Source organism: Strix aluco, chromosome 1, assembly GCF_031877795.1.
Source record: "Strix aluco isolate bStrAlu1 chromosome 1, bStrAlu1.hap1, whole genome shotgun sequence".
In the NCBI taxonomy this organism is placed as follows: Eukaryota; Metazoa; Chordata; class Aves; order Strigiformes; family Strigidae; genus Strix; species Strix aluco.
Window position 1 is genome coordinate 14,708,999 of NC_133931.1, and position 72,089 is coordinate 14,781,087.

At 42.4% G+C, this 72,089-nt stretch overlaps 2 protein-coding genes across 3 annotated transcripts in view; both read right to left on the reverse strand.

Annotated features, from left to right (window-relative positions):
• The window catches only part of MAL2 (mal, T cell differentiation protein 2), a 13,223-nt gene extending 9,814 nt beyond the window's left edge, over positions 1-3,409 (reverse strand). For both annotated transcript variants that reach the window (XM_074850551.1, XM_074850633.1), the window contains exons 1-2: positions 3,248-3,409; positions 721-891 (exon numbers count right to left, since the gene is read on the reverse strand). In XM_074850551.1, the coding sequence (XP_074706652.1) occupies positions 721-891; positions 3,248-3,382 (306 nt within the window). In that variant the 5' untranslated portion in view covers positions 3,383-3,409. The remainder of the gene's footprint in view (positions 1-720; positions 892-3,247) is intronic.
• A 1,770-nt stretch (positions 3,410-5,179) lies between these two features.
• Positions 5,180-41,244, reverse strand: COLEC10 (collectin subfamily member 10). The gene is made up of 6 exons (XM_074850433.1): positions 40,980-41,244; positions 29,104-29,175; positions 27,556-27,627; positions 25,514-25,567; positions 24,200-24,295; positions 5,180-22,713 (listed from the first exon to the last, which is right to left on the reverse strand). Exons 1-6 carry the CDS (start codon positions 41,125-41,127, stop codon positions 22,322-22,324), a joined length of 834 nt encoding a protein of 277 aa, XP_074706534.1. The 5' UTR covers positions 41,128-41,244; the 3' UTR covers positions 5,180-22,321.
• Between the last annotated feature and the right edge of the window lie 30,845 nt (positions 41,245-72,089).

A 72,089-nucleotide genomic window follows, 5' to 3' on the forward strand; every position in this document is an offset into this window, starting at 1 on the left:
AATGAAGAAAAGCTGAGCAGAGTATAATGATATCTGTAGTCTCAACAAGCTTCCTCTAAGAAAGATAAATATTAAGTCTCCTAAAAAGATGTTAAGCTATATCATATTGCAGGTTATGTTGTCTTTGACTACCTAAGGTCTAACAGCCACTCACCAATGCTGTCCTAGCTTTAAGGAATTGACCCAAAAGTCAGCAGAAGACTTTCTTAGGTCATGGGTGCTTTAGACCAGTCAGTGCCATCTCAGACAACCACATCACACCATGTTCACAAACGTATCACTTTCTTTACAATATCAGACATATCTTTCTACCGCCCAATTATTCACAGGTTGTTACTACCACCTCTCTAATAGTCAGAAAATATTTTCCAATTTCCAGTCCAGTTTCTGGATATTTAAACCAACTTGCTGTCATGCCTTGTCGAACTAGTCCTCTCCCTGACACTCATGCATTTTATTTGCTCATAGAGGGCAAGTATACTCCTTCAATCAGTTTCAAAAGATTGGCTCTTTCAACCTACATCATAAAACAGGTCCTGTATTTCATCCATTATCCTTGTAGCCCTACTCTTTCTTCTTCCAGTTTTGGATTCCTCTGTTTTGAAAAACTTTCTGCTAAAACAGAAGGTCAGGCATTAAGGCTTAGGATCATTACTTCTCATGACATGATTTTCAGTGTATAAAACAAAGGGACTCCTTAAATAAAGAAAAAAATCTTACCGTCTGGTTCCAGTTGACAGCAATTCTATTTGCATAACCGAAGAGGAACACGCAGAGGAACACAATGGACAGGAACCACGCAGTCACCGCTACAAACATGACCCATCCCTGCAGCAGCGGCAGTGGAACTCGGGTAGAAGCTACCAAAATCCAGACTATCGTTCCAAACAGCTGCAAGGAAAGGAATACAGATGATGAACTGAGAGATAATTTTTATTCAGTCCTTTCTGCCTAAGAACTAATATCACACAACAATACGTCCTCAGATTACTTTTAGGAACCATGAGGAAACACTTCAAAAGTACTCAGGGAGCCCAAGTGCTGTTCTCAGAAATGATAGGCACTAAGTGCCAGTGAGATGAAGCCACTCTGAAATTCTTAAAAACTCTTAAAGTAGTCTTGAAGATGGGATTTACAAACCCAGGTGACTTGCATGCTGCTGCTGAAAATTTTACCCTTATTCTCATTTTTAGGGAAATATAAGAAATGTAAAAACATGGTTCACACACACATGTACAAATCTTTCTATATATACTAAAGTTAGCATGACAAGGATGTACATCAGATTTTGATTAAATCTCATACTGATTAGTTTTGTAGTCCTAATCAGATGAGATACAGAAAACAGATGAAATTGCATCCTCTTTTTCAATGCATTTGTAATAAAAGGCTGAAAGCAAACACATTAAGCAATGAAGTGAAAGATAAAACTAGAATATAGAATAAGGTGAGTTGTAAATTATGTTGTAATGACTAGAAAAACATACAGCTTTCCAGAATTATCATAACCCAGGGACGAATTCAGCACCGCCAATTTTCTTTTCAGTATACTGATTGCAGTGAATGAGTGGTGGGATGCTGTGTTATGATGGGCTGATGGAGGATTTATGTACTCTAAGGCTTGCCTGGTTTAATCACCTCTTGGTCTAAGGAAGGGTACTATTTCTCCCTGCAAATCCTGCCTCTTCATGAAAAAAAATAACTGGAGAAAATCATAATTGCCATCTGAAGTATGTTCATTACAGAAAGATTTAATTTCATAATCCAACCTTCTGTGTAGTCACAGGTACAATTTCCAAGCAAGTTACTACTTTCCTGTTTAAATCACAGATTCACAACTACAAAGTCAGAGGTTACATTTTCATATTGAGAGAACCTCCTTTTGAATCAAGGTTGGATGAGAGATACCTTTCAAAAGATGCTGCTATAAAATGAGTTGGTTCTTCTCTTGTGTTACACTGCAGCAGCGTATATGCAAAGATGCATTGCTAGTCTCAGCTCAAAGCTCCCAAGAGTTCATGTATTAGCCTTCAGGTTGTTCTCTAGGGTTCCTTTTTTAGCTGTTGTGAAGAACCAAACTCTCTCTAGTTTCACAAGACTGCAGGTGCAAGTCTGTTACTCAGAGACCAGATAGTGATGGGCAGTGAGGAAGCAGAAGGAATAGCAGAAAGTGTCTGTTAAACAGAAAGTAGAGACACATGAAATGTTTTCAGTATTTTGAGTGTACAACCTTTCAGGCTTCTTTAAAAATAAATTTAGAAATCACTGGAGAAACTGCTAATCTCAGTGCCCACTGTTGTGTCATTTCCCTCATACTACAACTGTCAACTTCAGCTCGGCTGTCAGATGTATAATAGGTTGGCCAACATAATTAACCTTTTGTCCCCCCTGACTCAGGGCCTGATTTAGCACCTGGACTTGGGCTCTAAGCTCTTTGCTCGGGTGCAGTTTTACAGCTTGCAGGGTGAGATCCATCTCACAGACCGGGACCCAAGAAGTATTCTGCTCTGACCCCACAAAAAAAAAAAATAACATAAAATCAGATGAGTTTTGACAAGGTGTTTTGGTTTTCCTCCTACTAATTAGTACCTCAGCCCTGTGCACATCAGCCTCAGCTCTGAGGTCCTCAGCCCTGTGCACACCAGTAAGGTCTTACACTCACAGGAAATCAAGCACTCTCGCAGGAGTCTTGCACAGGACCCGTAACACGCACACAGGCAAAGACCACTGTAACTCTCCATGGCGGGTGCTGGGGCCTGGGACTCCGCGTGGCTCAAAGTCCTCGACAGCCTCAACAACCGCCGTGAAACCACCTCTGCGGGCCTCCCGCTGCCGCCCGGCCGGGGGGGGGGGGGGGGGGGGGGGGGGGGCGGGCAGCGCCGCCGCTGCCCGGCCCGAGGTGAGCAAACACGCCGGGGCAGGCAGGAGGGAGCGGGGACGGGTCCCGCAGCCCTTCCCGGCACAGCCCCGCGTCCCAGGCCCCAAGGCCGGAGCGGAGCAGCCCGGGGGCTCTCCCCTGCCGCAGCCTCGGCCGCCCGCACCTTTCCCACTCACAAAATGGCAGGTGAGGAGAGCGGGCGACGCGGGGCTAGTGCCCGGCGGTCCCCGGGCCGAGGCACGTCCCCCTCGGCTCCGGGCACCACCGCCTACGCGGGAAGGAGACGGGGCGCAGGGCAGCGGGACGCTGAGGGGAGGGAAAAGCGCGGGAAGACCGGCGGCCGCCCGCCCGCCCCCACCCCGCACTCACGATCTCCAGGAAGATGACGGCTCCCGAGTAGGTGCGCAGGATCTCCAGGCCGGAGGGCAGAGTGACCCGGGGGGGCGGGAAGTAGGCAGCGGGGTTGGGAGGCGGCGGCATGGACGAGGCTCCCCTAGGCAACATGTTGCTGTGGCGGCGGCGGCTGCTGCCGAGCGCGGTGGGGACGGCCGAACGGCGGCCAGGTGGGCGAGGAGGAGGCGGCGAAGGAGGGAGCAGGTGCGGGCGAGCCTGTGCGCGCCGCCCCGGCCGCCTCCCTCCTGCCCGCCCCACGCCGGGCCCGCCCCGCCGCCGCGCCCGGGCCGGGCAGGGGCGGCCGCCCCTGGGGTGCCGTGGGCCGGACCTGCCCCGCTTCACCACGCCCGGCCGGGTCCCAGGGCTGCCCTGGACGGCGGCGCTGCGGGCGGGCAGGGGCAGTTTCTGGCGGCCGAGCGCCGTGGCCGGCGGTGGGGAGGGTAGGAGGGCGCTGCGGCCCGACCCGGGCCTCCCGGCTCCCCCGAGGAGCCGTGCCCGGTCCGGCCGGTGGCCTTCGGCTGCCCCGGGAGCGCTGTCAGTGTGGGCAGTGGAGCGCAGCACTCCGCATTCGCAAGTCCTGAGTCAGATGCAGGCAGACTTAGGGCGTTATTTCCCAATGCCGATGTGCAAAAGGTTGTTATTTACCTTCTGATTACAGATATTTGAGGCTTAAAATTAGGAGGTTGCACCTTTGTTTTTAAGGAACCTGCTAGTTTACCCATTCAAAATACCAAAAACCATTTTGTACGTATCTTGTGTTTGATCTGACCCAACTGTGTTACAACTACTTAAAAGTAATAGAAAATGTTCGATGTAAATGTTTTGAGTAGGTGAGGTCTAGAAAGGTACATGTTCATCAGACCACTTACAATGCATTTTCTCATGCTTCTTTGTATAAATGTCTTCCCCAGATGAAGGATGTGGCATCATCCAGCATTTTTGTTATTTCTCCTTGTGTGGCTGAGGATGGGGTATCCTGTTGCCAGGATGACTAAGCACTGTTTCACCCAGTGTTATCCCATGTAGTGTTTCTGGATGTTTATCCTCAACATACACAGCTGCGATTTTAAAGATTACATTTTAAGAAGGTTTCATGCAAGTGTGTGCAGCTGCTCTGGAGGTTGAACCAGCTAGGGTGTTGTATTCCTTTATTTTTAGATGCGTGATGTTTCTTGCTTGTGCTTTTGTGGTGACAAGAAATGCTGCAGCCTGAGATGCCTGTCTTCATCCCAATCCAAGCTCTAGGTGGGGAGCAGTTGGTTCGTATAAATACAACTCACCTGGGCTTCCAGCATACCTAGTACATAAATAGGTTTGGGATGCTTCTGAAATGCAGTAATAGCCACTTAGCTTTGAAATCACGGCTTCTAAAGGAGGAAGAAGCAACAGTTTGTATTCTTTCTCGTGCTCTCTCCTTGTGCCTATGCCCCTTGTAGCTGGATGCCTCTTGCACTCTTAAGAAGTGGGAGATGTGGGATTGAATCCCCATTAGGCTAAGGAAGGCACTGAGCCCCTCTTTTCTGAGTGCTTTACCCCACTGGTTATCAGATGAGATAATATTCCTCCTCTAGACCTATTTTAAAAGTGAACCTTGTGTCCCATTCATTTATCTTCACGGAAGGGCTCCAGGCTCTGGAGGTGTATGCCTACAGGTCCTGATTTGGGTGCGTTTTGGAAGAGAATGGGATTCAGACGTGTGCCTAAGTGATTAGGTGTAGGTGGTTTGTTCTTGGGGTTGCATTCTGGAGACCGTATGTCCAACTAATTTCACAGTCTGGCCCTAAATCTATTGAGATTGCCCTGCAGAGGGAGAAATCTGAGTGGGTGGAAAACCAGGTTGATCAGTTTATGATTCGGAACAAGAAATGTGATTATCCTTATCTTATACAGAGGAAGTACAAATAACACTTGGTCATAAACATTTCCAGTTTTATTACCCAGCCATGCAATTAATCTGTGAACTCCAGCAGCACTGGATTTTACTGACGATTACATACCGTGTGCAGTCATTTTTCCTTGCCTGTAAATACCATTCATTTTAACCTACACATTCCCTTTAATACTGTTTTTCTTGAATTTTAGTAGGTTTTCATAATAAAGTCTAAATTTCATTGTTAGATACACATATGCACAATAGATTTATGGCAGTACATTTTCCTGAATCCTAATAATTTAAATGAAAGTAGCTGTTTAAATTATTTTTACTGTGTTTGGGCAGAATGGACTGCAATGTCATGTGGGATTCTTTATATACTGATTTATATAGTGTTTTAATCTTTAAAAATCTGGATTCTTTAAGAGATTAGTATCAGGATTGGATTTTTAAGTTTCCATGGCAAAAGCACGTGTTTGTGTTGGATTGCTTTTTAATAGCATTTTTATGTAACTAATTGCATCTTGGCATGTTACAGGGTAAACTAGTGATGCTGCTTCAAGTCCACCAAGAGTCAACAAGTAGACAGAAGTATATTGATTCACTGTACATAGGAAGGTCTGTCTATACAACCAGAAGGACTAAAAACCTCTCTTAAATAGCTGTTACATAAAGTCCAAACTCTTTCCCCTTCGTGTTCTTATGCTTATGGCAGCCTAACATAAAGTTGACATTGTCACAGAACTACAAAACCAGTTGCTGTAATTTTTAGATGATAAAAAATATTGATGATTTAAGTTCCAAGTATAGTGATGTAATATGTGCATATCTTTAATATATATAGAAATTAAAATACCTGGTTCTGAATGCTGTAATTCTCCCCTTCCCCTAAGTGTCCAGCCATTAGAAAAATGCATTAAATTATGGAAATCTGTAGTCGGCTATTAACCATCACATATAAACTTTAGGGATTAGAAGACATAAATTAATATTTTGAAAAAACATAGACATGCACAATGCTGGATATGAAAATTACTTATACAGCAGTCCTATATAGCAAGATTCAGACTATCTTTTGTGATATATGGCATGACACTTCTGGACGAGCTGAATATTTTTAAGGATACTAGAATAACAAGTGAAAGTAACATCAGTATAAGAATTTGTGGTCCTTAACACCTTATCTGAGTGTGTTATCAAAAGCACCTCTGGAAGGAAATGTAACTCTGCTAATCTCATGTCTCATGTTGCAGTGTGCACAAGGGTGGTCTGCCAAAATGGCCAAAGGGGTGGGCAGTCTAAAACCAATAAATGACAGTAACCCTATTCTAAACCCATGTGGCTCTGTTTACGCACAGGCAGATCTGCACAAACAGATCTCCCTAAGCCAGACTGGTGCTGAGCAAGGTTTTTCTGATGGTGTCAGGATCTGCTTCTTTCTTCCAGTTACTTTCTTGATCTGGAGAAAGTTGCCCCCAAAAGCCCTCTGTTTTCTTTCAGATTTGCAAAGCTGCTCTTTCTTAAGAAAGCACAGAGGTGCTCTTAGTCACAGAGTTACTGTCAAAAACAGAAAGCCCAAAGTTGATTGTATAAAACACAGACTGTTTTGTTTATGGATGAATTAATTTAACAAACTCCTGGAAATTGCATGCAGGATTCTGATCTCATACTGGTGCAAACTCAGGAGTCATTCCCCTTTAGCCAGTGAAATTCAATAGGCATAAAACTGATTTGCATAAGATGAATGATAAGAAAATCCTTTAGCATCATTAGTTTACTCAGTGGTAACAAAACTTCAGTGTCATGCTCACCATGTCGAGATTTCTTGGGAGGCACTGTGGCAGTTTTTAGTTTAAACAGTCAGGGCCCAGCTTTTGATTTCATGCTGCCCCTTTTTGCATTGTCAGACTAAGGGAAAAATAACTGTTGAAATCACTCTCTTCATCCACTTAAACTGAGCTTGGGATGCCTGCCGGAAAGAGGAGATGAAGATAAATGTGCCACCTGTTTGGTCCACGAGTCCCAGGGGTGGCTGGTTACCAAATCAGTCCCCAGAGTAGCTTACAGCGGTCTCAGAGCTGCTCTAAGGATTAATTTCTGGCTGGCGTGAGGCTGCGGTGGTACTCTGGATATGGCCTCTTCCCACAGAAGTGTCCTCTGTGCACAGAACTGTGAGAGGAAAGGCATTGACCTGGCTAGTTTGGCTCTTCATGGTCCCAGGATGCCTTTTAAAGCAGGGAATCCTTAGCTGGCTGGTTAAGGGAGTTTGAGGGTCCTTTCACACAGGTACCACACAGCTGAGAGGCTGACGTTAAGCCAGAGACCCTCCTTGGTGCAGCAGGCTGGTGCTACTGAGAACAGAATGAGGTCTCTTGACTTGTTCCGATGACATCGTTTCCATGTTCCTAAGGATGCCAACTCTTTATTTGTTTGACTAGGTGGCACTCCAGTTCTCTAGCAGGATAGTATAACGTGCAGTCAAAGGGCCAGTTCTCCTTTCATTCACACTGAGAAATTCCTCTTAGATGTGTGAGGGTGCAGCAAAGGTAAAAATGCAAAATCTCATCATAGCAGTGAGGAGGATCCTGAACTCACATGGTGCAGGAGGCTGGGTGGGTAGAGTGGGACATGACAGAGCACAGCAAAGTTACCAAGCAGGAGAATGTTGCAAGAAGTCAATGTGCTGCTCTTGGCATAGGTGAGCCAGCAGGAAAAATGGGTTGCATGGATCATCCCCAGCAGGGAATGAGAAAGTCTTGGAGGTACAAACTGAAGCATAACATTCTTGTAGATGATGGATGAGTAAATGGCACTGGTTGTTTAAGACAATTGCCCAGGGAAAGCGGTACACAGACTGCACAGCAGTAATACCTAATGTTTCTTCTTGCCTGTCCGTCTCCTGCTGCATGGTGTAAAAGAGGAACAGTTCAGCTGGTTGCAGAAGAACCCTAATTCAGCATCATGAGCAGCAGGATGTGCTGAGTGCTGCCGATGCAGGACGCAGCACAGCACTGTGCCATTAGTACTGCTGGTAGCATGGGGCTCTTCTCACTTTGTCATCATTCAAGGCTTGACATACTAATCTTTAATCATAATGTGTTGGCCTCCGATCTTATCTCTCGTTGGTCAAGAGTATGTATCTATTGTTTTGATGAACTATCAGTGCTGACAGGGAGTCACTTTTTTTCCTCAGTTGCAGTTTGTTTGCTTTTTGGTGACTGTTTGTCTTATTGAGCAAATTCCTGGCTAAAAATCCAATAGAAGGCAAAGGATAATTAAGCAAAAGGCAATGGTGGCTTCATTTTGTGATGAATGAATTCAGGAAGGAGAAGCAGGCAGACATATTAAAATATGCTTGTATAAAAAAGCTCTGTAATGTTTTGAAAAAGCATAAAAACACTGCTGTAAAAGCAGTGAGCCTGTAGATTTCAAAGCACTCTGGGTTTATTCAGTTGTAAATAAAATGGTTTTATCTTAGTGTTAGAGTAACACATAATTAGGCCTTATCTGATCACTCTTGGTAGGATGGTAAAGAGCTATTTGAATGTAAATGCAGGCATCCTTAAGTGAATCATATGTAACCTCTATATTTGTAATTAGTTTCACTTTGCAGGGTCTTATTCTACTGGTATCTGTTGCTACTTAAAGTAACTACTGGAGTTACAACGTTGAGAGGGAGCTCTTCAACAACTGAATCACTAGCAGACCTGTAATCCTTTTACTGACTATACTTCATCTCAAAACTGTCTTTGACCCCAGCCTCCAAGAATCCTATGCCTCTGGTGTTTATGAACTTAATTGTGGTAGCTCAAGCTGCACATAAGCCAGTGTAACTGAGCTGCTGCCAAATGAAGTGATCCTGTTCCCCTGGCCCTGGTTTCCCTCTGCCTCCTTTGCATCAAAGCAAGTGAAAGTGAGGGTACAGAGTGGGTCAGACCAAGGCAAAACTGCTCCTTTTTTCTCTGTGATTAAGTTTGTGCTGAAATTAATTAATTTTCAGTACTAGCAGATCAGTTTAAAATAAACACAAACTTATGAGCCAGATACACTGCCATGTTTTATCTTCTTTATGGAATGTACAGTACATGGATGTTGTTTCTCTTTTAAGATGATACATGGAAAGCCATTATTATGATTTTTTCTTTTAGATAAGAAATGCTGATGCAGCCTCTAGAAGCCTTCACATGGTCTGAGCCATGCTTCTGCACCTCTAGGCACTGTGTGCTGCTGTGACCAAACTAAGAGAAAAATCTGATCATCACAGTGCTATGTTTGTACTGAAAGAATATTGATTTCATTACGAAATTCAAATTGTTCATAAAGAGGTGTTTGAATGGTCTTATGTATAGGTGATTTTAGGGAAATTAGTATCTGGAGTGTATTTTCTTGAGTGAAGTTTACAGTGTTTCACATCCTGGAGGACTCCAAGGGTCTCAGGTCACAATATATCAGCATTTGTATCGTTTTTTGTTACTTACATGCTTATACTTACATACAAATATATGTTGTGTAACCTTGAACTTTAGATTATGAGCCACCTGACCTCTGCAATGATAAACTCCCATAGGGCACTCAGGTCTTTGCAGGAACTGGATGCCCCTTGCAGAACACAAACCCTATTTCTAATGCACAATTTTCTGATGTCAGATTGAGAAATGCTGCCTGCTGATGTGCTTACATCCTCTGAAAACCAGCCCTGATACTGATGGCAAGTTCCAAATTAGTGACTGACTGATTCACCAAGTGCTGAAGCAACATCAGAAGTTAGTATTGCACATAAGAACAATATCTTTATTTCAAAAGACCATGAGTTTGGGAAAAATCTGTGGTTACTTTCACCTGCATAAGGGATTCCCGTTCTGGGGAAGAGGCTGGAAGAATCTCAGATGCAAATGCAATGAACTGACAAAGTATTTATAATCAGGGAATTACTGTGAATCTGTTTCTTCAGGCCTATTTCAAATACTCAATTCCTACTAAACCCAGCCTCTGGTTCTTTCACAATGTTTTGGTAAGTTTAAGCATTTGATCAAGTAGGTTTTAATTCATAGGAAAGCAAATAGGTTTGAGGTTTTTTTCCTTTCTTTCATAAATCCTAAACCAGTTAAACTGCATTCCTGTTAGCCTGGCATCCTTTGTGAAGAAATAAGTATTACGCACAGTATGTATGCAATTTCTGGATAGAAAACAATCTGTGGTTCTAATAGCATCCTTTAACTTACAAATCATTAATGAAGGCGAAGTGGTTTGCACTGTCCTTGCACCAAGACACAGTCTGCTAAGATGTGGCTTAGACTATGAAAAGTTAAACATCAGCTATCTCACTTTCCTTTCATGATTTTCAATGTGACCACTGAATTTACTCAAAAAGATAATGTTAATGAATATTTTAATTCACTCACAGCTGCTAAGTTTCTTGTCTTCATTAGTGTCTGAATTACTTTGTGCTTTGTTTCCTGACATCTTTCCAATTCTTGTACATGCTCCTCTTATGTAGTGAGTGTTTTCATTCTCTACAATAAATAACTCCTCACAGTGGGCTTGCACATTGTTCTCAGAGATGCTGGTTGAGGGAAGGGAAAGGGATGATGAATTAGCTACCAGAAAAATTTTGGAGTTTATTTACAAGGCAGTAATTAAAAAATAAAACCAAATGAACTTAAAACAGCAGGCTCCCTTTAAACAAAACTATTCTTCTACTCTGGAATCTGATTTGGGATGGGACCTTATGTTCACATATCATTTTGAGCATTTACAGTCTGTAGCAGTGCATTTCAAACACTTGCCTTGACATTTTCTGCCTACCAGTAATTTTGTGGAGCTATTTAAGTAGCTTAAATTTTAATCCACAGGTGCTTGGAAGCAGGATGAATCAGTGGTCAAAAAACACAGCTCATTAATTCTACATAATAGCAAAAGAATAAACAGGTGAGTATTCTGTGCATTATTTTACTAATAGGATCCTCTAATTGCTGTGTAGTTAGAGTTTATAGGGTACTTTGAAGATGTAATTTGTTGTACAGAACTAATGTTGTGTTCATACACTTCTACATCTAGCTATACTTGGAAAGACTTAACATCACATGAAGTCCTTTTGGGTTTCTGGTGCACAGTGAAAGAAACCAGGGTGGATTCAGCTGACCAAGTGCCTATGTGTATCTCTGAGCTACCTGGGTACAACCCCCACTACAAACAGGAAAGAAATAGCCACATTTGAGTTACAATTTTTTTCGTATTAAAGCAGATATCTGAAAATAGATCATATGAATTTTTTGTGTCTGCTTCTTGGCTGCAAAGGAAGTTTACTGTGGCTGGGCCTGATACGGACATCTACTTTGCTGATAACTAAAGTTAGGTGAGAGAAATCCCTGGACCAGACTAGTTCAGTGTTTTCGGCAGTGATTTGGAAGTAAATATAAGGGCTGCTTAAAATGAGTCAAATAAAAGCCTGGGCTGGTTGACTGAAGGGACTGACTCAACGTAACTTGAAGAGACTGTGTATGCCATATACATTCGTACTTGGTTTCAAGCATGTTTGACATAATCAATGACAAATGTTGTTGCACTCTTTTTCTTTGCCCTCCCAAGTCTGTGTTTTTCTTTCTGTCAAAACCTAGCAGAATAAGGTCCTAGAGCAAATCTATCCAGACTTGAAGCTATATCAGCCCTCCCTAGCTTCCTTCCAGAGACTTGTGAGCTTCTCAGCCTCTTGTGCCAGTCAATAGTGCAAGTGGTATCTCTGAAGCTGAGTCACAGTCTCATGTGTTCTGTGGTAAGGTAAACACAAAGCAAATATAAGACCATCATTCCTTCTTGATCTATGACAGACACAAAGCTCTCTCCAGCTTCCCCCACACTAAACTGATTGTCTCTGCCGAGAGTCCTTCCAGCCCCACAGAAGCAGTTGTTCAGGTGATCAGTGGAATCCACATCTACCCACATTTTGGGTGCCCAATACTGAATGGCACACTTTACCTCGAACCTAAACCACCTCTCTCCTTCCAGGGACATCTTTGCATGTCCCAGTCTGGCTCTTTTCTAGAAGAAGAAACCTTCTCTAGAAGAAGAAGAAACCTTATTTTCAGGGTTTTGCTAACCTTACTAGCAAAAAAACCACCCCACTTTCTCAGTGTGATTGTGTTGTGTTCCTACGAGGCTTTCTCCAGCTCCTTCTCCCAGAATTGGTCTTCTGGATGGACCAATGCAGGGCTCTGTTTCTGAGTGGCTCTCTTCAACCTTTTCCAGATCTCCTCCACTTCCCATTTTTTGCTGACCATACAAGCAGCGGCCCTCATTTCCAGCTTTTCTGGTAAGCCTCACCTCCATTGGAACAGGATCTGGCTAATACCCTTCCCCTTCATCATGCGCAGAGAAAATTGCCTGTCTGCAACGATCAAAAGGGGATGGATATAGAGATGGATGATAGCATATGCAGTTGTTACATCTCCGAGATATGAATCAGATCTTTGTGTGCTGGGAGGAACCACGGCCTGAATCCTCAGAAGGTAATGAGTTATATGTAATTAAAACAACTGGGGAGGATAAGCAAGGATACCTATCTTTATTCCATAACCTTCCCTCCTCTGCTTCCCAGACTCTCATGGATATTTGGATAGTTTTGATGTAGAGTTCTTCTATTGTTGTTGTTGTTATTATTAGTAGTAGTAATATTTTATTTTCTCTTTTACGAGAGTCTTTTAGTGGCATGGCATTCATGGTCACCACCATCTGTCACACACTCTCCTGTTCAAGGGGAAAACAGTGCAGTGCTGTCATATACATTCCTTGCTTAAACTTTAATGAGTCCGCTGGTATGTGCCTAAACTGGAAAATGTTCATATCTGAGAAAGTAGGAGTGGAAAAAGTGTGCCTTTCACAAGGAAAGGCTTGTAATTGTCCTTGGTTTTGAAGAAAATGTATTTCTGCTTTTCCACGTCCTGAGAAAGCTCTCTTTTGCATATGTGAACTTGCAGAAAGCTCTGGGATTCCTGAGCTATTGAATTGAGATTTCTTCTTGGATCTACTGACCACCTTTTAGATTTCCTCTGACAAGTTTTAAAGCATTTTCAAGACCTAGAAACTGGCTCACAGTGGGAGATAAATTCCTCAGTTCACATGTTAAGCATCCGCCAACTCTGTATTTACATTTTTCTGCACAGTTTTACTTAATCTTCTACTGACTGATCATCATTGTTGCTCCTTCCACCCTCCACATGGTAGAGTGCCTCACGTGCTCAGGGAATGTTGTGGGGCAACTAATATAAAGACTTCTATTATATGAAGTTGGGAAAATTAGCATTTCTTGCTAGACAATTCACTGCTGAGAAGTTAGTAAGATAGCAAGGGCTTGAAACATCTAATAAGGGGAAAAAATGAATGGGGAATTCATGACTGAAATCTGTTTCCAAAAAGACGTTACTTATATTTGTTGTACTCTTAAGTATTGAACTATGTTTGCAACAATAAGACCAAAGTAATAATTGGCATCTGGCTACTTCTAAAAAGTTATGCCTTTTTTGTAAAATACTTAAGCAAAGACAAATGCAACAAAAGGGAAGATATGTATAATGAAATTGCATTGTATGAGAAGGTCATGGCTCTGCAGATGCTCCCATGCTGCACTGCATCATACCAGTGAGGAGCTATAGCCCCTTTACTGCCCCAACGTCTGTAGATCTGCACTTGATTAGACACAGGACTGCCATGGGATTTAAGCTTAGGTATAGCATTGAGGAGATTAAGGGTTTTAGGAATTCAGAACTCGGAAATGCCCATGATCACACACACTTTCCAGCCACAGAGAGTTTTGTGTACTTAGCAACTATGCTTTGGTGGGCTGCTACCACTGTCTGCAAAACAGGGCGATGCAAGTTCCTGGTCCCACCCACCTAATGAAAATGAAGTGAAACTTTTCCTCCCTGTGTTGAAACATCTGTATGGAGAAACCTTTCCAGGCCAGGAGCGGGTGGGGCCCAGGGGCTGCAGTTGGGTACGCTGCATGCAGCAGGTAGGGAGAAAATTCTACCATTTGCTGTTCTTCCTTACCACACAAACATAAAAGCAACCCAGATTAAGCTATTGCTTTGATCTTGCTCATTCTTTCTTACACATGTTGAGTAAGTTATTTATGACTTTAATAAATAAGAAAAAAAGAGAGGAAAAAATGAAATGACAGTTCATGGATTTTGTACCTGTGCAAACATATTCAAGCAAGACAATCTAGAGCAATGCTTTCCAAATAACCATAACCATACATGTGACACATTTACTATTTTTATCATCATACACAGTGTCAAATTACATCTCTTAATATCCGTTTCAGCCGGTTGAACTACAACTACAATGTACTATTTAAAACTGTATGTGAAACTAAATAGAGATGCCTGTATATACATATAATCGCAGAATCATAGAGTGGTTTGGGTTGGGAGGGACCTTAAAGATCATCTAGTTCCAACCCACCTTCCATGGGCAGAGACACCTTCCACTAGACCAGGTTGCCCCTGATCAAAGACCCGTCCAACCTGGCCTTGAACACTTCCAGGGAGGGAGCATCCACAACTTCTCTGGGCAACATGTTCCAGCATCTCACCACCCTTACATTAAAGAATTTCTTCCTTATATCTGATCTAAATCTACTCTCTTTCAGTTTAAAACCAACCTCTCATCCTATCCCGACACTCCCTGATAAAGAGTCCCTCCCCATCTTTCCTGTAGGCCCCCTTTAAAGTTCTTTAAGGCTGCTGTAACGTCTCCCTGGAGCCTTCTCTTCTTTAGGCTGAACAACCCCAACTCTCTCAGCCTGTCCTCGTAGAGGAGGTGCTCCAGCCCCCTGATCATCTTTGTGGCCTCCTCTGGACCCACTTGAGCAGATCCATGTCCTCCTTGTGTTGGGGGCCCCAGTGCTGGACACAGAACTGCGGGTGGGGTCTCACGAGAGCGAAGTAAAGGGGGAGAATCATGTCCCTCGACCTGCTGGCCACACTTCTCTTGATGCAGCCCAGGATATGGTTAGCTTTCTGGGTTGTGAGCGCACATTCCTGGCTCATAGTCAATTTTCCATCCACCGGTACTCCCAAGTCCTTCTCCACAGGGCTGCTCTCAATCCACTCATCGCCCAGCCTGTATTTGTGCTTGGGATTGCCTTGACCCATGTGCAGGACCTTGCACTTGGCCTGGTTGAACTTCATGAGGTTTGCACAAACCCACCTCTCCAGCCTGTCAAGGTCCCTCTGGATGGCACATCCCTTCCCTCTAGCGAGTCGATGCACCACACAGCTTGGCATCGTCAGCAAACTTGCTGAGGGTGCACTCAATCCCACTGTCCGTGTCACCAGCAAAGATGTTAAACAGCACTGGCCCCAACACCGACCCCTGAGGAACGCCACTGGTCACCCCCCTCCACTTGGACATGGAGCCGTTGACCGCAACTCTTGGAGGGTCACCATCCAGCCAATTCCTTATCCACCGAGTGGTTCATCCATCAAATCCATGTCTCTCCAATTTAGAGACAAGGATGTCGTGCAGGACAGTGTCAGATGCTTTGCACAAGTCCAGGTCGATGACGTCAGTTGCTCTTCCCTTATCTACCGGCACTGTAACCCAGTCATAGAAGGCCACCAGATTTGTCAGGCATGATTTGCCCTTAGTGATGCCATGTTGTCTGTCACCAATCACCTCCTTATTTTCTGTGTGCCCTAGCAGAGCTTCCAGGAGCATCCGCTCCATGATCTTGCCAGGCGCAGAGGTGAGACTGACTGGCCTGTATTTCCCTGGATCTTCTTTTTTTTCCCTTTTTAAAAATGGGGGTTACATTTCCTCTTTTACAGTCAGCGGGAACTTCACTGGACTGCCACAACTTCTCAAATATGATGGGATAGTGGCTTAGCCACTTCATCCACCAATTCCCTCAGGACCTGTGGATGCATCTCATCAGGTCCCACAGACTTAGGCACCTTCAGGTTCCTTAGATGGTCTCGAACCTGATCTTCTCCTACGGTAGGTGGTTCTTCATTCTCCCAGTCCCCACCTTTGCCTTCTGTGTAGTGTGGCTGGAGCACTTGCTGGTGAAGACTGAGGCAAAAAAGTTGTTGACCTCAGCCTTCTCTATATCCTTGGTAACCAGGTGTCCCATTTCCTCCCAGAGAGGGCCCACATTTTCCCTAGTCTTCCTTTTATCACCGACGTACCTATAGAAACTTTTCTTGTTGCCCTTGATATCCCTGGCCATGTTTAATTCTATCAGGGCTTTGGCCTTCCTCACCTGATCCCTGGATGCTTGGACAGTTTCTCTGTTACTCCCAAGCTACCTGTCCTTGCTTCCACCCTCTGTAGGCTTCCTTTTTATGTTTGAGCTTATCCAGGTGCTCCTTGTTCATCCATGCAGGCCTCCTGGTGTTTTTGCCTGACTTCCTCTTTGTCAGGATGCATCACTCCTGAGCTTGGAGGAGGTGATCCTTGAATATTAACTAACTTTCTTGGGCCCCTCTTCCCTCCATGGCTTTATCCCATGCTACTCTGCCAAGCAGATCCCTGTAGAGGCCATTGTCTGCTCTCCTGAAGTCCAGGGTAGTGAGTTTTGTGTGTGCCCTTCTCACTGCCCTAAGGATCTTGAACTCCACCATTTCATGGTCACTGCAGCCAAGGCTGCCCTTGAGCTTCACCAGCCCCTCCTTGTTGGTGAGAACAAGGTCCAGGATAGCACCTCTCCTTGTTGTCTCCTCTATGACTTGGAGAAGGCATTTATCATCAGTGCATTCCAGGAACCTCCTGTATTGCTTATGCCCTGCTGTGTTGTCCCTCCAACAGATGTTCTTGTGGCTGTGGTCAAGAATGTGGCATTCCACTGTTCTAGGTGCTATTTTTTTTTTTTTTAAGTGATTGAACGTTTTAAAGGCAGTGAAAGAAGCGGATCTGCTTAATGTCTATGTGAGCTTGTTTGAAAGTTTGAGGAAAAGATATTCTTAATGGGATATATTGATTCTGTGATCATTTTCATTAGATACAGTTTTAAAAACATTGGCTTTACCATGGTTATCCGCATCTTATGTGCATTCTGGACCTGGGGAGAGCAGGAGTTAATGCTTGCACTGAGTGAGATGAGTCTTCAGAATATAAATCATAAAACTGTGGCTCCCCAAGAGCAGGAAGAACACTGTAGTACTCCTGCTATGAAGTAGCAAGATCTTAGGCAGCTGTCTTGTGTTCACTATACATCTACAAGCAGATATACTAGTAGACTGGTGTGGCTAAATGGGTAGCTTGGTGGAGATCCAATGCAAAAAGGCAGTATAGAGGAGATGGTAGCAGGGACAGGCTACAGCAGAAGAATTTAGAAACATTGCCTGAGTGTGTAGAGGTAGCCTCAGGAAATCCAAAGCTTAAATGCAGTTGAGACTGGGAAGCATAAGAAGACTGTGCAAGGAAAATGTGGGACTGTTGCTGAATGGAGGAGGTGATGGAGTGACAGCAGACACACGTGAAGCTGAGATATTCAGTGGTTTCTTTGCCTTTTTTACCAACAAGCTATCAAATTCCTCTGTGCTTAGGGCAAGGGTTCAAAGATATCTATCAGCAGTAGCTGAGGGTTGAGCCAGGGATTACTTGAGAGAGTTTGACTGCAAAGCTCCATGGGACCAGACAGAGCATATCAAAGGTGCTGAGAGAAGTGGTTGATGTCTCTGCAAGGGCACTCTACCACCTTTGAAAGGTTGTGGAGATCATGGAAGGTTCCTAATGACTGGAAATAGGTGAATGTTGCAGCCTGCAAAAAGGCCAAAAAGACAATCTAGAGAACTATAAGCTGATCAGCATCACTTTGGTCCCCATGGAACTTAATGGCGCAAGTCTTCTTGGAGCACGTTTCTGGGCATATGAAGGAGGAAAAGCTGATTGGGAATGATTAACATGTATCTACCATGGGTAGATCATGCCTGACCAGCCTGATTGTGTTCTATGATAAAATGATTGGATTTGTGGATGAGGGGAGAGCAATGGATGTCACTTATCTCAACTTTAGCAAGGCTTTTGACACTATCTCCAATAACATTCTTGCATCTAAGTTAGGATGTTATGGTCTGGATGGGTGGACAACCAGATGGGTAAGAATTGGTTGGACTGGCCTCAGAGGAGAGTGGTTAATGAGTTGTACTCTACCCAGAGGACAAATAAAGTGCTACAGATGTCTATATACTGGGACTGTCCAGTTTATCATCTTTATCAATTACCTGGAGGAGGTGATGAAGTTCACTTTCATCAGGTTTGCAGATGACACCAAATTGGAGGGAACAGTGAATAATCTGACGGGCAGGGCTGCCATACAGAGGGACAGAGGCAGGCTGGAGGAATAGGCCAACAGGAATCTCATGAAATTCAGCAAGGACAAGTGCAGCATTTCCTTCATCTGGGAATACCAAGTCCTTGCACTGATACAGGCTGGGGCTGACTGGCTTTACTGTGAAGGCCCTGGGGAGTCCTGGCAGACAGCACACTGCCTGTGCATCGGAGTGTGCCCTGGCAGCAAAGAAGGCTAACATCCTGACTGTGCTATAGGGAGCAAAGCCAGGAGTTTGAGGGAAGGGATTATCTTCCCACCCAGCACCTGTTAGACCACAGTTAGACACTGTGTCCTTTTGGGCCCCCCAGTACAGGAAAGGCATTGAAAAATTGGAACCAAGTTCAGCTGAGGGCCCCCAAGATGGTTGAAGCTGGAGCCGTGTGAGGGGGAGCTAAGAGAACTTGATTTGTTCAGCCTGGAGAAGAGGTGGCTTCATAGCCTCCTGCCAAGACCTACCTCCTGCCTCATAGCAGCCTGCCAGGACCTACTAGGGGGTCTTCAAAGAAGACAAAGCCAGGCTCTTCACAGTAGTGATAAGTGGGTGGGCAAGAAACAGCAGGCATAAACTGAAACAAGAAAGGTTCAGACTGAGAATAATGAAAAGAAAAACATGGAAAAAACATAGTATTGGGATTGGGTAAAACGGTTTAGGTGCTGAGCTCTAACAGACCATAAATCCTGAATAGTCAGACACCACTTCCTGTGCTGCTGGCTCCATCCACTTCATGTAGAAACCTACGGTACTTTACCCACCACAGTGAGTTTCCTTTGGCTAGCAGTGAAACTTGTGATATAGCCCAAATTCTTAATTATAACAAGAATATTTTTTCTGCAAAACACAGCTATAGTATTTGAGTTAGTGCAGGCTCAAGCTTGTGTCTGCATGGCATGATACAGAGCTGTATGGACCTACCTGCCAGGTTTCCTGTGTGGGATAGCCTTTTTTATTTGGCTTGGCCTATGAGTTAGGCTTCTTGGCAAAATTTATTAACTGGGACCTAGTGCTGCAGGAATGGGTTGCATAGGCACCTGATCATACTTATGCCTGGCTAGCTTGAACATCTGTGGTGTGCTCCTCTACTGTCCCTCTTCTGTAGTTAGCAAAGTAACAGCCACCCCAGGTCTACTTGTTTCAACTACTATAGCCTTGCCCAGTGTTAGAAAGGATGAAGCTGGTGTGGTAGGAGAGGAGGAGGATGGAGGAATTGGGCTGTTCCAGCCTTTCCACTGCAGAAACCAACACAAGTTCCTCACTCACTTCCCTCATCCATGCAGCCAGAGACTGCAACAGTCATTCCTTCCTGTACACGGAGCATGCTTCAGGATTACTCGTAACTCAGTCTTCTAAAAAAGACCAGAGTTTCAATTTAGACATGTATTCCCTGATTTTGTACGTGAAGGAGAGTGCTTGGTTGAATCTCAGGCAGAGCTTGATCCTGCAGCAAAGTATTGCTCCTCTTTCACCTTCTCCCAGCTCTGAGTTTCCTCCTAAAGAACAGGCAAATGACCTGTCCATGATGTTTGTAGCATTAAGGACACCTCTGGATTTTGTCAGCCAGGGGGTCTCAGAATTTGAACTCTCGGTCTGGCAAGCATGTTTTGGTGACTTTTTGGGTCAGAAGTTAAGATGAGGTGTGGAGAGGGTATCATTGTGATTATGATTACCCACAGGGATGTTACTGTGCCTCTTCTGCACTGACCTGCTGTGAGTGAGGCTAGCAGACCTGGGCTTGAACTTCTAAAAGGCATTACTTTTCCTCAGGAAGCTTTGCCTTGAATTAGTCATTAATTCTTTATCGTTACCCATTAATGATTCTAAAACCAAATCATTTAGCTTAATAAATTTATTACTATTGATCCTAAAAAGTGTAATTCTGCTTAATTTTGGGGAATATCAATTCCCAGGAAGGGAACAATTCAGGATGAGTTATGTTGTGCTAAGTGAACCTGTTTGCCCAAATACTCTCATAGCATAGTAGTGGAGCAATGAAAAGAAATGTGGTCCCACCCCTTCATTCATGGGTCCGAATCGTTCCCTGGAGGGTGTGTAGCACACAGATAATTTACTGCTGGTAACAACAGGTGGTTTACTGGAGGAACAAGTAGCAGAGAAACTGGATTGCAAGAGTGCTCTGAGTCACAGAGTCTCCTGAGATGCTCCTGCGTTGGTCATTGCTCAGAGATGAGCTTGGAGTCAAACTAAACAACAAGCTAAATGGTTTGGAGGATTTTCCTGTTGAGGGTGAGGTTGAGGAAGTATGACTGTTGTCTAGTTGCCTTTGCAGTGCTGTACACAGCAGTAGAAGGGAGACTTGGAGCTGACCCTCTACATTACTGGCTGATGGCATGTCTAGCTATTTGTATACTTAGAGGAAGACTACGTGCAACCAGTGCTCAGTGACCTGCAGGATACATTGCTGCACTGTGCCTAGTGTCTAGCATTCTCCTTAGCCTCAAGATAGCATTCCTTCATTTTTAGTGTCAAGTGGGAAAGAAAATCTATAGACCTTCATTGCAGGGGCCCTGGGGTTTCCCTTGACATCTCCTGCTCTAAGGTGAACCATGGCTAAGAGCAGGCTCACTTCTGAAGGCAAAAGCGTTGCTGTGTCTGAAGAAAAGAGCTGCTTCAGTATTATATGAAAATGTGATCCATTGTGGACATACTGACATGGAGATCTGAGTAGCCGGGCACTGACAGCAAAACCTTCACACTTACTGCTCATCATTTGTGGAGAGGCCTGCTGAAGTGCATGAGTGCATGAAGTGCTTGAAGTGCATGAAGTGCGCTCAACCACACCTGAATCTGGGTTCTTGGGGGATAAAGCCTGTTCTATAGCTGCTTCCTGTGTGGCAAAGGCTCAGGTGATTTTAGCATTAAACATCAAACGTCACTGACTACGGAATTAGGGAGTTGTTATGTTCCTAGAATGACTTGTTAAACCAGCAAGGCACACTGGTATGGCTGTTACTACATGTGCCTGTTACAGCCTACAGCAATGATGTTGCTTCCTTTGCTCTGTTCTCTTTGTGCTAGACTTTTCTGTTTTTCACAGGTTTTGGGGGACATCAGAGGCTACAACTGCTCCATCTATTCTCAGGTTGCCTACAAGCTGCGCAGGCTTGCATGCAGAAGTGTCATTGCTAAGCTAATTCCTCACACCTCAGACCAGCCTGATGGATGACAGAGTTGGAAGCAGAGGTAAGCAAGTCCTCCTCTGCATATCAGGCAATGTAATTGCACAGCCAAATAAAGGACAGTATAAAAACTCTGATATAAGTTTGAAGTTGGCCCTGCTTTCCATGGAAGATTCAACCAGATGACCTCCAGAGATCCCTTCCAACTTAAATTACTCTATGATTCTAACAAAAGAAGGATTTTTTCAAGAGAAACTGCAGGTCTGTTCTCCCAGCTCTGAGGTCACCAGGGAAATTACTGGGACTTCCAGTGCAGATCAAAGATGAGTAAAGATCACATGCTTTCCATTAGTGGACTTTGTGAAGCACATCAGTAATTAATATACCAGTGAGTTTACTTTTTCTGGCATCAGTGAAATCATACTCACACCTGCGTGCTCTAAATTTGCCCCTAAATTACACTTTGAAATGCCCACCCTAAATTGCACATAGAAATGAAATAAAAATTCACAACTGGCTGGATGCCCCCTGCAGACCTGTGCTGACTTTATGGTCACTGCCATCTTAACAGTAGTTACTCTTGCTTAGCCCAGTGAGGTGAAGGCTGGGTTGAGCCCTGTCCCTGGTTGTCTGCTCTCCCTACAGTGGATGAATGAGGAGGAGTTATTGTATGTACAGCAGGTGCCAGGCACATTCTGCAGCCCTGTTATTTCCTCTTCTTGAGGAATTCACAGACAAAGTAGATGGTGACTTGGCACTCGGAGTCATTCCACTCTCCCGTGCTGAGCATTTCCACACAGTCCTCGCGGCCAGCTGGGTCGTGGGGCTCCCCTTCCTTCCAGTTACTGTAGTTCTGCAGTGGGCTGTTGTCTGCATACACAAACTGTCCTTCTTTTTCCATGTCGTTCAGACCAATGAAGGCTCGGAAGAGGCCGCTGTTGGAGATGTAGTCAGCAATCAGGGCGTTGGTTGCCTCATCTTTTGGCATGGCCAGTGTTCCTCCTCTGTCCCTGCAGTGGATGAAGGCTTCTCTGTAATTCTTCTCTTCTTTCACGATGTAATAGAATTTCTCATCTGTCTCCCTGATACCTGCTATAACTTTAAAGGGCAAAAAAATTGCTTAATGGCATGACAACAGATATTGAAGGTGCTTCTGTTCCAATATGTCAATGAGATTATTTTTACATTAGAATTAATAAAAAGGAGAGAGGAAAAGTATTCCCACCACTGAATTTGTGATGAATGATGAGGACATGGTCAGAGACTGATGCTACTTATGGGACTGACAAGCACCTTGCACATGTTAGGACAAGAACTATTCAGTCCTGATTGGCATATGTCTCCTGTGACACTTAAGTTTCACTTCACAGATATCTAGTACTAATCAAATGAAGGCATGCTAAATGGTCAAATCGCAATGTCTAACTCTGGATCACCCCTGTCGCTTTGCATGTTTTTGAATACAAATTGTGAAAGGGTACCCTGGGATTGAAACACAGGGGTATAGATAGCTTTTCAGGCCCTTTCCATATAGAGGAAAATCAATGTGACTGCTAAGATAAAACATTTTAAATACAACCTGATATTCAGAGCTGCTGTAGCCACTAAGTGGCATTGACTAGGAAGAAAACTGTGTCTGCTTAGCAGCTTTAAAAGGCAAACTTCTCAACCAGCATATATCCTAGTGAATTAAGCAGTGCCAAGGAGCGTGCCTGGGCAGCTAGAAGTTGATTGTCCCTGCTGATGGATTGCTGGAATGGTCCTGAGCAGAGCTTTGGCCTGGGGCAACTAACACTCTCACAAACAATTCATGAGTTACCCTGGCACAGTTTAGGAGTTAGTAGAGGGATACTCCTTATAATATGGTATTCAGTTTGGTAGGATTTATAATACAGATGAATGCTGTTCTGTGCTGGTTGTCCTCAGTGCCAGAAAACAGTTTCAAACACATTTTACTGACACAGACCTAGTCCTAGAAGCAGTGGTGGAGCCTTCTCAAAATCTCTGCTATGCCAGGAAACGCACTTCCTTCCACTTCCTTCCTTTCAGTGGGGGCAGTTTGCACTGTCCACCTGACAGCACTGCCTGCAAACCTGGCTTCTTACAACCCATGTCTTTGAGTGTTGGTCCCTTGTTACAGGAAAATGATGCTTGCACTGCGGGGAGCACTAGAAGGTTTGCAGCCTTCCTGTGCAGCAGAAAGATCAAGAGGTTCCTGTTGCTTTTCCTGCTTCTCTGGAGCAGATTGGCACAAACTTTTTTCCTTTCATTGCCTGAGTGGCCGCTGATCCCGAGCAGACTGACAGTGCAGAGGTGGTTAGCAAGCCGTGCCTTCTGCTTTTCATGACTTTCTGTTGTGCTGTTGATAATTTCTGTATTGTTTATGCTTTTAGTCATCTGCTGCTTATATCCTTACAGGTGTAAGACTGTCACTTTTCTGTATGTTTTTGGAGTGCCTTGCACAGTGGGACCATCTCTCTGGGTCATCTATGGATGCTGCCATAGAGCAGCAATGGTAGAAGAACAGTAATGATAAATGTAATGAGAGACAAATAAATCATATCAAATACATAAGGATCCTTACCGTTCTTTACAAACTTGATGGACGTGTTAAGACGAGCAACATTGATATTCAGTTGCCCAACAACTCTGCGGTATCTTCCACAGTCACAGACCGTGCCTGATGCGATACAAAGGATAGAGGATTTATCTGTTTAGAAGCATTTGTGTGTGCACATGGAGAGTTGTCCATAGACCACTTCCAAACCTTCTGAAGACCTGGCGTCCACTTGTGGAGAGCCAGTCTCACCCTGCCCTGCTGGCCATATTTCTGTTGATTAAAGCGCTTAATATTTTGGCTCTGTACACTCCCTTGCTAACTGGCTTAAGAACCCCTACTTTTAAAAATGCAGATAGAAGAGTTTGCCATCTTCTTTCCACCCATATCTCACTATTGATTCCATCTAGCTGCAGAGATGTGGCTTGTCATGGTGATCACTACAGCGTTGCATCCGAATGCCAAAGGTCTGCCTTTGCATCTGTAAACAGCACAGGTTCTCCGGCCTCCTAATAGAAACAACAGCATCCATGAAATGGGAAGCTGCTGCTTTCTCAGTGAAGGAGTTTTGTGAGTATGCATAGAGGTAGGATTGGCAAAACTTTGGTAGAAGGACTACAGTAGTGAATTGCTGCATGCAGCTGTGGTACAGCAGCAATAGTTGATACCAGCTCGAATAATCAATAACTTTCAAGCACTGAAGTCTCAGTTGTATTTTTGCTGGTAAACTGAAATTTGGCTTGTTATAGCTTTTGTTTGTTCCTCTGTTATTCTCGGGAAGAAATTAAGTTGCTGATGGCTTCCCATTAAGAACCAAACCGGCATCGCATATGAAATCTCTTAAAAATAAACAGAACTGTACATTCAAGGTGGGAAAACATTTAAGGTTATTAGGACTGAGAAGAACTTTTTGGGTCATCAGATCCAAATTCTCCTCCTGTAAGCAAATGCATTGCATTCATTTGACAACAGATTATGCTCTATCTAAAATCACGTATTTTTTCATCCCCATGCTCCTATTAGGAAACTCTTAAGGGACTTCATTCCTTTAGCATTCAGAAATTTTCTTCTAGTTTCCAGTATAAATGTCCTGTCTATGTGTTAATTTTTATGATTGCCTATTAATTTAGGTAACTCTTCATTGTTTGTGTATGTTGGTATATTCATAGGCATTGGTTATGTCCCTACCCAAGCCTTCATTTTGCTTAACACAACTTTTTCAGTCCCTTTCTGTTCATCCATTCTCATGTTTTTCCATGGGCCTCAAAGTTTTATGAAGCTCCAGACAAATCAAAGATCCAGTAGACTTGACCATTCTGCAGAGAAAGATGCATAGCATACCTGCTTTTCCCTTTTTTCCAGAAACCCCCAATAAGCCTTTGGCTCCTTTGTCACCTGAATAAAGAGGAAATTATATTCTCAGATCTCAGACAGTGAACATGTTAGGGGAACGTATTTGAAAAACCTGTTTAATAATATATTAACGGTGTGCTTCTAATAGAAGGCCCTGAGGTACTCTATTGGCAGATGTGCCAAGTCAAACAAACCATGATTAATTCTGGTGTATGGAAATAAGGAGAACCCTTTAATAGCTAACTTACTGATAACACAGGCATCTTGTGTGCTGCTGGTTCCTGGTACCACTTACTTTAAATATAAACTGCAAAATGATTTTAAGAGGCTGAAAGCACTCAAGAAATTTGTGAGAGGTGAGACCTGGCTTCTCTCATTGCCTTGCAGGATAGAGCCCTTCCCTGGGTTCAGTAGCTCCATGATGGCATGAGGCACCAGATGAGGCTGATGCGCACTAAGCCACTGAATTCATGTCTGCAACAGATGATGTGTGCAGGCAGCAGTTAGCACCTGCATGAAGGAGGTCAGTAAGGAGCAGTGTTTCAGATATAGTTCATGGAAATGTGATTTAGTTTGATCCAACTGCTTTCCTCTTCTTCTGTAAATCATAAATATGATAGAAATACTTCTCCAAATACAAAGTGCTACTGTATAAGTAGCTTTAAAAAAATCTCAGCTGTAATTTGGATCAGGAACAACTGGACTTTATCTGAAATTCGTGTCAGCTCTTTTGTGAATTAAAACCTTCAGAGGTCAAAAAATACTAATGCTTGCTCTGCCTTGTTGATGGCCTTATTTTGATGTGGTTTTTCCTTTATACGCTTGTGGTTTTTTAAAGAAATTAGGAGTTGGCTCTCATTTTAATTCGCATTGCTTGACACTGCACACTTACAAGCTGAAATTTCACAGTTGCTTCATTAAGAACTTGTATGTTTAATGGTAGATTTAAACAGTGACTGAGTGACCTTTGCTTCTGCAAATAAAGAAAGAAAATGAGAAAAACTAGAAGGCGGCGATAAATTGTACATTCAGGTTGAGAGAAAACTTGATTTAAAGGCTAAGAGCATTGGCTTACTTACAGATAAAGATACACAATTTGTGGGATTCTTAAATTCTGGTCTCCTTTGGTGATTGAAGACATTTTAGGAGATAACTATCTGTGTTTTCAGTTGTCTAGGTGCTTCTGAAAATTGCTCCCTCAGGCCAAATTCTTTTGTTCTTCTCTGATACTGAGGCTGGCTAGAGGCCATCAAAGGCTTATTAAAAACATTAGTGTGAGAAGCTCCCCGGGGAGATTGTTCCACCCAGTCACCCACATGCCTGCGTTGATGCACTGGTTAGAGACCACAGAGTTCCCTTTGGGGATGGTGGAGTCCTGGCTCAGCTTTCAGGGCAGGTCTCCTTGTGGCAGAAGTAATATTCCATCTTAAGTAGCTCTTGAGGAATACTGGAAAGGAATGCCTAAGCCTCTTCTCAGATGACTAGATCATAATTTCATTACATTATTGTCCAGGTAGACTTGGAGTCTACCTTGATTTGCAAGTAGTTATCATCCCTGGTTATGTGAGTGTTTTCTTAAAACTCCTAAAATCCTTTCCTTACTGAGCTGTCCTGTGCCTTGCTTGCTCACATGTCCCACAGCAGTGCAGGTGACAAGGTGTGGCATCCTTAGCAGCAGCAGAACATTGACTTGGGCCTTTATCATTCAAAGCAGAGTCACAAATTTGGCTTTCTCTTTTAGAGCATTCGGAGGATTTACTTCACAAGGGCTGGATTTCTCTCTTTTGCCATCAAAGGGGATTGATTTCTTAACTCATAAAGCAAATTATTTTAGCCAAGTTGGATATACTGCACATGGGAAATAAAACAAGAATATCTCAGTTAGCTCTTGTCACCAATCTTTATGCATAACTTTATTTGGAGAGCATTGGTCACAGATGTTATTTGATATTACTCCATACCTGGAACTCTCACAAAACACATATTTACCTTGAGGGAAAAAACAAGAAAATTCCCAGACTAGAGCTTACCCTTTCCACCAATTGGACCAATTTTCCCAAGCATTCCCTGGTCACCAACATCACCCACAGGTCCTTTGTTTCCTAAGAGAAGAAATAAAGAGGAAAATAGTATAGATTTTTCTGTCTTTTCTTTCCCAACACACTAATTAGGTCTCTACTGCTGCTATTTTTCCTGAGCATGGCCTGTCCACATGTGTGGCAAAGCCAAAGCTGAGTGGAGCCCCAAGGATAGTTGGAGGAGGATAGTGCAGGTCTCTGCTACTGTAGGATACAACAGTAGGACATTGCAAGGCACCTTAGCAGAACTGCCTGCTCAAATGCCCAGAAACGTCATGTCTTCTCACAGAAAATACAAACTAGAACTACTAGTGAGTATTCAAATACTGATTTTGCTTCACAGCTAAACCAGGCTGACAGCAGGTTTTATTTGTTAGGGTTTTTTCCTCCACCCCAGACAAAAGTCTTTCCTTCTTCCTTGAGGTAAAGTCCAGCTTTTCAGGGAATCCTTCTCAAAGCAGGACTGCAAATAGGGAGCTACTAATTTTGCTGTATGTACTTTCCCAGCCCTCAGAGCACCAAGATAATGGATGCCTTTTTGATCGATTAATAGTTTCAGTTCTAAAATAGCTGGCTAATGGTGACAGCCCAATTTAGGGACTCTCAGTTTGCACACTGAATTTAACATTTCTAAGATGCTTCGTAAATGGTTGGTTACCTAATTCCCTTGTATCTTACCTGATGTTTTTAAGGTAAGAAGCAAAAAGTCATATGAATGCATTTAAAAATGAAAAAGTTTTTTTATTATAACAATAACAGTATGATTTTAAAGTTTCTGTAAAAGTAAAAACTTTCCTGATTAAACCACAGTCGAGGAAGAAAGACCATGGATATGTATTATCATTAAACTCTAATGATAAATTAAGCTTTTGAATTAGAGCATGCAGACAAGGCTGACACCATCACATCTGGTGCTTCTGGATGGTCTGCCCAGCTCACACTGTGGATATGGGATATGTTTAATAGAGCCAAGTCCTGAGACATCTGCGACTCCTTGTTCTCAGCTCAGATGCCGTTTGAGCAGAGGAACTTTGTTTCTCAGTGTATGCCTCCATTTGCTTTTCTGCAAAATAGGGACAGTGGAGACCAAATTTTGTTGTGCATCCTGATGGATTATTAGGAGCTAACTCTCAAAATTCAGTTTCGACTAAAGGATCATTTCACTAAGAGAACAGTAATGATTATATGTATGATCTTGGCCTTCTGTACCACACTCATGACAGCCACTTGGCAGAGCAGCAGTAAATGTACTGGTTTATTACATGACTTATTACATGACTCTTTAAATTTATTGCCATATACACTGTCTTACATATTGGTAGGAATTGCACCATGGTCTCTGAGTGTTGTTAGGTTCACTGATTAATGTTTGACAGGATTGTGAAATCCACTGGTGCAACAGGAATGAAAAGCATTAAACATCACTGATCATATGCACCAGTACAGTTGTGTATAATGATATTTATATACAAGTAATAGCCAACAAACTGTCACAAATACCTTTTGGTCCTTTTGGTCCAACCTTTCCTTGTTTGCCCACTTCTCCTCTATCTCCTTTTTCACCTTCATCCCCTTCCAAAAAAACAGAAAATAAAGCATCATGGTACATTTCTCTAAATGCAGTTAAGTGCAACTGTACATCCTCAGAAAGTAAAGTTCACAGATTTTTTTTCTACTAATTTCTCTTTATTTCACATTGAAGGCACAGTAGCCATGGAATAAATTTCCAGAGAAGAGCTGATGAATCTGACCATAATTAGGAAAAGCTAAAAACTTTCCCTTTTGGAGAGGCTATTCCAACATGAGAATAACACACCACCAATTTCTAGTCCTACCCTTTAAGCCCTGTTAGCTATAAAGCAGATAAATAAGCCAATCTTTCTCTGTTGGGAAACCTGCACACACATGGAAGAACTGACAGATAAGGCAATAGGAATTTATTAATCGTTCATAGTGACTGTTCATAGTGACTGTGTTCAAGGTATGCAGATGCTTTTGGAATGGGAGGAATGTAAATACGTTGAAATAGATCTTAACTTAGGCCTTAGCACTTAGTATGGCAGAAGTCTTGCCTAGAGTTTTTGGCAGGTGACATTTATATGTTGATATAACAAACGTGTTTTGCAATTACTCCAGTGCTCTATTTTGAAAGCATCATACACAGGATCTGTAAGAGGTAAAATCATTGCATTTATTACAGTAGTGCAGACTTCTCCGAATGAGATAGACACTATTACACAGGTTTCTGTGTAGTACTGTATAAGTACTATTGTTAAGAGACAGCCTCTCACTGAGCAGCTTACAGTCTGAAGGACCAAAACAGCAACTAGTAGGAAGGAAATGTTATCTCCTTAGGTGGCATACAATTTCACTTCACATTATGCAGGAAATTGGAGGCAAGATAATTTTCTTATCTTCTACTTCTTAGTTTTGAGCCAAATCCCAAGAACACCTTTCCTCTTTTTTTTAGACAAATGTTGAAGGGGGACAACCCCTGCACCCCTTTGCCCCAAACGACCAGCACTGAAGACAGGCAGCCTTCCAAAGCCTCCCCCCCGTCCCCTACCCTTGTCTGCAATAAGCCTTGCCATGCAGTGGGAAGCAATGGTCTCATGGCCAAGCCAGGATCTTACGTGTGAGTGGCAGCCAGTTGTGCCTGTACCTGCAGCCCAGGGCGGAGAAGAGGCTGCAGTTCAGCGTATGGAGACCCAAGGGAGGGAAGTCTGGATGTCAGCAAAATAGAAGCGAGGACAGAACAGCATGACATGACAAGACCAATAACCTGTCTCACTGGGGATGGTGCCTCCAGCCCTGGCAGAAGGTGTTCAGGGAACTGGGGGTGCTGAGGGTGACTGTGACCCAGGCAGCCACTTCCAGCCTCCCACAAGCAGTAGTTTAAAGGGCTTATCTGAGCCAAGCACTGCATCTAAGAACTCCTGAACAGCCACTAGTGATTTTTCCCTGCACAGATTAGTCATGTGCATTTTAAACCCATTTATATTTTTGGCCCCTATAATATCCTGTGGCAAAGAGGTCAATGATTTAATTATGTGCTGAGTGAGAAAGTAGCTTCCTATAGTTGCTTTCAGACTGATTGTTTCATTGCATCTTATTCTTATTTTCTGAAAAATACTACCCACTCATTCCTGATTTAACTTCTACTTCTGTAGCCATAGGTAGCATATCATGGTCTGTTCTGTGGGGTGATGACAGATGAGAAGTAGTGCATATTAACTGCAGTATATAAAATGTAGTATTAGCTGTTTGGCTCCTTTCCATGTCAGTTATGTGGACTGGGCTGTCTGTCCTTGTATGCCAAAAAAACTTCAGTGTTGGGACTCTATTGTGGAGGGCAGACTCACCCCATCATTCAGGATGCCCTATGAGGGGGGATGGTCAGTGGTCCAAGCTGAGGAAGATAAAGGGCTGAACTTCTGTCTGCGTTAGAGGAGGAAGCATTTGCTAGAGGGATGGACATGGAAGAAACATGATGTGGTGTGTTTGCTGGCTCACTCAGGTGCTTTATTTGTGTTTAACACCAGCTGCTACAGGACAAAGTAGGAAGGGAAAAGGCTATACCCAGCCAGAAATAGAAAATTTAAACACTTCTATTTTCATTAGTTCTTAAAAAATACTGGAAAAATCAGTATATATTTCCAAAAGCCAAGGTCCTTAAATATACAGTTGAAGCTGTGGGTCTGAGCCTGGAGCTGATGGAAGGATGCCTGCTTGTACTGGGTTCTTTTCTAGAGATCATCAAACAGCAGAACCAGAGAATGTACAGCTTAATTTTACTGTTGACCTCAGTGCTAACAACATTTACAACTGAGAAACCAAGAAATTGTCCTTTCCAAACCCATCTATGAAACCCTTGAGAAAACTGTAAAAGTCACTTCTCAGTAGTTCAGAAATTCAGAAAAGATTCCCAGAGGCTGCACAGGGCTTGTGAAACGGAATTCAGGAGAAGGTTAAGAGCTGATCTGATCACGGTCTGCAAACCCGTACAGGGGGAGAAGTGTGTGATAATAGAAAGGAATCAGGGTATGATTCAAGGGCTGGAAAAGCTGGATGAGTCCTGACTAGAAATGCAACACGAGGATATTTAACAAATGGACCATGCTCTCCAGAATGGGAGGGAGGAGTAGGAGGCTCTTCACGCCCAACCTTTCCCCATGCAATGAATTCCTTTGTGTAAGGTATGCTGTAACTCTGGGTCTGGTGTAGAAACTGCTGAGGGAGTTTCTTTGGCCTGTGTCATGCAGGAGAGCAAGCCAGATTCCTGCTGACCTTCCAAACCAGGGGGCTGCCCATCAGCCTGGCAGTTACCACCTCTTTCAGGCCAGCTAGTTAACATTCCCCATGGCTTGCAGACTGCTCTGTTGGGTTAAAGGCTCTAGAGACACTGTTTTCTGCAGAAGGAAGACCTCTGTGAGAAAGATGCTTTCTTTCTTTTTTTTTTTTTTTGATAAGAAACATTGCTTAGACGGTTAATCTTAGAAATAGACCCTAGGAAAGAAAGTCAATGTACCAGTGGAGAAGCTGTGATTACTTTCTGAAGATGTTTTCTGAGAGACTTTGGAGCAAGCTTTTCACACACAGAGCTGCTGGAGATGAAGCTAGGTTGCCCTGTATGGGCCATCAGACTGAGCGCCTGACAGATGAAACAGGTAAAAGGTGTGGGAAAGTTTGTTCTGAAGATTTTGAGAGATTAGGGAGTGTCTCAACTTTTATTGCTAACACCTCATGTAGTCCCAATTTTTGCTCGAGCCCTCTAAAAGCCTAAGGAAATAAGATCTATTACCTGTTTCATCTTGGCACAAAGCAGCCTACTACACTCTGCCTTAGTTTCCCTACCTAGGAAAATGGGAAGAATAATAATTTGCCTACGTGTAAGGGAGAGGAATCCTGCTTTTCTCCCCGTATTGCAACTGAGAATGTGTAGGCCATTACAAAGCAAGGGTAGAAGCTAACAGTATTAATTAGTGGTACCATCTCATTGTTAATTTAAGACTGGATTATGCCCAGTGCTTGATCATATGGTGTTAAAATTATAAAGGCATTGTGTCCTCCTTTAGCTGTTGTGTGCAGTGATCTCAAGAATTTGGCAAGAAACGTGAACTCTTGGGTTATGCTCCCCCCTTGTGGTCTCGCTATGATTTACAACCAGGTACGAGGGACGGTGAGAGGCTGGTTGACTTTGTTCATGGCAGGGGTTGAGTTGGCTTTGTCCCTAATTTATAATAAACATCTCTCCCTTTCCTCTGGGACTTCATGTGGACATGCCATCCCACTGTATTAGCCACTTTTTTGTAACCTGCCAGAAAGCTGAATCTAAATCCTGTCAGGATTCTGGGATGGGTTTTTGAATTTTGTATTACTGTGCTTTGTGCAACATGAGTTTTCTTAGAGAAAAAAACCCCTCTGATCCCTGACTTCTTATGCTTGTAGTCTATACCTAGAGGTTAACCTCTCCTTTGTGCTGCTTTACACTTGGGGCAGTGTCAGATTAAGTTTTAACCTAATTAGCAGATTGTCACCTTAAAGCTGTGGTTGCAAGGATGTCAGATAATGCATTGCACTGGCATTTGAAGCATGGATGAAGCACCTGGAGCCAGTAGCTGAAGCAAAACCATTTCTCAACCTTGTTAATATTCCTTCAAGCTGATTCACTTCTTCTGTGTCACAGATTTAAAATACCAGACTATTAAAGTGAACACATGAAACAATAAATTACTAGACTCTTCCAGCTTGGGACTGTGTGAGACAGAAGGAAAGCAGAAGCCATAAGCAGTTAATTACTTTTGCAGTCATTAGAAAATTTTAATTGTAATTGAGAGGGAACCCCAGTCCTCCTTCTCCTATAAACAAGCTCAGGAAAATGTTGAAGGTCTAATAATCAGCAGGAGTTTTAGGCAGTTGAAAGGATCTGTGCCTCTTTAGGAGTTTCACTAAACAACACAACGTTAGAGAGGTTAAATTTGATAAGAATTAAATTAGTAAGAATTTACTGACGTTCAGATGACTTAGATTTCCCTGCTGAATCTTTTGTAGGCAATTTATTGGGTTTGTATTCACAAATGGAGGAAATTTCCAGGTTAAATTGTTCATATATGTTTAGTGACTCTCCAAGTCTTGTGATCAAGGGCTGACCCTGGTTCTTGGAGAAGCAGGATGTAATCCCTGGGGATTATGGAGCCCACATTTAGCTGTAGAGGCAGCCCTGCATCAGGGTGAGAAGATGTCTGCAGGATGCCTAAAGGATAAAGCTGAGAGGAGACACCTAGCTGGGCTTATGAATGTGTCTCTCTGGGAGCATGTAGCAGCCAGCCTTTTCACTCAGAGCTCTGCTGAAAGACTCCCTGGGTCCACACAGGGCTTTACTGAGACATGCCACCAGGTGTGCTGGCAAGTCATGGCTTCAGGTCAGCTCCAGTTCCTGTCTCCTGACCAAAAATACTACAGAAATGTTAATGCTTTCTCAGCCTCTCTTTTGCAGGTATACTTTTCTCCACACCCCAGAGCATACCCACCATTTCAAATGATAGAAACACAACTTTTGCTGGGCTGCTGCACAGTTATCCTCCTACATCAGACACCCTGAATGGAAAAAAAGCCCATGACCAGCCAGAAAGTCCTTGAAAGCCTGGCTGATTTGCTGTGAGGGGGGGAAAGGATGGTTAACCTTGATTAGTATAGGCACGGCTGCTTTGCATTGCCTTGGATGCATTTAGCATTTCTAGGCATAAGCAATGTCCCACCACAAAGGTTTTGTATGGAATCTGTTATGCAGTTTTACCCTCTCATCATGCATGACACAGTTCTGCTGAGCTCCATGTTTCGTGCTCGTAGTCCCACCTGAGGTGGCATAGGGACCCTCCCCTCCTCCACAGAGCATGAAGAGTACAGGTGGTTTCTGCCTGTCCTGAGTGTTAAACTAAAGGGATAAGGAGATCTGCATAATTCTGAAACCCCTCCGGAAGCAACTCAATGCCTTGCCCTCCTGGAAGAGACTTGCAGATAGGCACAGGATTAGCTCTCAGCATCTTCACTCTGCAGGCTGTGGACACAGCAACCCTGGCCAGGCGGGGAAACTTTGCAGCACTTGCACATGCACAGTCTCTGTTGAGAGGTTTTGTCACCAGAGGGAGTTGCAGACTCCAAGAAATAAGCAAATACAGCCCAGTTTGTCTTTCCAGTGTACAAGCACGTCACAACTACGTCAATGGAAAGCCTCAAGATTTCCTCTAATTGCACTTTCAGTGTCTTTTAGATCCTTAGCAAATTTCCCATAGCAGTAGGGATTCTTGCTTTCAAGCTATATATGGCCAGTGAGGACAGGATTTTCTGCCTATCTGACACAATGTCCTCTTCTCTGTCCTTCCTCCTCCCTTCAGCCCCCAGCACTGGCCTGCATGCCTCCCTCCACTCTGTCTGGTGTTGAGCACTCTTCTGACCCCGTGTTGAAGGAATTCAACTCACTAAACAGAGGAATAAAGCAAATAATACATATTTTTAGTAAGTGATCTGAATCAACTCAGTGTGAATTCTGATGAGTAAACAGCAGAGCCAGCACAAGGTGAAGGTAGGACCACGTGGTCAGAGTGGGGGAAGAAGAAGATGTTGGGTCTCCCTTTCTGGCAGAAAACCTGGCAGATGAGTGCAGCTGTAGCGTGCAACTGCACCCATACCCACTCTCCCACGTGTCCTGCAGGAACATGCAGGGCTCCCACAGATTCCACTGTGAGAAATAAAGCATTTTGCTCACAAGTTCTTGGACTTGTCTTTTTTCACCCAGGTCCAATTTAGGTAACAGGGGCCCTTCACTGGTGAAATAGAAAGAATCTTCAAGAATAAACTAGATTCTCTGCTTGCTTTTCTGCTTTCCACTTACAAATGTACACTAACTTGAGTAGAAATACCCTCTTCTACTGCAATGCAGGAGTGTCATGGTTTAACCCCAGTCAGCAACTAATCCCACCCAGCTGCTCGCTCACTCTCCCCCGGTGGGATGGGGGAGAGAATCAGAAGAGTGAAAGTAAGAAAACTCGTGGGTTGAGATAAGACAGTTTAATAGGTAAAGAAAAAGCTGTGTGCACAAGCAAAGCAAAATAAAGAATTAATTTACTTTTTCCCATTGTCAGGGAGGTGCTCAGCCATCTCCAGGAAAGCAGGGCTCCATCATGTGTAACAATTACTCGGACAGACAAAACGCCATCACTGTGAACATCCCCCCCTTCCTTCTTCCTCCAGCTTTATATGCTGAGCACGATTTCATATGGTATGGAATGTCCCTTTGGTCAGTCGGGTTCAGCTGTCCCAGCTGTGTCCCCTCCCAACTTCTTGTGCACCCCCAGCCTACTTGCTGGTGGGGTGGGGTGAGAAGCAGAAAAGGCCTTGACTCTGTGTAAGCTCAGCAGTAACTAAAACATCCCTGTGTTATCAACATTGTTTTCAGCACAAGTCCAAAACATAGCCCCATGCTAGCTACTATGAAGAAAATTAACTCTATCCCAGCCAAAACCATCACATGAGCCACACCCAAGCCTTCAGTAGGCTCGGCAAAGTTCTGCTGACTTGTATTATTTGAAAGTGTAGGCCTTTGTGCATGACTGGGACATATATTATTTCTTTAATAACACAGAAATAATTTAAATTATTCCTGATTCTCTTTTCACTTGGTGGGCCCACTTTGATTTTCCCAGGCTATTCCTCTGCCATTCTGACATGATGCCAGAGACCCATGGATTACGGTGGCTTCAGTGAGGAGTCAGACTGACATTGGTAAGAAATACAGACCCAGTATCTTTTGAGTTTATGTGTTTAAGTCCCCACATACATGCTTTGTAACTCAAGCTGATAAACTTCAGAAACTTAATATATGCTAAAATGAGGAAGTCTAAAAGGGGTGAAAAACAGAATTATGTGTTGCAATTAACAGGCTCTTCAGATCAGATATGAGGTGTTAAGAGGGAAGTTTAGTTATAGGTTTAAACAGCCTATAGGATGTGGTAAGGCATTTTATATTTTTGGAAGGAAATGTGGATAACAGTGTATCTGGTTTCTGAGGGAGTTTGAGATTTTCCAGGAGTGGAATTGCGTAAGTGCAATTAAAGCTGACAGATGGACAGCTATACTGGACACCACAGTAAATGCTATTTTGAGGCACCAGCCAGTGTCGTAGAGTTTATAAGCATCATTTGTCAGAAATAATAATAAGGAAATGTTTTACATCTAAATTGGTATGGGAAACTCCCAGTGTTCTTCAGATTTCATCTCGTTCCAGTTTTTCGACCTGGATCTGATTCAATACCTTTGAAGTTCCTGTGTGTGGATTTCAAAGGAAATGAGCTGGGACTTAAGAGATCTAGAGCCAGTCTTCTGAAGCACTGAGCTCCCACAAATCCACTTGAAATCAGCTTCTGCAGAGCCAGCCCCCGCCCCAGTCGTCTGCTCCCCCTGCTTATGCTTTTAATGGGCGTTTAGGAGTCAATGTTTGGGGCCCTCTGCTTATTTCTGCCCTCATGTTGCTGCTTATTGATTTACTCAGATCAGGTCAGATCCCATCTCACCTATGTCAACAGCCCACGTTTAAAACTTCCTTTGCAGGTTAGACAAAACTGAGCTTGCAGCCTCCAGGCAAAAGCAGGCTAGACGAAAGGACAGACCTGGAACACCGGTCGAAGGCAGAGCCCAGGGGAACGGAGCCTGGTGTTCCTGCTGCTGCCAGGGCATGGACCAGCAGCTGATGCTTTTGCTCTCACTGCGTTAGCTGCTGCCTCCCACCAGTCCCAGGTCCACTCTCAGCAGCAGCAGCAGCAGCAGCAGCCAAGCTGCTTCCGGGCTTGGAATGGTGGAAAGTAAACAATAGGGCCATGTCTAATTTTGCTAGGCCAAGCACTTGGCTTCCCTGGAAAATCCGTTGTTTTGTTTATGCTTGATCTGGTTCTCTTTGGACCCAAGAAATGGGTACAGATGGAGTACAGAACTTGGCCTTTATTGCCCTAGTTACTCAGCTGTGGATCAGCAATTTTAGAGGTCCTGTGCCACAGCACTCCAGCTAAGACCAAGTTGTTCATTAACATCTCGGGTCAAACACCAAAAGTCACTTGTTACAAATACTGTAAATCTGTTTTGGTCCAAAGCACATATTTTTTTTTGCTTTTTTGGTTTCCTTGGGTATTTCAGTCATAGTCCTAGAAAATGCCTCACACATTTCTATTTTTAACTTCTATATAAGTGTACCTTAAAAGCTTTTTCAGCACTAGGGCTATACTCACTAAAAATAATATCTTTTTGAGAAGAAACCCGAGCATTGCCTAGAAAAGGAAGCTGGGAGAAGAGTGCCAGCTTTTGCTTTTCTCTTACCCATTTTTTTCCTTTTTCTGGAGTGCCTGTTCAGAAAATTTGTTTGCATAATTCTTTACAAACAGACTTCAACTTTCACGTGCTTGCACCAGCAATGGCAAAGCAGCAGGTCGATGGAGATCCAGGATTGCAAGGCGCCTGGTTTGCGTGACGGGAACCACCAGAGGTCAGACTTAACCTCCGATTCCTTTCTAATGCTGAGCAGTTTAATTCAGACTGACTTCTATTATTGCACAGAAAGTGCCAAAGGCTTACAGGACATTTACTGCATTCCTACTGTTCCTGGGAGACTGCATCCTTCCAGAGTATTTTCTAGTGCTTTGTGTTATATACAAAGGTTTCTGGTTTTGCCTCATGCTTTTTGGGAGCTGGTGGGACTGTCACAACTGGTTTGAAGACTTTCCCGATAATCAGCCTGGAATTACCCTTTCTTTTCATCCCATCACTCATATCATACTTTTCTTGTGACATCTCATGTATGAGCATAACAAAGAGTATATTTTTGAAGTGGAAAAATTAACTTGGACAAGTTACATGTGGCTTGTACAAGAAGTGGCCAATTTTCACAACACTAATGACCATTTTTGAACAGGTGATTTTCAGGGTGAACATGTGGAGAGGTCGGGTGCTTGCTCCTGTAGCAGCTGTGAATGCCTAGATGATGAAGTGAGTAATGCAACCTCCAGTAGTTCAAGAAATGAAAGGTTATAAATTCTGAGCCTCTCCAAACAGCCTCACTTCTCCCTCAGCTTTCTCCACTTCACTGTGCTGTGTGCTGGGAACAGTATTGCTGCTGCATAGCACCAGGGACCATCCCACTTGCAGCCCACAGACTGGATCTAGCCGACAGGACAATTTGTGCCTTGCACTGGCATAGGTAAGGTGGGACAGTGTAGGAAGTCTTACAGCTGTTGAATACCTTTTAATTATTTGCACTTCTAGTTGCTTTGGCCCATTAGACACTACCATGTTCATATGGAAGGAGAAAGTTGCCACAACAGGAATCTGGCTGGTGGTGGTAGATAAAGCCGGCCAACATACTGTGTGAGCTCAGCACCTCTGTCTTGTGGGAGCACCACTGAAGGTGCTGAGCAGATGGAGATGAGGGGGTGAAACTTGTGCAGGGTGGATCAAAACGCATTTTTGGGAGAATGGTAGACAAAGGGGCACAACAGATGTAGCACAGAAAATAAAACTCACACAACAAAACTCAGAGGCTTGTCCATTGTTAGGGTTAAAGTTTGAGCATCAGTGTTGCCTGTGGCTGTGATGTGGTCGTAGGCTGGGGATCATGTGTTCTGAGTCCACAGACACAGATGGATAGAGGAAAACTGGAAGCAGGACAGACTTTCTTCTGCCATATTAGGTCAGCATGCTTCATCCTTGACTACAAGGGATGCCTGAGTAGTAACAGTGTAGTTCACACACCCAGCCTGCTCGGTCTTTAATTGCCCAGCTGACTGACAGTCAAAACAACCAGTGCCATTGAGAGCCACTTGTAACTGTCGTTGATGAGTTTAGCTCTGGTGGGAACTGAAATTAGTCTATAGGATCATATCACATAGGCTGCAAAATGTATTTGATGACCTGCACTGGATGTGAGCCAGTAATTTGGAGGTTACTGCTCCAAGGTTACTTGATACTCCTTTTACCAATCATGGAGCTTGGGCATGGTAATCTAATTTTAAAGTAGTAGTGAGGACCATGCCAATATACTGTTTGGCTCCTCATGTGTCTTGGTGTCAGCTAGGAGGCAGCAGGACTGGTAGTGACTAAATCCTGGCTTTCTCAGTATCACGCTTGCAGAGAACCATAATATCTAACCTTTAAATGCTCTCTATGCAAGCTAGACCACAGAAACCAGCTGGAGTCCCAGCTACTCTTGTGTTGTCACCAGACCATTAGCCCTGTGACTTGTTAAACATAATTCTGTCAAACTTTGTTCTCCAGCCTGCCATTATTCAGATACTAACTAAACAAACTCCCACTAGCTCCCTTGGGGATCATTACATCTCTCTGCATTTATGCTGTGGCAGCAAAAGTTTAAGCTTGGATTGTAATCATACAGAAATTAACTTGCTGATTAAAAATGGTCCTTTAAGCAACATGCATTTGAATAATCCATCATAAAAACAAATGAGTCTGTAGCAGTGCTTTTGACTTGATAATCTTTTTTCTGCTTAAAATTTAAATCAGTTGCATTTTTTTTCTCTCAGTTTGTAGCCTATAGAAAAATGCAATGAATTACTAAAAAGAAAACAATATCTCAAACTGCAATAGCCTTAGTGTGGAATATATATTTTAGTTCTGTCACTGCAAGATAGATTCGTATGTCATGGACCTAATTTTTGGCTGAGATACCCTCCAGGCATTTCCATTTATGTTAGTTGTGTTACACAAAAATTAAGTTAATGCAGAAAATTTGGTTTCAGATATTTGCAAAGTGTTTTGAAGATAGAAGACCTGCACATGGCAGAGCTGATCTGGTTCTTGTGAAATCTGTAGCAAAGGTCTTGTTTAATTCAATAAGAGCTGCTGGATCAGGTCTGAGTGCAGCAGAGCTGTGTTTACAAGTAAACATTTGAATGACAGTTCAGTCATTTTAAATATTGCATAACCCTACCTGTAGGTGCAAAGCGAACCATTAACAGTTCACAATAGGTGGCTACTTTTAGACAAGTCACTCAATTTGTGGCTGCTAGCTGAACCGGTTGTGGGATGAATACAAGAAGTAAGAGAAGATTTATGTGGCTGGAGAAAGATGCAAAAGGACACCTCTAACTTATAAGAGAATATGTGACACTGTTCCTGAAACTAAAGAAAAACAAATTTAAATCTCCTTGCTTCATCACTTTTCCCCATCACAGTTCCATTTTTCTGGATGTTTGTACAGTCTGCAATAATTCACATCTTTCATTCCCAGCCCATGCCACAAGCCCTCCATGTCTCCATTTTTAAAAATCAACATTTATCAGTACTGGTCTCAGCATTAGTAACCTGATATTCCTCACCTTTTGGTCCAGGTAAAATTGTGTGTGTCGAGCAGACATCTGTTGTAGGTCGATTGTCAACGTCAAAACCAAAAATCTGAACTTGGAAGATAAAAAGCACTACTAGGGTTCCGTATTTCCTTAGCTGTTGTTCTTTCTTGCTGCTCATCCTTGCAGCTTCTCAGGAAATGCCTTTCGTTGTTACAGTCTTAACAAATGTAGCTGACTCAAAAATAAATGCTCCGCTAACTGAAGCAGTGCAAAGATTGGGAGCTACATGCAAGAACAGCTAAATAAAGTGAAGAAAGGAGTTCTACGATGCTGTAGTTATTTCTGTCCTGCACATTATCCAGGATATTTATTTAACACTGACAGCTGTTTATTCCAATTTATCTCTTATCTGTGAGAAGTTCAGCAGTGTTTGCCATGGAAAATTTCAGCAATATATGGGAATATCTCTTTTGTAATTTTTTTTTCTTTCGGTACTGACTCTTCATGCCCAGCTTTTCACTTACTCAAGAGACAAAAGACTTCGTTACTGTATCCAAGCGAGTACTAATTAGTTATAGGATACTTGTGGCTGGTTTTGTGCTGGAAGAGTAATGCAGACTCCATATAACATGTAGAGAGACTTTTCCACAAAAGATTTTCTCCAAGGAGACTGTTAGTGACAATGGATGATCTGCCAGTCTGCTGTGGGTGGAAATTGCTGGTACTGTTTCACACCTTTTGGATTCCATGTACCCACAGTCCCCAGAGTAGCAAATGCAGAGTTGATGTTATCAATGGGTGTTTGAGCCAGAAACCCACAAATGATGGTTTTATGCTTACAGATTGCTCCACAATGGTTTCTCCAAGCCAAGATTATGTTGGTAGACGCTGGACAGAAGGACAGACTTCAGGATTGAAGCCACAGGGCAGGATGAGCTTGAATGACTGCAGTACTTCCTCCTGTACCATCTTTCCCCTGTACTGGGAGAGGCCATTTATCAGGACAGTGGTGTAGCATAGGTCCCAGCAGAACATCATCTTTGGGTTGTCCAGGAAGTTGCTGCTGGTTCAAATCCACATGAGGTGGCTGTCAGCTTTTCAGCTGGGTGCTGGGACTTTGAAACCAGGTGTAGGAGGCCTTATGGATGGAGGCACAGGTAGCATGCAAAACCGCTATATATTCTCTTGGAAGGAGCTGTGACAGATATCCATGCGTGTGCAATACCTTCCTAAAAAACCCTCTAGCTTTCTCTTACAGAGAGCACAGTAACATTCAGAGCAGACCATTCGAGGTAGCCTGGCAGAAAAGAAAGGAAAGATGAGTATTTGTAATCTTTCCAGGAATTTCGTTAACTTCTGGTTTCTCACACAACAAAGGAGACAGCTACTCGAAAAGCTCAACTATGCTTTGAAACTGCCTAGTGTGTGAGAGCATGTGTTTGCTTTCCATTCTAGACAAAAAGTGTATTTCCTATGATAACAGCTTTTGAGATGCTTTCCTCATTATTTAAGAGAATATTAGCTCCTTAGCCCTACAACATTCCAGCCTTTAGGTAGACAGAATAAGTAGAAGCACTGATGTAAAACTGAATACCTTTTCTTAAAGGCTGAAGGAAGGCTTTGATTTCAAGCTTTCATCTGGGATGAAATGTTGGCTGAAATCCCAAGAGGGGTCAAGACACTTCTCTCCCTCTTTCTAGCCTGGTCACAGACTGTCCCACTTTTCAAAACACTTTTCATTTTTGTTAAACTGTATACAGTACTTTTCAGAAATAAATAGTAGTCTGTGTCCTAAAGAATGTCATCTAACTAACACCCTCAAATGTGGGCTTGATAACGGATACATCATGGCTAGAGGGCGAGGAAAGAGAAAGCTGGGATTATAGATGGATAGAGTCGTACCAGGAATAAACTTGTTCCTCTGTGATTTGCGTTGGCACTGTGCCTCTGACTTGTACACTGTAAATCTGTTTTATTTATCTTTTTCTTCTCTTCACTTTCCATTTTGTGAGCAGAAGGTCAATGTAAGAGCAAGAATAGAGAGCGTAGGAGTGGGAAGCTAGTGTACTTAGCTTTGGAGGAGGCATTTTGGGAAATGTTGCCAAACTGATGTGAATGATGCTATCTGTTCCACAGTACTGAGAGACTTACAGTGACTTCTTTGTTATTTATCAGGGATAAAAAGGGGTAAGTGTAAGTGAGAGAGGAAACCATTTGTTTAACCACTTCAGTCACTGACCAGGACTAAGCAGGGAACATTTTTCTGATGCTACTATTGCTGTGATCATTTACAAATGTTCTCATTGCACATTAGAAAAGAAATCAAGACCATACTTTTTTTTTCCCCTCCTTGACAGTCACAAAACCCCTAAACACACAGTGAGAAATGAAGTTTAATATATCCGAGAACTCTGTAATGAAGCCACTTACTTAAAAGGTAGGAGATCCAGATTCAAATTCTTTCTCTGCCTAATTCAAAGCAGTGTTTGCACTAGAGCCTTAAGGTTATATTGCTTTATTACAAGGCTGTTTGCTAATCAGTTATGTCTTCCTGTATGTTGGACCAGAAATCCTGTCCCAGAGCTAGGAAACCTGCCTTAACAGGCATTCCATCAAACCCAATATACTAGCACAAAAAGCTTGGGTTTTGGCAAATGGGTATTTATCAAACTAGTTTCATTGAAAAATATTCAAGCAGCTTCATTGCTGATGGAAATTTAATGAGGCACATTGCCTATTGTGCATGTTAATTCTCACTGAATCGGGCTTAGAGAAATGTCTTTAGGAAAGAAAAACAAACTAGGCAGTGTTGTCCAGGCATAAAAGACATAAAGCAAACATTTCCTTGGGCGTGAATGTTTTACAAGGAAACCCTGAGAAGACACAAAGAAAATCCTGAAAGATTCTGTTCCTTTGAGATGAGCAGTAGTCAGGTAACCTTTGTGTAGTGCATTGCCTCCGTGGAGTCCAAGCACTTCCTTGGTAATTTGTATTGCCTTCACTTACTTATTCTTCAGATGTTTGTAGTTAAATGTCAATAGACTATAAGGAGTACAGACAACATCTTGAAATAGTGTTCATCAACAGGTGGCCAGATCCTCAGACGATTTTAAAAATTCATAGAGTCCCAGATCCTGTGGTTGGACTCCAGGTTAATAGATCCTGCTTATAACCATGCGCTGATTCAGCCAGAAGTGCTGAGAGTCCACTGGCATCCTTTCTAACCCAAATTTAGTATTAAGGAGAACTTTCCTCTTCTGTACTTTACTGTACTGAATAAATCTGGGGGCATCTGAAGTAAAAGAAAAATAAAGTACAATATTTCTCTGCTTTGGGATCCTATATGGTTTCAGTTCTCCTGGTATCAGAGGTCATGATGATTTGGAGTGTTTCAGCCTGTCGTACCAGATACATCAATCATGGTGGCAAAGCTTAGAGAGAATGTAAGAGGAAAAGCAGTAACGTGGTTTGCCAAGTGTAGGGAGGAAAGTAATCCTTAGAGCTATTTTGTAAAGTGTCATTTTTGGTTTTGACACCACGCAATGACTACTTGAGCCTGTAAACACAGTCTCCACCAGTTGTTGTTCCTCTGAGTAAGATATAAACAATGACTAGACCTTGATATGCCTGCAAATAACTGACAAAAAGAACCAAGCTAAGGACAAAATTCTCTAAGATCTCCTTGCTTCTATGTTCAGTAAACAGAGCTTGTAGGAATCTAATGATTTTACGTAATTCTTGTTGGATATTTGAGGGGCTTCATCAGCCTCAGCAGTGTAGAAATATATGTTCCCCTATCAGTTATGATCTCCCTGGTTTCCTGCTAGCAAGTTTGACTCCCTGTTGAGTTGGGTACCTTGGGGGATGGGCATGAGCGTGGTCTGACACAAGGATGGTGCTCTAGGAGAGCCTTAGGTCTACTTTAGAGCTTACAACCCCTTCTTGGGATACTTTAACCTCTCCTTTCCCACTCCTATCCCCCACAGCTTTTAGCCCTTAAACAGAAAAGCTGACCCAGATTCCAGCTGGAAGTGCCTGCTGTGAGGCAGGAGGGATTTGGAGACAGCTGGTGCCCACAGAGCAGAATGGCTGGTCAGCACTTAAATCTCAGAAGGAGCTTGGGTTGCAGACCACAGATTCAGAGCGCTGCTGGATGCTTTATAAGGTGCAGTACTGAACCATGTACTCCGTTTTATAAGTAGACCTCAACTGTGTGTAACTTCTGCTCACTCAGGTAGCACTGCATTACAACTTTGCATCTCTAACTTTTTCACTTTGAAAGAATTTACTGGCTCACAGTGAATGTGTTACAGGCACTTTTAATTGTGAACACTTTCATTGAGAATACTTCTCTGACAGTTAGCCTGCGGGCTTTCAGTTCTACTGAAGATGCCTTTGACTTTACTCATGTGGCATCAGCCTTCCTGAGAGGCCTGACAGATACTTAGTGCTATTGTTTTCCATGCAATCACTTGGAGAAGCTGTCCAAAAAGTAAGGCATTCATATATGCATTCAGAGATGTGATAGAAAGCGTGGTTTGTAATTGTGTTTATCTAAGTGCAGCCTCTTCCTGTGTCAGAACAGATTTTTGCAAACAAGAGGGCAGTGATTCAGTTCCAGGGGAAGACTGACAAAATAAACCCCGGCATCTGCTGACCTGTTGCAGTGCTGAACAGTGTCCTACCCTGGGAAAATATTTCCTGCTTCATTTTCATAAATATTTATGTAATTCCTTCTGGGAAACATGTCTTCTTCAGAAAACTGAACATGCTGCTCCCTGACACAAATTCAACTGTTTGTTTACACATGAGAAATTATGGGCATGTACCCAGCCTCAGATTTTTACATTCTTATCTCAGGCATTTCTGTCTTTTAGAGTTCTCCTTCACTCTCCTCTTAGAGATTGCATTATGTCTTGAGCCACGGAGCTTAGTTCTGGCTCTGGAATTTGAACATCCCTGATGCTCTTTGGAGAGTTGTTATTTTGGGCTGCAGAAATAGGGACCAAATGTAATGTTCTGCCTGGAATCACATTTCTGTCCTGCCCAGTTATGCCCTTCCCATTCTGGTTTGAGGCTCCTCTCTAAAAAAAAAAAAAAATCATGTAAGCAATTAAACAGGATTGCATGGCTAATGAAAGCATTTATATTTAGAAACAGACCTAAACACACTGCTGTGAACTGAAATAGAACTGGTGCACAGTCTTTTGAGTTTGCTTTCTAAGTTTACAGTAGGGATCAGTGGCAAAATTGTGCACAAGTTGCCCCAAGAGAGCAGGTATACTCCCCACCAGGACAAACCAAAAAAAGTTGATCCTGCTCTCTTTAACAATTTTTTAAGAGAACAGAAAAGTCACTGACCTTGAAGTACAGACTGACAGAGCCTTGTACGAAGCCTTGTACTAGTGCAAAGCTGAGCTGTGCTTGCCAACACACTCACAACCCTTCCATGAAGTGGTGAACTGTGTGGGGTGCTCCAGAGAAAGCTGTGTGATGGGTGGAAGACACAGTCACAAGAGACAGCAGATGCTAACCTTATGCCAGGATAAAACATGCAACTGAGGAAGTGGTACCTAGATGATGTGGATTTTATAGGAATCCTGTTTATTGTGCAGAGCAATGACAAAACTTCAAAGCACAAGCTCTGTCAGTCCTACAGGATCTTAGACTCCTGGTCCTAGCATTCAGCTACTGCGCCTTGCATTACCCATTTGACCTTCTTGTTGGAACACACATATTTATAGATTATATAGGTTTATAATTACTTAGTTTCTCTTTTTTTCTTCTTTTTCAGTTCAAACTCTGCTGCACACTTTCCAAACAGAGACAGAGCCAAACAGCTTTTAGCGCTTTCTTCAGCACTTTGCAAAAGAAACCCCAGCAAACCAGGAGACAGCTACCTGCCCTGAAAGATTTATGGGCTCATCCAGCAAAAATGGAAGGCAAGGGTGTGAGGAAGGTGAGAGAGAGTGAAACACAATGAACAAGGAAAGATCCACAGGAAACCAGAGAAAGTTTGAAGACCTCTCTCCTAGCCCATAGGTATGTGATACATAGATACATAGTCTAAACCAGGCATTCCAGAGTTGTTGTTGTTTGTTTGTTTGTTTGTTTTCTGTGTTGTTGAATACCATCAGTGGTGACAGTGGCTGCTCACTGCTTTGAAGGGGCTGATTTGTTGCTCTCAGAGCTCCTAGCTTTGGTCACTGTCTGAACCCCGCTACCAAATGTGTCTCAAGACATCTGCCCTGCTCAGTGAACTCTATATTACCTCCTGAGTTGCTTCCCTGGTGTTAGGGGACGCACAGTGTTGTGTAATGTGTATCGTAACATTGGTTTCATGTCTGTGTGGGTGTCTCTCTGGCAAGAAAAAGAAAGTTTTGAACCTCATTCTCCCACCTTCCTAGTTACTGTCTGCCAGACTGCTAGTGAAGGGGAGGGAGGGTGATGGTGGCGGCATATTTTCTGCTTGACAGCCTAACAAAACCAAAGGAAAAAAGCCCCTTCACTCAGTCCATACTCAGAAAGCTGTTTATTTTGTTTTTTTTTAACCTGCTAATAAATTAGACTTTACAATTTCAAGTTTTGTGTAATGAAGAAAGATAAAGAAATGAAGGGGTTTTCTGCTCAATTCTGATTATTGCTAGTACCTCTGGAGCTTTTGACCTGTGATTTGAAAACTGGAAGGCTGTATTCCAGTCCCCACTTCATATGCATGTCTCTGAATTGTGGATACTTGCTTAAGTATACAGTGTGGTGTCATTATGGCTGGGTTTTAGTTTAACAGTAGTTTAACATATAAATTACAGCACTAACACAGACTGGATAAAAGGACTGCTGTGACTTCTACCATTTGGAGTAATTCGCAGCACTTGGAACTACTACTGAGCCACCCCTGGCAAGGAAAAAATTGAGCTACAGGGCTTATAAAAAGATTTCTGAATAGAAAGTACTTTGCCATTGATGGGAACGGTTGGGAACCACTGAGTTCAGCATTCTTCCCCAAGGCAGGATTCCCCCAAACTTCAAGTCTTTGTCTCATCCCCACAGAGGAAGTGACACTTGCTTGGGTGGTTTGCTTTTTAATCTACCTGCTCTCTGGCTGCAGCAATATAAGTATAGATATAGAAGAAAGGGTCATAAATCAGCATAGTATTTCTCATCACCAAAAACTGGTGCATGATTTTGTTTAATGTGTGGGCTTTTACAACAGTGTTCAAAAGAATTTATGAGTTTAGAAGTAACATTAAATCAGTTCCAAGGACAGCATCAGTCTATGTCCAACACTCTCTGTAAAACATTATGTAGCACTGTCATTTCTGCAAGGGTTTCGGAGATTCCAATTTTATTAAGGGATTCACAGTCACTTTCAGTCTAAGGGACAGGAAATTGCCCCAATCTGCTGGATGCTTGCAGTTGGCTAGAGCAGCATGTGCTGGGAGGAAACAGTAGCTCCTGGCAGGTTTTTGTCCTATGCTGTGGTAAAGAGGTCTTATGCCTTGGGCCATAATCCTCCAGAGCAGTTAAGAATAAATGTGAACTTGTGAGCAGCTGGGTTAATGGTAAGAGATTACTTCTAATATTAACTGGTCCTTGGCTTTATAGCGCAGAAGAGATTTGCCATGCAAAGCATCCACAGTGCTGCATCACTGTGCAGATGTTTACTTTTCAAAGACCAACGTCCTAATCAAAAGGATAAGGACTATGCAAAGGGCAGTCAGAGCTTGAATGTACAACCCATCATTAAGAAATCTCCAATTGCTCTTCTCCTTCCTCTCCTCCCTCTTCGTTTCTTGTGCAATATATGTCCTGATCCCTTAGCAACAAAAATGAAGTCACACATTGGAGTAGGCTGTTTGATCTCAGAGGTGATTCCAGCTTCACGCTGTCAATGTGGTCCATTAACTCTTGAATCTGTGCAGAGGCTCCAGCCATGCTGTTGCATCCACATTCCTGGGCTTGGATTCGTGCCCTTCTTGCCCACAGTCAGCACATGCATATGATCGCTTGGCTGCCCCCCCTCATACACATGCAGTAGGATGGCACGGTGCCTGCTCACAGAGGTGGGAAGCCACTTTCACAAGGGTAAAGACGAGCACTGGAAGTGGATTTAGACTGGCATCCTGCTCAATGCTGCCTATGCCAATTCCCCAGGTGCAACTGGCCTCTTTTCAATGATAACTTTTTTAAAAGAAAATTTCTAGACTTAATTGATCTGAAAGTGAATTATGGCCTGTTTACACTAGGAAGAGATTCACAGACAGCACGTGTTTTCCTTTAAGGAGGATCTGTGGCAGGGAATGAGTCAGTAACTGTGAGTCTTTCCCTGTGTGCAGATGCCAATGTGTCCTCAGTGCCGACTTCCTCCGATGTGATGACCGTACTCACTGTCATGCTATGCCATACGGACAGGCACATCTTCAGTGAGTGTATCTCCATACTGTGGCAGGGAGAGTGATGGAGGCACAAACTCAATGCTGAGCTGCTCTTTTTCAAGGAGGCAAAGGGCAAGAGCTGAGATTTATTGACTAGAGCCCCTAAATATCATGGCAAACATGATGGCTTTATACCTCCAAAGATTTACATCAGCCACCACTTAAAAAATAGTAAGTAACAGGAACACACAGTAATAGGGCAAGGAAACAAAGGAATCAAGTGATCTTAAAAAGAAAGCAGGAATGAGAAAATGAGAAGTTATGATTTATCTGTAATTCTAATTACATGGGATTAGAACCAGACTAGAAACATCTGCTGCTTTGATTTTGATGCTTCTGGGATTCCTCAGCCCTTTCCTCCTAAGTGGAACATTTCAAGTGAGCAGGATCTGGCCTGAAGAAATCCATAAAGCTGTATTCATTACTTAGGTTTTCTGTTTGTGCTGATTTAAAGATTTGGCAGTTTTGATTTTCTTTGGATTAGCTGAGCTCAAGGGACCTCTCCAAAAGAATGTGCCATTGGTTTTCTGTTGGTCATTTTTTATGTGATGCAATGCATTAAAACTTTTATGCAGTCAGTCATTAATTGTCAAAACCAAAAATATCCCTAAACTGCTGTCTTCAATTATCTATGCTGTGCTATATTTGGGACACATTATGGTTTCTATCATTAAGAAGGCCTCCTTGTAATGCCCCATCATGGATAAAACGTAGCCACAAAAATGATGCATATGGACAAAATATAAAGTGAAATTATGGGTTTCTATACTGAAATGGAACTACTGATGATGCATATGCCAGACACGAGTGACACACGGAACAGAACTGTTAGTAAACAGAGGGAAAACTATAAATATGCTGAAGACGAGACATCACGCATTGTTTCAAGTGACAAACTTTGTACTAAAGGAAAGAAAAAAGATCACAAATCTAGACAGACAGCACTGCTAAAAGTTATATAGCTGCATGATTCATTCCCCAAAGAAATCAATGTCAGGATGACATTTTTCTTCAGGCAGTACTGGCAACTGCTCGTAATTTGGGTAAACTTTCTCTGCCCTATGAAAACAAACCATCAAACCAAAAGGTAACCACTGAAACAGCTACCACTCAACCAAAAAAAAATAGTATTTTAAACAGAGCACAACATAAAACTGCATGAGTCAATCTACCGTAAACTTTCGGCAAATAGGATGTGTCATAGAGATGAACTTCGGTGTTTCCAAAGAGCATAGACTTATACAACAGGCTTTTTAGAAACAGACTTTGCTCCAAATAGTAATTCCCTACTTTCAATAAACCCTGACTGGCTGCAACTAGTTATTTCTCCTGATACAGACAGCCAAAATAACTGACTCGTAAACAGAAGCCTATGGAGCAAGATTAATTATAGGGATTACATATAGTATTCAGAGCTTTTAAAACCAGAAGGGATCATTACAATGATCCTGGCTGGCCTCCTACGTAACATAAGCCTTGGAATTTCACTGAACAATTCCTGCTTACAGCTGCTGGTGTGATGGGAAGATGCATCATCTCTATTTAACTACTTTAAGTGAGTGAAAACACAACAACTACCCCATTCCAGTGACTAGTTACCCTCATTTTGTAACCTACTGGATCTTCTGCAATGCGTATTTAGTAAAGTATATTTAATATGTGTGCCTGTTTAAATAAACAATTGCATTTGAAGGATTTATAACTTTCTATCAATTTTAGGCCCAAATGCCAGCTAGTTCTACATCCTGTATCCTAAAAGACAATTTATGACATGGTGTATTGCAGTTAGAGAGCCCCTTTCATCCTGAAGTGTTACACTTCTTACCAGCGAAATTTTTCAGCAGGCAGCAATATCTGTTTCTTGGTTTGCTTTCCATTGGTTAACAGTCCTGAGGTTACCTTGTTGCAGCATATAGTGTTGTTGACAAACTCCAAAGCTATATAAGTTGGAGGCTTTAGTCCTACCACTGTTTTTCATGTAGGGAGGTGGCTGAGATGTTGCCTGGCTGTCTTTAGTGACTTTGATTGTTCTCATTTGATGCTCCTTACTGTCTCTCTTGAAAAAAAAATGAGTTCAGATATTTGCAACAAAACCTCAACATTTTGCCTGAATAACCTTTTAGATGAGACAGCCAGTTTGCTTCATAAAGCAGAGTCATCTCTCCATTATGCATGGGAAGATGATGTGGTTTGCAGATCAACCAATGCCGTGGTTTCAGAGAGAGCTAAGATGATCCTACGTGAGCCAGTTTAGGTCCAGAAAACCTAAGGAGTTTAGGAACAATGTCACAGTATTTCTTATGCAGTTGTTCCCAAAACCAGTTAAGGTCCAGAGGGACTTGTGACTGTATTTTTCCTTTGGCTGTGGTTTCTCATAACTCTGGAGAGTTGATTCTAATAGGTTTCTGCAAATCATTTGACATTGTACCTATTCATGGGGGAAAGAAATTTCAACATGAATGAGAATAATAAAGCCAGGTAGATCTTTTAGTCCCACATAGTTATACCATTTTGGGAAGGATGCATGATGCATTGGAAAAGCGATGGGATGAACAAAGACTATCCCAAGCTACCTTTCTGTGGAAAGAAGGAAACAGGGTAAAGAGAAAGATATAGGGAAGCTACAGAACTGGAATGAGCTTCTCCAGAGGGTCTTTGAATGCAAATAAATGAAACAGCATGACTCCAAGGAAGCAGTTTTGCAGGTGAATGTTCAGAAAGATAATGAAGAGTTAAAGACCTGTGATGGAGAAATAGAAAAACTCACATTAACTTCCCTGAGTTTTCTACCAAATCCTTTGTGAATTATATAGCATGGAAAATCCAGTGTTTAAATATGAAGAGCCCAGTCCACCTCTCCACCAGGTTCTCTTCAACAGACTGACATAAACTCACAATGGGAACAGGTATATGTAGAAGAACATAAAAATGGACATATCAAAGGTCTTTCCATTCCAATTGATTGTTTTTGACTGACTTTGGAAAGCAGAAAAAAATACAGGGTGAATTCACATGAAAAATAATATGATATAGTGAGACTTATGCAGAAAAGTTTCTATTGAAGATAATTCTGTGCTTTTGCCCAACAATACAGTTTTGTGTCCATGACTCTTTCATTTTGGCATGGCTCATCAATCTGTATTAAGTTTTGTTCAGAAGTTTCTGAGGTTTGCAAAAAGGAGAAATCACAAAGAAGGGTTCTTACATTTAATGCTGATGAACAGCTATCTATTATCAACATCCCAATGAGGAAGCAAGGTATAATTTATTCTGTCACTGCTGGAGCAAGGCTACATACTGGATTATTCAGTGAATCATGCTGGAGAGCTGTAAAATGGCCCATCATTCTCAGTATTTAGTCAAGTACAAAAAATTTTACTAATTTGACTTATTTTTTCTTAAGACAGAAAATCTAATAAAACAGAAAAACAGTCTAAATGTCAGATCTCAAATATAGAATATATCTGAGTGACAGAAGATCAGAAATTTGGTACAGTCTCTTAAACTGAAAGAATTTTTTTTAAGTCATAGATGTATTTGCTCACTTAAGGGCCTTTCAGCTCTGATGGAAAATTCCTCACTACCTCACTACAACTACTACAGTTGGTGTCAGTGAGAGAATGTGGTGAATGTTACCAGTCATTCAAAGAATCACCTGAAAATCAATTGTTTATACAGCTTTATAGGTACACATTTTGCAAATTATTATCTTGTACACAATTTCACAAGGCCAGGCTGTGTCTTCCCCTAGCTTCCTGAGAAAATCTACTGTCATCTGCATCAGAGACTGAAACTGCATGCTCTTGGTCGTCACTTGGGAACTATTAGCATAACCTCTGTTTTTCTGTCCTTTATTTTTGTAATGCTCACTGACTGGAAAAATGAATAAACATGTAACTGTAAATGGCCATTTGAAAAAGCCAGAACTTTCACAGAAGAGTCATGTGGATGATCACTTGTTCTCCATGTCTCAACTTTGTGGTGGTCTGTGAGGCAAAAAAGACCTTCCTCTGGCAACCCCCAAAGATGAACAAGTTAGAAAAACAGTTGTACTTGGGTATTTTGTATCCTCAAATCAAAGCTTCTTTGAGTGAGAAGTGTGCTATTACATGGCATTATTCTTTTTCTTCCTGGATTGCTGTGGCAGACACTCAGCATTTGCTTTGCACATTTAAAATTCTGATTCATTCAGGGACACCAGATAAAAAACCTGCTGAGGGTTTCTCTCATCCCGAAGGCAGTGGTAGCACTTTTATTGGGATAATCTGAGCCAGCAACAGGCACCCCATATGTGCGTATGCACTGGAGGAAAGGAGGAAATGCAGGAGGAAATTTTTCTCTAACCTGATGCTCTGTGGTAGGCTGTATCTTATATTGCTTTAATCATTGGGGTGGCAGCTGGCCTACCTGCATGCCTGGGAGCCCTGACCTGTTTCAGCATAAAAGGTTCTTGTTACTTCATCCTGAGAAGTTTTAACATCTTTGGTGCTTCCAACAGGGCTTTGAAACATGGCTGTGTGAGGAGTGTGCACATATGTATGTTGCAGGACAAAAAGGAGGGAGGTCTTAGAGTAGGAAAAAATACATTTCTTTTGTCTTGTAAAATAGTTTTTCCAGAGGTGTTTCCCCCCTCTCCCTACCCGAGCTCAGGGAAGCTGTGGCAGCTTGCCAGCACCACAGGTTGACACCAGCATGCTGGTAGCTCGACTGCATGATGCTGATGCTCTCTGGGGAGGGGGGACTGGGAGAGGCTCCCTCCTTTGCCCCACTGTAGGAGCCCTCTCCACCCCCTCTTCCACCAGTTCTCTCCACTGGCAATACACTGTGTGTGGCTGGTTCATCTGGTTTATCCAGCAGCTGGCTCTGTGTAGCTATCACAAGCAGTCAGTACTGATGTCCCTTTGATGATGAAGAGGTGGCTGCATGTGAACAGAGTAGGCTTTCTTTAAAAAATAAATTAGCAATGCACACTTGGAACTTGCACTTATTTTTTTTAGGTGGAAAATCAAGTCCTCTGAAGTTGGGAAATGCCAGATATTTGTCTGTCTGGCCAACACAAATTCCGCCTGGTGTTTGTGTGTTCTGCTATGATATTCAGTTGCCTTCATCATGGACTCCTTCTTTCCCAGGGCCCTGGTTCATACGAAGTTAGATCAGGTTACAAAATCAACAGTTTGAAATTAGGAAGTACCAAAACTGGGGTTTCCCAAGTATCCTTCATTCTGCAACATTGCACCCCTGCCCTTCTCCATTTCATGCCTAGCCTGAACACAAAGTGTCAAAATTCAGGCTATCTGGACAAATGCAAATGTGTTATTTCCTAACTTCTGAAAGTTTAGTGTTGCAATCCCTTAATGCTCTTTCTCTGGCAAGTAATAAACAGTGTAGAAAAACTTTCATTGAATCCAGTAATCTGAAAGCATCCGTGATGTGAATGGACTGTGGGCTACCAATACAGCATTACTGCACTTAATGGATCAGTTCATCCATTTATATGTACCTGTCACTTTTCAAGTACCTAAATCAAAGGCTAGTATAAACTCCAAGGCATAGGAAGGAGAAAAACAAATAATGTGTGGGCTGTAGGCAGAAATTCAGCCTCTGTACTTCACAGTAGAGCAGAATTGTAAGAAAACTGGAAGATATTTTTAAATAAATAGGAAGATAACCCCTCCAGCCCCCAAAACAAATTATGAACAAGTTTTAAAATACAACTTTAGCCATAAAGAAGACTGTTGTAGACACTTTTTTATTTTGGGTCTTGCACCAGGCTGCTGAGCTGAGGCTTGGCAAATCTACACCTTGTTTCTGGTTTTGTCACTGACCTGCTGCATAACACAAGCAGACCCAGACATTCAGTGTTTTGCTTAGGTCCCAAGTAGGCTTTTATGGCACATTGTCCCCTTCCTATGATTTTTCCCTCATGTGGATGTCGACCCTTAAGAATAATCTAATGATAATATATTACAAGTTCTCAGCCCTAATTTATTTTCCTTTTCTGTAAAGAATCTTTTTCTGATGTTTTGTGTATTGTAATGCCAATGGAGGTGAACAGGTGCAGCTGAACTGTTAAGGCAGAGCCCTTTCCCACGATGTAGTTGAATTGTTAAGACAGAGCCCTTCCCAAATAGCTCTTGTTTGTTGTAACACGCTGACTAAATATGACAAAGTTTTCTGCATCAGCAGTGCTTTCCTGGGTCTTAAGTGTGTTGACCCCTTCTCAGTAAAAGCTTTTTGACACAAGTGCCCAAAGGCATGTGAGTCCCTGTTGTTTGTAACTATAAACTACTGGTTAAAAGTGACTTGAGTTTTGAGAAGATATTACTGTAAGATATTTCTTTATCTGAAGTAGCATGGCACTTGACAACATTTTCAGACTAAATGTGCCTAAGCACCATTTTGATATATTTGAGTATTAAATAAACAGCTTAGTACCTCCACAGGGAAAATTGTTAGTCACCAGAGTATCCTCAGCTGGTTTATTTGTTATTTCAGCAAAAGGAGTGGGCCCCTGTGTTATTTTGGGGATACATCCACTCCTGGGACTGGGTGCAGAACACACACAAAGCACTCAGGCTGTTGCACTTTGCTGGGTAAAAGGGATGAGGCTTTACCCAGATTCTTGCCTTGCGCTTCAAAGCAACTCTTACAAATTGTGCCTTTAGTCCCTTCCGCAGGCGTGTTTGGGTTCAAGATCAAAGTAGGTAGTTTCATTACTTGGAGAAACATACACCATGGAAAGAGAGGTAGCACTGCTTCCAGCGCACGTAATAGGCACCACATGCATAAAATCTCTGCATGACTTTTACTAAGCCAGCATTTAAAGTGAAGTTGGCTCTGAAGTGAAATCCCCTTAGGAAGTGCAGGTGGAAAGTCTGTGACACCTTTATTCTACCTAATTGAGGGAAATAAAACCTTTTAATCATCAGTCCAGTATCACAGCTGGCTGATTTCACAGACTGTCAAGGATGGGTTGATGTGTTCAGCCTTGAACAACCCTTCCTTGTCAGCTTTATTATCTGTTTTGCTCTTACTTTCAGTTTTTCCTTAGCTAAAAAGAAGGTGAGCTGAAAAAATTGATTAGTTACTAAGGCATCTCCTTCTATCTTGGAGAGCTCCTATAAAAATTTCTCAGGTGACTCTCACTTCCCTGAATACCTCTAGTAGATTGTCCAGTGAACTAGGAGTCCAATAGGAAAGAAGAGCAGGTCTAGATAAATTTGTTTTCAGTTTGAGACTCTTCAGCCTCTCAAGCTTATATGTTAAACAAAAAATACGAGTCAATCCTGATACAGTTAAAACCCAGCACCATAGTCTGTGCGCCCAGCTAGCTTCTTCATACCCAGTCCCCAACAGTTATACCTGTGGAGCTACCCGTTATTTGCATCATATTCTTTTTTTTTTTTTTTTTTTAAACACTATGGGTCTTCTATAAGTTTATTCAAAATTATTTGCCAGTACAGCTAACTTTTGTGGTAATTCAAACATTGCAGGCCAAACATATGAAAAAGATTGTTTCAGTAAGGTCTCCATAAGCTTGATCAAAGCCTGCTAAAATTGAACTTGTAGAGCAGTTTGGTCAGGAGCTGAGTTGGAGAAAACTCTCTACTATTCCCAGAAGGCTGCCATTCCAGTACATGAAGAACTGGATCATCTTTCTTTGGGAAACAAAAAAGAAAGGTAAATTTCAGCATACCATATTATGTAACAGTTTTGCCACATTATATAGTGATTTTACACTAAAAATGAGCACTTTTAAAAATAATTCATGAAATAAGATTGAAGCATGAGAACTGATAGCTGCAGCATTATGAGGAGGGCTGTATGGAGCAGGCCTGTCTGCAGTCACTTCATTTCACTCAGAAAGTAAATATTAAAACAACCTGAATGGGTAATTAAAGTGTGCTATAGTATTTTAATATGCTAGGGTGTTCTTATATTTCTAGAGATAAGATGGACTGAACAGAAAAAAAAGAAAACCATTGTCAAAATGTGTTTTAATGGATGCTGTTGAAAGTGGGATTTTTGTTTTAGATATGATTGCTATTGTTTATCAGTACTTACAACTCAATTCAATAGGAGAGGAGATGATAAAATGTTGGTACAATTGCTTGTCAAAAACCTTTTTCTTTTATTTCCACAGGCATATGCTTTTGGCCTACAGCTCACTAAATCTGTTGGGTATGGCAGTTTCTTTCAATATTTGATGTGGTTTTGTGGTTACTCTAGTAGAGAATTTAATTAAGAGGCATAAACTCTACAAATATGTTCAAAACGTCTATGGATCTTTCTTTCTTCACTGGCTTCTCTTTGCTTTTCTATCAATTTCTCTTGATCTCTACTTCTTGTAGGGTCTATAGTTATGATGCTAAAATTCACTGTCTGTTCTGTATTCCATCTCTTAGTTTCATCTTGAAGTAATATTGTGCATCTGTTATGCTTAAATTTTGTAGTATGTCTTATACAATTTTTGTAGCTACAGTAGACAAAATCAATATTTTATTACATCCATTAGATGTATAATTAGGATTCCAACTATACTCTTAAAAAGTAAGAGATTTGGCTCTTCTGTTAACATACTATATACACAGTAAAATTTGTGCTAGTAAGTAGCTCTATGTATCAGAAGAGAATAATTTCACGCTTTATTTTAAGTCTCCATCACAGGATTGTGCAGATGCAGTTCTGTTATATTTGTGTAGGGAAATACTTTTTACAAAAGAGATACCATTTTGTGAGCATGTTAATGAGACAAGGAGCAATTTCTACTGCTGAAATGCTGGATTAGAGTTCAAGCCTCAGCAGAAGTTATCTACAGACACAGAATCACAGAATCATCTAGGTTGGAAAAGACCTTGAAGATCATCCAGTCCAAACTTTAACCTAACATTGACAGTTCCCAACTACACCATATCCCTAAGTGCTATGTCGACCCTACTCTTAAACACCTCCAGGGATGGGGACTCCACCACCTCCCTGGGCAGCCCATTCCAACGCCTAACAACCCGTTCTGTAAAGAAATGCTTCCTAATATCCAGTCTAAACCTTCCCTGGCGCAACTTGAGGCCATTCCCTCTTGTCCTATTGCTTGTTACCTCATTAAAGAGACTCATCCCCAGCTCTCTGCAACCTCCTTTCAGGTAGTTGTAGAGGGCGATGAGGTCTCCCCTCAGCCTCCTCTTCTCCAGACTAAACACCCCCAGTTCCCTCAGCCGTTCCTCGTACGACATGTGCTCCAGACCCTTCAGCAGCTTCGTTGCCCTTCTCTGGACACGCTCAAGTAATTCAATGTCCTTTTTGTAGTGAGAGGCCCAAAACTGAACACAGTAATCGAGGTGCGGCCTCACCAGTGCCAAGTACAGGGGTAAGATCACTTCCCTGTCCCTGCTGGCCACGCTATTGCTGATACAAGCCAGGATGCCATTGGCCTTCTTGGCCACCTGGGCACACTGCTGGCTCATGTTCAGCCAGCTGTCAGTCAACACCCCCAGGTCCCTCTCTGACTGGCAGCTCTCCAGCCACTCCTCCCCAAGCCTGTAGCGCTGCTGGGGGTTGTTGTGGCCAAAGTGCAGAACCCGGCATTTGGCCTTATTGAAACTCATACGGTTGGCCTTGGCCCATATCTCCAGCCTGTCCAGGTCTCTCTGCAGAGCCTCCCTACCCTCGAGCAGATCAACACTCCCACCCAACTTGGTGTCATCTGCAAACTTACTGAGGGTGCACTAGATTCCCTCCTCTAGATCATCAATAAAGATGTTAAACAGGAGTGGCCCCAAAACCGAGCCCTGGGGGACACCACTTGTGACCGGCCACCAACCGGATTTAACTCCGTTCACCACAACTCTTTGGGCCCGGCCATCCAGACAGTTTTTCACCCAGCAAAGCGTGTGCCCATCCAAGCCGCGAGCAGCCAGTTTCGCCAGGAGAATGCTGTGGGAAACATCATTCAGTTTCTCTCGGTCACACATTAGTCTTCTTCCAATAACTGTAATATACATTAATTTTTCCTATTGTATCTATGTAAGATAGATACTATGAGCAGGTAGAAGGAAGCTATATAAGACTTGCGGCATTATCAAACCTATCTCGTTCAGAGCCTAAGAGACAATCCTCTTAACAGCTTGAGTTTCTTATAGTTAAAATGAATGAGAGCTGAGGGTACAAAGCACACCTGAAATTCATTACACAACTGAGATGGCACTATGTTCTGTATTAGGATTGTGATCTTCATCCTTTCTTCTATGGGCAGATGTGAATCTTACTTGCATGAATGCTAGGTATGTATGGTGTGTGTTTATTTATTTATTTTGTTTATTAATTGTTTTTAACAACTATTAATTACTCTGGTCCCTGTGCTTGCTTATTAAAAATGTAAACAAAGCTCTGGAACTCAGTAAAATTCCTCAGGTGCTTAAAACCAAGCATTTGCCATTCTTTTCAGAAACATGTCCTTAGTCCTCTTCCTTGTGTCCTGCTCTGATATAGCAATTTTTGACACATAAACTTACCTTGCTTCACCAGAGATTTTGTGCAGAGAGTATATTTCTGCCATAAGAACGTGTTTTTATTGCAATGATAAATCCCTGAAAGAGGAGTTTGTAATGGAAACACTGACTGCTCCTTAAATGACCATGGAACCAGAAGGCTAGGCAACACTTAACAAAAACAAGGGTATATTTTAAAATAGACCCACCATTCCTACTTTATAAGGACTAGAAGTAATTGAATGGTTCAGCTTCAACCTGGAGGCAAAGCTAGCAATGCTGACTGTATTGCATTGGGTACAAACTTGGTCCGAGACCTTAGATATGTTCAGCTTTCCAAAGATCTTACAGTCTACCTAGTATCAGGCAGCCAGGGGAATCCTGAAAGGAAAAACAAAGCGCCACAGGAAGTGGCATTGTGATTCAGAGGATGACATTCTTCACCCTGAGTCACTCATGCCCTGCTGGGGTGCTCTCCTGCAGGTAAATCCCAGCACTGAGGCTCTGAGTCCTGACTGCTCCGTGCCATAAAATATTGGATGACACTTGTCACAAGAATAGCATCATCTATCCTGACTTTTGGCCATATTACAAACTGGATAATTACCTTAAAGTTCTGGTTGCTTTAATTGCCTATGATTCTTTCTTCTGTACTTCCTTCCTTGTTCTATCATGTTGCTGGCACTGTTATAACAGCTGCTGTGTTTCTAGAGGTGACTGGCTTTGCTTGATGCCCAAGGGGACCTGGCTAGATTTCAGTGATTTCTGAGTTGCTGCTCCTGTGTTGTGCCTTTTTAGCTTGTGACACCATTGAAACAAAAGCTGAACTGCCTTTCCTGTTTGGAAAGTGCCCAACCTACTGGGGTTTGTATCCAAATAATACTGCTAGCCTGAGGAACACTAGAAATTTGTGCTATGCCAATAAATAAAAATAATCTTTACATAGCATCACAGGCATCGAAAAGCACAAAGCACGATAGGCAGAAGACACCATTCCCACACAGAAGACATAGTTGGCTTGAGTCAGTTATTATATTTTATTTCTAGTGCATATTTTAACACTACCAGCAAATTGTCAGCCACATGTATCTACATCAGGAGCACTTAGCACACACTCATAAAGAATGAACAATTACTCTACTCCTTTGCAGGTTATTTTTGAAATAAGGAAGCTCTTTCTTACAGTTATGGAATAATAAGCATTGCAATTAGTGTTAAGGACCAAAGTTTTCCAGGTAATAAAAGCACAAATAAACTTAAATCTCCTAAACTTCAGTTGATTTTTTATCTAGAATGCCATAATAATAACTGATTTGATTTCTTTTCAGTGGAAACTACTTAATCAAATGCAAAATCTAGAATGACTCTGAGGCTCAGAAACCACACACCAAATATCTGCTTTCAGGAGATTTTTATGGTGGCTTACAGTGGAGAAGTTGATAGAACTTTAGCCATCACCTTGCTATCAAATGCTGCTGTAATTCCAAATTAACATGCCTCATGTTACCTGCTAGCTCAGCTGCTTGCTTTGGATTCATTACAATATGAGAAATGCTGGTTCCTTGGTAATTTTATTAATTTTTATGTCTGAGAGTGGGTGTTTTGAGTTTCTTCTTCTATTCAAAGCATATAGCAGAAAACACTCTTTACCGATTTGTTAGAAACCTGATCTCAGTAAGTGCTGAGTGTCTTTTGACTTGGTTCTGTTGATTTCAAAGAGCTGAGAGTACACAGTGACTCACAAGACACGTTGGCACCTGGCAGAATCATGTCCTAATCGATCTGTGTGGTGCTTGGTGGTTTCAGTTGGCAAAGAGTCATGCAGACTACTGCCTTTTATTGTATTATACATTCCAACCTAAGTGGTTTTGCAAGCATTGAAGTTTGCTTTGAGCTCCAGATTCAAGTGTTTCTGAAGCATTAATGTAAAAATCCTTCAAGGTATCACATTTCCTGACTTTCATAATGAAAACATGCTAACTGTAAATTTCATAAAATTTTGGTGAAGGAAAATGAAGCAGTGTTATTAAGGTTGCAATTTAGATCAGATTCAGAAGCTGCGTGAGTCTTCATTTACCTTTTGATATATATGCTGTGAGTTAAGGGTCTCTTTCTAAGTCCCAAACACAACACACTTCTTGTAAAACCTAAAAGAAATGCAGCTAATATTGTCATAATCAGCAATTATTTCATTCTGTTCTGTTTAGTAAGGGGCCAGCTTGCCTTTGGCTTTTGCCAAAACTTCCACTAAAGTCAACAGACTATTTAAGCACTCCGCAAGCATATCCTCTTATTTCTTTTCTTTATTTTTGAAAATTTACAGCCTTCTAATGCATGTACCTGTGCACTTATACATGTCTTTTTAGTACCTTAATCTGAACTGGTTTTATACTGTCCTTTGGCAACTATCGGTCAGCTGTCTAGTTGCTCATATTGTGCAAAGATTACAAAGGATGCAGATGAAACTAGATCTTAGGACATGAACTTAAGAAAAGCCTTAAGAATGCCTTAAGAAATCCCAAATTTTAAAATGGAACCTGAGTTCTCATTTCAGGTATATTTTTTCTGGAGATGGGGCTTGCCCACATTGCAGAGCTGATTTCAGTTATCCTTTTATAGTTGGCTTTAAACCCAAATCTATATTATATCCCTACATTATGCATGATGGTGCTTTTAACTTCAGATATTGATCTGCCACAGGGGTTAATCTAGGCTTCAGCTAACACAACTCTATTAACAGGACACAAGCTGCCTCCTCTTCTTTGCTGCTAGTCTTTTACTGTCTGCCCAAAACGTCTCCCTTGCACCAAAAAGGCCTGGAAGTTCCCTCTCAGTGCACACAGGAGCATTTCAGACCCACAGTTCAGCCGTATGAAGACCGAGGACAAGTATCACAGCCCCAGAGGGCTTCACACCACGTACAGGTGACCCCCATCCAAACTAAGCAGTTTCAGGTGTCACTTCACAGTGTGGCCACCTCTATTAGCATGAGGCTAAATTGAACTTAGATGACATAACACCGAAGCCAAGTTGTTCTCCCATATTCTCCAAAGTGTTACTGAAAAGTCAATGAGACTTACATCCTTCTATGCTTTTCAGCACCTAGAAAAACCAGACCACAGCTCATTTTGTGCATTCATTTGTGCTGGATCAAAATTCAATGTTTTTCAATAGCAACCTCCAAGTGAGGAATGGACACAGGAAAGTACGTATGCCAGGGCCTCATCTACAGGTTGCATATTAAACAGTTTCTAAATGAAAAGGTGGTTTGCTGTGCTATAAAATAAAGTCATCTTTCTGCAGACCTACAGCCCACCGGAACGAGGGGACAGGATGGAGTATGCCTTTTCCAGTATTCCCCACCCACTGACCCAGAGCATGAAACCCACAGAGTTCTTGGAACTGCAAACAGTGTTTGAATTCAGACTAAAACTGGAAAACAGAAACTGGCCTTTTTTTTTTTTGAGTCACATCAGTCAATGCTATTTACAAAATCGGTTTATGGAGACCACAGGTGGACACTCTGACTCATTACACACGAATACTAAATATATCCAAGACAATCTTGGAAAATCCCATAAAGAAAGAGGGAATAGCCGTCTGATTTTTATATTTATAATGTTGGGTTTTGGATGCCAGTAATGGAAATTATATTTTCACAAAAAGCAGGTGAGGGACAGTAAGGGACTGAATGATTGCCAGGCTGCATGTGGCTGGAAGGAGAAGGCTCTAAGCTAGACACGGAGGAAGGTTTGTCATGCTGCCGTAGGTTGCCATTCACATTTGTGGCAGGCTGTGGTGAGGTTAGCAATGCATTCCACAATTGTCAGGAGTTAAACGTTATGTCCTTTAGCCAGGGTGAAAAGCACACCTGCCCAGGAAGCTGGCGTAAAATTCAGTACTGCCCCAGCCCTACTTCAATGCTACATGGAGAATTTGAGTAGTACTTACGGCCTCATATCCTGCCACATATTTAGTCTCTCTGATCTTGAAAACCAGGGAGGTCCAAGGTCTGTAATATATACAGGAAAGCAGATAATGGATCCCTTTGTGTTTGTCATCACAGAATTCTTTTTTGATGGATGTTTCAGTGCCAAGGTTTCTCTTACTCTCACCACTGAAGAAGAGCTATTGCTGGACTCTCTGCAGTCCCTAGCTTAGCCCTGAGAAATGTAACAGGGTGAAACTGAAACAAGACATACCAGTTCTACCCTGAAAGCTTACTTTATGCATAAGCTGAGAAACAACAGCTTCTGTTAAGAGGAACTAGGAATGAGTTAATGATTCTAATCTATATCCTTTCCTGAATGACCAGTAAAGTGAACTAGATGCCAAAATGCAAACTTTTTGCTTATATATCACCCAAACCTGTGTTGTGAGTTCATGATATTTCTCATCGCCAAGATCCCAAGCCAAATTCTGTCTAGGCAGTGCAGATCAGTTCCTCGCTACTGCAGTCATTGAAACAGGGAACTTCTCTGTCACTACTGTCTTGGAAGAGCAATGTGTGGGTGGCTGTGAACATAGACACAATGAGAAACTACTGATGCAAAGTCAAATAAAGTAGTCATAATTATTCTAGTCGAAGCTGTATAGCAGCAGTGGTGTGTGCTGCATCACTGTGGCGGGGTTTTTGGTAGCGGGGGAGCGCGCTACAGCTGTGGCCCTCTGTGAGAAGCTTCTTGAAGCTGTCCTGGCTCCAAGTGGAACCCACCTCTGGCCAAGGCCAAGCCAATTAGCAACAGTGGCTGCGCCTCTGTGATAATGTATTTAAGAAGGGGAACCTGGGAGGAGGATTTGGTGGGAGTTGTGAGGAGGGGTTACGAGACAACACCTGTGTGAACACCATGGTCAGTGGAAGGAAGGAGGAGGAAGAGGGGGAGGTGTGCCAGTGCAGAGCGCCCTCTATCATGGTGAGACGGCAGGGCCACCCCCCTGCCACCCGTGGAGGTCACTGGTGGAGCAGATCCACTTGCGGCCTGTGGAGGATCCTACACCAGAGCAGGCAGCTTCACCCAGAGAAGGCCGGGACTCTGTGGGAAGAAGCCGCCCCCACTGTTGTAGTTCGGCACTAGGAGGACTGCAACACAGGGGGGTGACCCATGCTGGACCTGCACCGGAAAGGCTACATCCCGTGGGAAGGACTCATGCCAGAGAAAGCTCATGGAGCACTGTCTCCCGTGAGAGGGACATCACGCCAGAGCAAGGAAGAATGCAAGGAGTCCTCCCCCTGAGGAGGAAGGAGCAGCAGATTGGCCATAACCCTCATTCCCTGCCCCCTGCACCACTGTGGAGGAGGAGGTAGAGAGATCGTGGAGCAAAAGTGAGCCCAGGAAGAAGGGAGGGGTGGGGAGAGGTGTTTTTTTGAGATGTGGTAACGCTTCTCACTGTCCCACTCTGTCTGTTAAGTGTTGTTGTTAGTGTTTAAATTAGTGTTCTTTTTTTCTTCCCCTAACAAGTCTCTTTTACCCTTGACCATAATGGGTGAATCATCCCTCTCTGTCTTTATCTCGATTACTAAGCCTTTTACTTTATTTTCTCCTTCTCATTCCTGAGGGGAAAGGGGTGAGTGAATGGCTGCATCTTGCTCAGTTGCCCTCTGGGCTCAAACCCCATCGTGGTGTCACTTCTTTGTGAAGGCAGTTTGTGTCAAGCTGGTTGAGTGGATGTAATGGGGATTTATTTGCTTGTGGACTTTCTTCTTAAGATTGGCTAATTTGGCTCAGCTTGCTGATCCTTTAGCAAAATAGACACAACTTCAGAAAAGTCACTCTTCTGGTACCCTGAATGTCTTAAGTTCAAGGAGCTGGAGCTGGAAATGCCCAACCAGCCTATCTACTTGGCTCACTGCAGTGAGTCTCTAATGAGCTCTCCATTTGTTCTGTGTGTCTCTGTAATGCTCCTTCCAGCCTGCTACTAAAGTACTTCTAATGGCAAATTCTGTTTCTTCAGTGCTTTCAAAGGAGTTGATTCTTCAGCGTATTATGCTCGTTTCCATCCATTCACCTTTAATACTATCTACTTCAGTAGACTTAAACGAAAATAAAATATTGCTTGAAATGTTCAGGATGTTGTTGTTGATGTCTGTTGAATTTAACTCATCACCAGTGTAGAAGACGTAAACAGCACAGCACAAATGGAAAAGTTTATTGCAAAACCAGAGGGATGGCAAAGTAGTATCCCTTTTTTTTTCCCCTAGAAGAATGAGCGTCTTTGTTTCAACCTTAGGTCCAGCAATTTCTACCAGCTCACTGTCTGCAAATCTTCGTTCTGCATTGATCATCATAGTCATATGAAATTATTTAACAGGTATTTTTTTGCCAAGGTCACATGAAATTCGTTAATGAAAACTTAAAAGTGAATTCGCCAGCTCATCTCTCATTGAAACACTCTTTTGGCTTAAAAGAACCTGCTGAGTTGTAAGAATGAGCAGGATTGGGCACTTTCCCAATAATAAGATGGCAATAACAGAGAGTTGGCTATGTTGTATGGTAAGTGAACAATGCATCCATGAATTTTATATGTTTATATTCTTAGACACTTCAAGATGACTTAGATCTGTGTCTAGTTTTAAATTACCCAGTGCAGGAAAATCACACAGGTGGTCTGCAGCGTCACTAAGATTTACAAGTACCCCCAGTAAAAGTAAAGGGAATTGTAAATCTTTTTGTGGGGATAGGTGGAAAGGAAACTTTTGGGGGGTAAAGGATAATTTTAGGAGCCTAACTATGTTTCATTTAAAGCTTTGCAATGGCTCTTCACTTCAATCCAGTTCCACTCAGAGCACACTTTGGTCTCTGTTACAAAGAAGCAGCACTACTGGAAGATTCTCTCTCTTTCATGAGGTAAAAGGGTCAAAAGACAAAAAAAGTTTGAGTGTTTTGATACCGAACACCTGAAAGCTAAGCCCTGCTTCAGAAGCAGAGCTCCCTCACTGCTGAGTTACCAACTGTAGGTCTCCTCATTGCTGTGTCTCTGGACTCATGGATCTCAAATTCAGGTTGCAGAGTGTCCAGATTTCAACAAGAAGGGATAGTGTACTCCTCAGTCAGAGTATCCTGTGACTTGGTGGTTAGTCTCTGGACTCGGGCTCTATCATCTTAGAAGGTCCACAAGCCATCTCTCCTACTTGAGCAAGTACCATAACCTCCAGGTTACTGTGTAGCTCACCTCTTCCCACTGTTTTTAAATTAAGGTGGCTGTGGCTGCAGTTCTCGATGCACTCTGCTTGTGTTGTGAGCACACCCAGTGAATCAAGCAATTTACGGCTGCAGTTTCCTTTTGTACAAATCCCAAACCGCCCTAGGCAGGAGAATGGCTTGTGAATGCTGAGCTCAGCCAAGGTAGTGGTGCTTATGAGTGGAAGTAATAACTGGAGGTGCCCATACAGCCACAGGTGCATATATGGATTAAACGCAGCTTTCCTGCATCCCTTGGAGTCAAAATAATGCATTTAATTGCATCTTAGGAGTCTTTTTCATTGCAAAGGAGGTTTGTCACTGAATGTGTGAATTGTTGTATTCATTTACGTTGTGTAGATATTAAAAGACAAAACTGTTTTCAGGACTTCTGAGGCCCACAGTTCATCTAAGTGAGTAAGAAATATTCTGTATTTCAACAAACAAGGGATGAGGCCTTTCAAGAAAAAGTCAAGCCTGTTCTTGTCTTAAAGGCAACTGTTCTTTAACTGGTCTGGCTGCTCTGCATCCTTCAAAGGAGAACACACTGTGTCAGCTAAATGATGGAAAAAATAGGTTTTTTACCAGACAGGGTAAAGTTGGACTTTCCAAAGTGTTTTAAACAAAGTTGAGACACCACAAAACTTCAATTCAGTACGAATTGTTCTTTGTGCTGGTTCCACTAAGGAAAAATGCACAAAGTATTTCCTTTGCTGAACAAAAAAATTCTTCTCACTTTTGCTGCAAGAGATTTGGGTTTAGTTCAAAGACTTTACTTTTTAAACCATAAGAATTTCTTTCTAGACACTGTGTATGTGAGCCTGTGTGTACCGTTATGATTTTAAAATAAATATATTACAGTTTTATCCTTTTAAAATTCCCCACAACAGCATTCTACTTTAATTGCTTTAAACTCCATTCCCAAACCAGGCCAACCAAAAATCTTTCTTGACCTGATAAGAACCTGAATAAAATCCTCCTTTTCATTAAATCTGGGAGAAGGAAAGTTTGCTTCTGTCTTCATTTTTTTCCTCAATAGTAAGAAAAGAGTTATTTAGTGACTCAGTGCTTCCTTACATTCCCCATGGTCATATAGAGAAAATGTTGCAGCAACAAACCTTTGAGTCCTGGTCTCATAACATAACCATTGTATCACTGGGAGGGAAAAGGGAAAAAACTAACAATTCTTCTAACAGAAGAGCCTTGGGCATCTGAGGATCTGCCAATATTTATTGACTCCATTATAATAAACAATGTAGACAAGAGAGGACTCTAACATACCTTCTGGTTGCCTGCTCTTCTAAACAAAGGTTTAGCCACAAAAAATATTGGGGCAAGGAAAGGGGTGAACATCTGTATGAGAACCTGACTCTTCACAGCAGAACATTTTAGGTAACTCTCTTTAAAATCTTGAGGAAGTTCGAGAATCGAACTAACAGAAACTAGAAACCATCTCCTCTGACTTAGGAGATTTGTTTCTCCTACGGGAGAGAACTCCAGCTGCAAGGAAGTCTGTGACTGCCCCCCTACATGCCCTCATTATAAATAACAAATGCTTAAAGTAGTTGTTGCTGCAAATATCCTCATGCCACTCCTGCAGTGAATAATCTTGCCAAGCAGTGCTCCAAGTCCCCAGGAGCATGGCACGCTGCCACTGTTTGAATGAATGGCATGGCCGTCAAAGGCTCCCACCCAGGCTGCGCTCTGACCACCTGCCTGGCCTCAGCCGGGTGGGCCGCTCTGCACGGAAACAGGGCATGGCTGAGCAAAGCAGTGCCTCTGCGGTCCCGCCTGTGATGTCCAGTGGGCCAGATCACCATCATCTTCTCCAAAGCCAGAGAACGCTCAGCTGTGAGAGGAATACAATTGGAGCTGGGAGCCGTTGCCGAGGCAGCAGCTCCTGCTGAGGCTGGAATGACACCTTCCTTTTTTTCCTCTCTTTACTTAGACCACTGGTCTCAAGCCATGAGTCAGGAAAAGGACATACTACCAAAAAGCAACAAGAGTGTGTACGTAACTCATGAACACTGAATTCCAGAAATTCCCTCGGCAAAAATCCTAGCTCCAGTGGTAATGACAAGAAACTAGCACAGCAAAAACCAGAGCTGAAGGACCAGGAAACAAGATGATCAGATGTGCAGTGCCCGTTGTCCCCCGTTTGACCTCCTCAGGCAGCTATTAAATGTCATTAGGTTGAAATTCCCAGGGACAGGGCCTGATTAACCTTTTTCCATAATATACAGGTATCTCTTAAGTGGAATACAATAATGTAATACTGTTTATTCTAACAGCATATACTGAACACTAGCTTCTTGAATATACTGTATGCTATGAGTTATTTGTTCAACTTTATTGGTTACTTTGGAGAAATGCTGCACCATTTTTTTAATCTACTGTAAAGCAGATTTTTTGTATTTTTACATGTGCTGCAGTTGCAATGATTAACAGCTTACATGTCTCAGCAGTTTCTTTTTTCTTCCTTACATTTTAAATAAAATGCAATGGAAATTCAACACTCTGATCCATAGTCTCCCTTCTGCTGACTTAACTTCTCAGAGCTGTCAGAACTCATTCACAAGACTCCCTTCTTCTGCCATCAGAAAATTATGTCAATATTCCACACCACCTGATGCATCCTCTTGCCACTTTATCTAAGGATCTGAGAAAACATATGTAGAGTACGAACTGAAGTGTGAACAATTATAATCATTGGGCCTGGAAACAATGCAATTTGCAAAACATGTTGTCTTTATTATAACTTACACAAATAGCTTCAGAGTGAAAAGGCTGGGTGTGTACAATGATCTCACACACCAGTTATTACCTCTAAAATATAAATATTGAAGGAGCTTTGGAAACGTGTTTTTTCCCCTGAGTATTGGAAAGAGCACAAGCATAGAAAAGTCTGAATCCAAGAGCACACTTAAGGTTTTCCTGTAAGGAATGTATTATGAAAAACACCAGGAAAGCTGAGAACTTGTATTGGAGATATATCTGCACTGATTTAAAAACAAACAAACAAAAAGGAAAAAAAACTCTTAAAATGGAGTGGAATGCATCTTTTGTATTTATTGGTCTCTCCAGTTCATGGAATGCAGCTCTAAGTTGATTCACAATTAAGAGAGTCTTCAACTGGAAGGACTGAAGGTCCATTGAGTTTATTTACTGGAAAACCCTGTCATCAGTCAAAACTTTGCCCAGGAAAGGAGAAGGCTGTTGTGATTCCAATGTGAATTCCACTGTTTAATAAATTTAAATCCCTGCCAGTTACTGGCGAAGTTTAACTTTGGGATGCATTGTTCAATACTTTTCTTGTAGATAATGAATGCCTGAAGAGAAACATTTGGTATGGTGCAGTCTTACTTAATATCTTTAATACCAAATTCACTGTGGTCTGATATACCTGTGGCCAATGTAGGAAATCAGAAAAAAGGGGCCACAATTACTTGTCCACTTCTCAGTTGTGGCCATTGGCAAGAACTTGCAATGGCTACAGTGATACTGCCAGCCATTCTTGGAAGAAACACCATCACAGAGGGCAATTAATACTGCTTGTTTATTTTCTGGCAGCCTGCAATACATACTGGGCCACTGAGGGAGAGCCAGAGGCTGCTTTAATCTTCAAGAATTAGTGATAACATGCTGTGGCAGAATTTTAGAGATCGGACTGAATCCATATTAGGTTTATTGCACTCACAAAACATTGACACCACACGGATGCTCGTTTTTTCCTGTACGCTCATAAATGCCACTCAGATTCTGGCACTGAACATCTGATTTTATTTTATTTTATTTTTTATTTTATTTTATTTTATTTTATTTTATTTTATTTTATTTTATTTTATTTTATTTTATTTTATTTTATTTTATTTTATTTTATTTTATTTTATTTTATTTTTATTGTTTCCCTCCCTGAGTTTCCTCCCCTCTCCTCAAGCCTGCCCCCTGAATTTCCTGTGACTGAAGAACATTTCCTTCCATCTCCTGTCTCTGACTGTGTGGTAGAAACAGCCTCAAAAGATCAAGAAACAGACGGATGAACTGTTCTTGGTGTTTCTCCCAGGAATGAAGGTCTGGTTGCCAGTGGCTTTAGTTTCATTGGAAGAGGCAGCTGCTATCCTACAGCCAAGTGGGAAGATTAAATGATTTGGGGACAGTGAGTTCACCCAGGAGAGAAGGGGTGGAGAAGACAGTGTTTTGGCACCATGAATTGCTTTTGTGTTGGGAGAGCAAGTGCCTGGACTAGGCTGTGCTGGGCGGTACAGTCTAAACCAGAAATGACTAAAACAAATGGTCCTTGAAACATGATTTGGAGCAGAGCCTACAGCATGTCTGCAGTGCACATGAGATAAATCCTAGAAATGGTTGGAAGGGACATCTGACTGCAACAAAAGGCTGAGTCTTACTTTAAAATGCTTGGAAAGGATGAAAAGGCTCACTAGAAAAATTGACTGGGTGCTAAGAATGACAGACGCTACATGACAGCTGGGAAATTTAGTACCTGATACTGCCTGTGGGATGGGCAGAGGATATGCCTTGCTTAGATAAAAGCACTGTGGCATATTTAAGAGCCTCAACCATCCTTGAACTTGCTTCCTGATTCCCCAGAAGGGATTGGTGTAGCCAGGGGAAAGATTGTTGTTCTAAATGTGCATCTGGGTTTCTCAGCCTCTCAAGGCCTCCCCTGAACAAAGATTAGAAGATGCTCCCTGCCATTGCAAAGCTGCTCAGAGAATTTAAGCGCATTCATTTTATAATGGTAAGAGTACATAGGTGTATTCCCCTGCACTTCCTCACCTGGTTGGCATGAATACCTCACCTGCTTTCTTGTAGAGAATAAACCCCAAACTCATCCCTGCACTTTAAGCTCCTTGCAAATCCAAGCTTTGCTACTTCCCCCATATCTAACCAATCATTTCAAACTTGTTCTGCACCTACTTGCTGCTTCTTAGGCCTGGTAGGCAAGCACTATCAGGGAGACAGAAAAAGAAGCCCTACTGGGAGAGATTTTTCTTCTCTGTTTCCTGAAAAAGGTGTCTCGTC

What these genes read in the sequence shown, in the direction of transcription:
- COLEC10 (XM_074850433.1), bottom strand. Translation starts at nt 41,127, where the DNA reads ATGAGCAGCAAGAAAGAACAACAGCTAAGGAAATACGGAACCCTAGTA. An exon ending in AATTTTACCTGGACCAAAAG is followed by an intron (nt 29,176 to 40,979) that starts GTGAGGAATATC and finishes TTTTTTTGGAAG; the next exon opens with GGGATGAAGGTGAAAAAGGA. An exon ending in CATCAAGTTTGTAAAGAACG is followed by an intron (nt 22,714 to 24,199) that starts GTAAGGATCCTT and finishes TGCCCTTTAAAG; the next exon opens with TTATAGCAGGTATCAGGGAG.